The 72089-nt window shown below is 32.6% G+C and overlaps 1 protein-coding gene across 3 annotated transcripts; it reads left to right on the top strand.

The window, feature by feature from the left end:
- Window positions 1-10845: 10845 nt before the first annotated feature.
- On the top strand, window positions 10846-34332 carry LOC145249582 (uncharacterized). 3 transcript variants are annotated; one of them, XM_080111280.1, is made up of 2 exons: window positions 10846-11210; window positions 22164-23912. In XM_080111280.1, the coding sequence occupies exon 2, from the start codon at window positions 22185-22187 to the stop codon at window positions 22851-22853; it is 669 nt and encodes a 222-aa protein (XP_079967406.1). In that variant the 5' UTR covers window positions 10846-11210; window positions 22164-22184; the 3' UTR covers window positions 22854-23912. The 3 variants fall into 3 exon arrangements, with proteins under 3 accessions (XP_079967406.1, XP_079967407.1, XP_079967408.1); XM_080111281.1 differs by lacking the exon at window positions 22164-23912 and adding an exon at window positions 32685-34332 and having other exon boundaries at window positions 11003-11210; XM_080111282.1 differs by lacking the exons at window positions 10846-11210; window positions 22164-23912 and adding exons at window positions 21220-21478; window positions 32685-34332.
- Window positions 34333-72089: the final 37757 nt, after the last annotated feature.

Here is a 72089-nt window from a genome sequence, read left to right on the forward strand (position 1 = left end):
AAAAAAACTGACCGGGTTTTATTATTATCGTCAGTAGTAGTAGTAGTAGTAGTAGCAGTAGTAGCAGTAGTAGTATACTGATTGATCTGTGCTCTCGCAACACCGCATGAGTCTTTGGCAATTTAATCGTTAAGCGATTCCTACGAACGCTAATAACCGAATGGCTACAGTTGCTTACCGTTTTTATTTTACAGTCTCGTTTACATTCGTTCTCTTTCTCACTTTCTAAAGCACATAATTTTTCACAGGAACATGTGAACTCAAAATAGTTTCAAACCAATGAAAATCCTCTCAAGATCCAAAAGATAACACGTCTTTGTGAAAATGGTATTCCGACACGAATTTAGAAACTCCTGTGAAACAAACAAAGACAGGGAGAATTCTCAAGTTGATGCGCCCTGAACAAGACTCCAGAACGTTAGATCAACACTCACTCCGGCCTTTGGTCGGGGGAGGCGGAAAGGATTCAATGACTCACATACAAGCTTTCTCAATCTCATGCGCACATTCTTACACACTAACAATAGTAAGGCGAACAGAAACGAATTGCAACTTACAACAATAACAAGAGCGCACACATATATACAATGCCACGCTGACAAATATTCACATATGTATATCACTTATGCATGCGTATTAACTGACACATTACTAAGCCTTGTGACTAATTCAACTTTCTTCACGTGTTTGTATAAATGTGTAACGTTATAAATGTGTAACGTTATAAATGTGTAACGTTATACACAGGTTTACATGCGGAACCTACACGTTGTATGCAATCTACCTCGCGAAGGAGACCAAGAAAAGAATAACTCTAACTCACGTTTTCGTGTTGTGACAACGATTTTAATTTCCGGATACTTTCCCCGAATAAAACGTGAGCGTGCTCTTTCTCTATGACCTCTGTCCTCTCTAACGGTATCTTGAACGTGCTCTCGAACGTGCTCGTTGATCTGTGCTCACGCTCGTTTTATAGGCGTTTACCTTCGCACATCGTTCGGCATTTTCATACGTAGATCCGCACAAATGAAGATCAACAAAAAGCAACTTTTGTATTTTTATCTTTTATATAAAAGAAGTTTTGTTATAAAGCTTCGTTTTGCTTCGTTTTTCATTTTACAAAACACGGTTTATATTTTAGGTAGCACTTGCTACTTCGTGACTCTTCTAATCCCTTGATGGTCCGGGTTTTTTTTTTCCCCCAGTTTTGTACGCATGTTCCATATATACTTTTCATTTTCTTCCTTCGATAAAACAACGTTTTATACCCAATTTGTATTATTTCTCGATGTGGTTTTTGGCTATACTCAAAGATGCGATCTTCGTTCAAAATTGACACTACCAAAACCACGAACTATGTCACAAGTCATTATCAGTCATCCAGTGATCGCTTACTGGCAACAACAGGTGGTATTCTATGGAATCCGAGAGACAATTCTCCTCAGATTTCCAGTATTTTCTGTTTCTCTTGACAGCCGTTCGTTTTGCAGACAAGTACCGGAAGAAACGGAAAATGTTGTACTTTGTGTTCTTGCAACAGTTGTTTATAGTTGATTTCTCTATTATTACTTATACTAAAAAGGTCATGTTTTCAGTCGAAAATGTTTCTTTCTGTACAGCCTGCCAACTATATCGCTTAACCGATCGACACCAAACTTGGTGAACATATCGGTTATGACATAACAACTTTTATTTAAGGTTATATTGGTCAAGTGTCAAGGTCAGATTAACGAAAAGATGAAAGTTACAATTTATGTAATAACTTCGGTTCTGCTCATCGTAGAGACTCGCATCCTGGCCCATATTGTAGCCGATAAAGTCTTGCATCCTATATGATTTCAACCTTTGACCTTGAAATTGAAACGTTTAGTCACGCAATTTAAATTTCCTGCTTTTTGATGTATAGATCCGATTCTCTTTGATAACAATAAGCACCGTGCAAAGTTTCACTATGGTCAGAAAAACAGTTTTTGAGTTATCAATGTTGACATCATATAATATCAGAAATACTTCATACAGTATAAAGACGTAAGGACAAGATAAGACTTTGACCCGTCCTTACGTTGTCAGGTGGAGGTATACAGCCTCATGTATGTTTTATTATTATTGATCCACTGGGTGTTTTCACATATGTGCATTATCTATGATTGCTCACTAGCAACAACATGATGTGTCCCCCTCTTTGAGGGAAAATGAATTTTTTTTTTTTTTTTAATTTTTAACAAAAAAAACAGAGATTTTATATTACTTTGGGGCGAAAAAGTCTACTATTTTGTACCTTCTAAAGGTATTAATTTTCAAAGAATTTAAAAGAAAGACAAAGAAGTGGATATTTAAAAAAAAAAAAAGACTTAAAAAGCATGTTTTGTATTTTTGCATGTCACTTGCTTTTCCGCATTATAATCAAGGAAGACTATTTTTTTGTTTAAGAAGAAAAGCAGAAATATTTCCAGCCTTTCTTCAAATTGTTGCTATCGTTTCAGGTCAATCTATGGTCCCTCCTCACCAAACTTTCACGAAAAACACTCGTCTAGCCGAAACCACTATCAATAAATTCCCCTACTCTTTATCTGTGCTTACACTTAAATGTAGATTCCATTAACAAAGCTTCTTTGTTAGAACTGCACGCCTGTGGAACTCTCTTCCGATTGCCTGCTTTCCAGCTGACTACAATCTGATTGTCTTCAAGTCCAATGTAAACAAGTTCTTGATGAACCTATCCCCCTAAGTAATCCAATTTACAAAATTTCCACTATTTATGTTTATTATGCTATAATTACATTGACTAATGTATACCCATTATCCCTTATCTTCGAGTGGCCTCCGGGCCTTGATAAGTGGTGATTCCTGTGTAAAAAAAAGGTGATACGTTAACTTATTCACAAGAGTTGATAAAACTTTTTTCGGGGATTGTATCTTAATTAGTGACTACTCTTTTTTATGTATGCTTTATGGTTTTTTTTTTATTATTTTTGTAACTGTTACTATGATTAAGCTTAATCTTTGCTTTAGGAAACAAAAAGAACGGCCTTTTATTCCATTAATAAAAATTGGACTTGATTAATTTGCTTTCCGGTGTGGGCTGATAAAAATTATCCTAAACTCAGTTTTTGTGAAATGCTGACTGAGATAAGTAAAGGGGTTGGGGGTCGTTTCTCGACTTGACTGAACAAGTGGATGCATGTTTCTCTCCTAAGATTGCAGACTTAGAATTGAATTTGTAGATGCGGATGCTTCTAAGGTCGATACTTATTGAGAGAAGATGTAATGAAATCTATGGACAATTAAGCCAATAGTAAGCAAGACAATTCTGTTAGTGCTCTGTAATACATTAACAATTATGTCGGTTAAGGTTTCCACTCCTCAGCCAGTATGTTTGATTGCTGACACCTATACTGGCGAGTTCGAAAATTTAAAAAAAAATTAAGGATAGTTTAAAATTAACTACAGAGGCCTAAATATGACTAAATAAACTATATTTAGCTACGTATATTTAACGTTTGATTTGACGATTAAGTGAAGGGTTTAATTCTTTTTTCTTAAGCGATATATATATATATATATATATATATATATATATATATATATATATTGTGGACATAACCCCCGAAGGTAAGCAACAATGAGACTCGCCAGGACCAGATGGGTGATCATTTTGATAATGCTAGGCATCTCGTATGTGTTGAAAACAACTCCTACATCTAGTATCACGCTTGGTCCACCATAGATGAATCAACAATAAATTGTTGAAAGAAATTATCGTATTTTTAGAAACATGCGCAGTTATTTATCTTTTTTTTTTTCCTTTTTTTGGTATTGATTTTTCAAAGTATTTCCTATTTAATGGTATATTAACAATAGTGGGCTCACAAAAAGAAAATTATTAATTTATTTTCAAATATTTAAAAGTGGTGTTTTTCACAAAAATAATAAAGTCTTATTATTTTTTGCTAATCTGAAAGGTAATAACTATTATTAACATGTTCAACGAATTTATTACTTCAAAACATAAAAGATAAAAATAAAACAAAATTCGGATTTTCAACCTTAAAATCTGATACGTGCACAGCTGTTTTTTTTTTTTTTTTTTTTTTTTTTGTTATCTACAATCCTCACCATCTCCACAATGCAATATATTTTGGTCAGTTTCAGCTAATTACTTTAAGCATATTTGTACCTACAAATAAAGAAGGGGGGATGTGGGCAATATATATATATATATATATATATATATATATATATATATATATATATATATATATAGGGTGTCCACAAAGTTTGGCTACATAATCTACACGGTGCCCACAAAGTCTGACTACATAATCTACAGGGTGTCCACGAAGTCTGGCTACATAATATAGCCAGACTTTGTGGACACCCTGTATATATATATATATATATATATATATATATATATATATATATATATATATATATATATATATATATATATATATATATATATATATATATAAACTTTTTAGCAGAAACACATTTCACTAGAAATACTGCCCACATTTCACAGAAAATGATAAAAAGTTTCAATATATACGTTTTCTCGAAACGAACAAAACAAAGAAAAAACATCTTTTCTTTCACAAAGGGTACAAAAAGAGTGAACATTTTCTTCGTGTATGAAAACACTTAACTTTTATTTGTTTTTCATGCTACCTTTTTCTATTACCAAATCCCTGTCTTATGCACCACGAATGTTTAAACAACGACAACAAAAACATGGGTAAACTCGACTCCATTAACACACGTGGTGTAAATATTCTCTGCTACAAGAAACAACCGTCTCACAAAATTATCTCACAAAAAAAAATTTCTTTTCACCGAAAAGCAACAATTTTTTTCTACAAAACAAAAAAAAATAACTGTTTACTGAACATTCGAGTTCAAGAAAAGCGCTTTACTGGCGACTAGCCATCGAAAACACTTTTCACAGAAGAACACACTCGAAATATTTATTTTTTTTCACAACCTCCACCAAAGTAAACTCGTCAACAAAACAAATCGCCACTGACATTTAGCAACGAGCAACTTAACGACTTCAATTTCCATGGAAATAATTCAAATTTAAAGAAATTATATACAATTCTATGAAACAAATTTGAACACAGTCACAAGCATCAAGCCTCGTGTTGACATAAAAAACGGATTTAACAAGTAATTGTCACAGACGGACACATTACAAAATCCTCACTACTTTGAATTTTTTAAATTACAACTAGCATAATAAAAGAACTTTTCTTTTATTATAATTATCATTTTTAGTTTTTTTCTGAAAACCAATCAAACAATGGGGTATCTGTAGCAGTCAAAACTCGCTACAATTAGAGCCATGAGCTAATCGTTATGGTTTGAGATTTGAAATCCATTTTCTTCTTGGCTTGTCCAATCACGAGCCAGATTTCAGTCACATGACCAAGTGCATAAAAGGCAAAATCACAAACTTCTCTCTCTCTCTCTCTCATTCTCTCTCACTCTCTCTCTCTCTCTCTCTCTCTCTCTCTCTCTCTCTCTCTCTCTCTCTCTCTCTCTTTCTCACTAACTCCAGCTGGAAGTAGACTTTGCCTGGGGCTTTGATGTGGTGAAGTAGAAAAAAAAAAGAAATTAAAAAAATATATATAAGACACAGCTGTTCCTTCCAACAGGTTGAGCTCTTCAACGTCCAAAAATAATTCACCGTCACAAAAAGAATTCGCCGTCACTTCTTCCAACCGTCGTTTCACTCTTTGCGCTCTTCACCTGCTTTAAAAAAGTACCGTTTATATGCTGCCCATTTCTCCACTTATGCAAATTAACTATCAACCAGAGCCATCTAGTTTTCCATTTCTCCAAACAGCCAATTTGCAAAGGGGGACAACTCAAACCACACGCCCCCTTGATCTACACGATCATCACATGTCAACCCATCACGTAGTCGCTCAACCAACATGGTGGCCGTCTCTCTCGCTGCGATCTCCGCGGAGCCTCTTCGTGAACGTTGCTACTTGGCTCGACGTCGCTATCTTCCTCTGATGACACCACTACCGGCCACACATTTAGGATGTGTCGAGGGATGCCGTCGATAGATACATTGTTCGGGGACTGGACACTTGTCACAATGCCCCTCCCCCAGCATGTAGTACAGCGAGCATCAGGCGGTTTGATCCACACTTCCTCTCCCACTCGCAGTCGCTCGCTTCTCGCCTTCCTCCGTGGGTACCAGTGCAGTTCGGGGATGCCGCCACTCGTACTTGAAGACTGCCCTCTGTGGCACTGACTCCACATTTTGCCCTGACTTTGGAGCCATATTATACCAGAAGACAGCTTCTGGCGGCGAAATCTGGCCTCTTTCAGCTATAGCCTTAATGGTCCTGTGATGCCGCTCCACAATTCCGTTTCCGCCTGGCCTATATGCAGCCCTGAAATAGCGCCGCACTCCCCACTTATCCAACACATTCTCCATGGCAGCTGAGCGAAAGGCAGTTCCATTGTCCATTAGCACTTCTGTCACTGGACCCCTCTCCAAAAACACCTCTTCCAAGACCTTTGCAATTTCACCTGCATTTTCCACCTTGAATTCCCTCCAAATGGCTACTCTTCCTGGTCCACAGTCGACCATTGACAGATACGGCCTCTGTCGATAGTGCGTTACGTCTATCGCCAACCTGCTCCAGTTCTCTGCCACCTGAACCTCACCAGCTTCGTGTCTACTTGGCGCAGGGTCGATTGATTGACACCGGCTGCATCTCTCAACCACTGTCCTAACGGCCTCCTTTGTGATTCTGGGGTCCACCTTCCTGGCCAAGAACAAGGTTCTATCCACTCCAAAATGGTGCATGTCATGCAAATCCTTCAAAGTGTCTTCATTCAAACAACATATTGCAACAGCCGCCTCATTCGGCGCCTTTAGCCAGGTCTTCCGCACCCTCGTCATCACATCTGCTCTGTTCTTCACTGAAGGAACAATAGTGACCCTAAGTTGAAGATCAAATTCCCTAATCAGCTCCCTTAACATCATCAATTGACGCTTTACTAGCATCTCGGCAGCGCCTTTCGTCTTCACCCTCCTTTCTCCTGTAGCTTCGGACTGGATCCAAGAGAACACAGTGGCTGAGTCGGTCCTAACCTCAACATTCTGTAGCCCCCATTTCAAGGCTAAGTTGATGCCCTTCATAACCGCATCCAGTTCCGCCACATTTATGTGAGCCACGTCGTCCTTCTTCCACAACCAAGCAGCATCTTCTGCAGTAACACCACCTATCTCCAAGGTGACCCCCACTGCTATACAGCTTGCATCACACCAGACAACACCTTCTGTACTGTTGGGTATATGCCAAACACCTCTCACTGGATCCTCCCTCTTCACCTCTTCAATAATCTTTCTCATAATGTCCACAGTCTCTTTATCAACTCCATCCTCCCACTTCGCTCCACTAGCTCGCCTTTTGATATAGCTACATGCAGTCCGTAGCCATCCTGCAATAGTCTTCCACATATTGAGAAGAGTTCTCGCCTGCTCAATTTTTCCGACACCTCCGGGATCTCATTTCCCTTCCGGAACACTAACCGTCCTATCCGGTCCTTTCTTTGTTGGAGCCCTAACACAGCTCCTCCCTCCAACGATTCCGGGCGTTTTGCAATTAGCCCAGAGCTGTTGAGGTGTTTTACTACGTCCTCCGCAGTTGTTACCGTCTCATCCACCAAAATATCATCAATGTAGGAACTGGTGGCTCTTCTGACTGCGTCCTCCTTGCTTAGCACCGTTTTGAGGATCGCTGTCATGATTTTTGATGCAGAATTCAGGCCAAAATCCAACCTAGTCAGGCAGTACGTTCGGCCCTTGTATCTGACCAGCTGGTATTTCCAGAATTCCTGTGAAATGTGGATCTGTAGGTATGCAGATTTTAAATCCACAATCGTCGCAGCCTTCTGAATCTGCCTCCACTCTCGCATGGTCTCCCCGCACACGTCCATCACATCGCCTCCCGTGTGACACGCAACGTGTACGTGTAGCTCCCTGAAGTCCAATACTGGCCGAACTTTTTGTTTTGTGGGCTGAACAACCGCCATTTACGGCAGCACACCTTCCACCTTCTCCGTCCATGGTCTTAAAATCCCCTCTGAGATCCATCGGTCGACCTCCTTCTCAAATTCAACTCTTGTGCCTCCTCGCAACGTATGCTCGTAGCATTCCACTCTGTTGTTCAGTATGGGAGGTTCTCCCTTCCATGCTCACTTGACTGTCCATTTCTCACCATCAAAGTGTGCAGAGAAATCTTGGTCCTCTATCGTGCAACTTTTGTCTAACCCAGCCGTTTCTGTGACACTTTTTTCGAATTGCACACCTGCAGCCCCTTGATGTCCTCCAAATCTCATGGAGTTCCTATATACCATAACGCCCCCTAGCACCACATCGACACCCGTGACAATTTTGTTAATAAAAATCGCCTGGATTGTTAGTGACATCCCACGTACCATCAACCGAACGATACTTGTGCCATTGCACTTCACCTCTTTGCCGTCAACTGCCGTAATGCTGCTGGTTCCATTGTATGTGTCAACCATGTCTTTGGTGACAATTGTTGACGTACAGCCCGTGTCGACAAGGGCTGTTGCACTTCGTCCATTTAGGGTCACCTCTACTTGTGGTGACATACCCTGAAGCGCCTTCATCGAATAAGTGGGGTAGCCACCGGCGCAGTGGCTTCCCCCTGTTCGTTTCCCTGGGGGGCAGAATCTGCTGATGTGGCCGACTTCCCCACAGTGGTAATACGTGGCTTCTGGCTTTGGCTCCCTGCACTCCCTCGCCATATGGGGGCCTTGGCATCGGTAGCATCTGCCAGAGAACCTGGGTCTCTGCCACAGTCCTCTCTGCTTTTTGTCCTTCACAATTTCCTGCTGCAGTTTGCTTTGTAAAGCGACAGTTACGATTCCCTGCTCACTCTCTTTTTTCCTGGCCAGCACCCTAGCCTGTGTAATCAACTCCACCACCTCCATAGTATTTACACCGGGCAGTTGCTGCAGAGCTATATAAATATGGTCCGGGAAGCCATTGATAAAGGTCATCTTAACCATCTGTCGACGGCCTCCTCCATTGAGTCCTGCTAGTCCCGTCAACCTCCTGATATTGTTGGCGTAAACATCGACAGGCTCTCCGGTCCACACCATACGGATTAGTTTTCCATATGCCACAAACAGTCCTTCGGTAAATGCTTCCTTCAACTTTTCCTCAATGGCGTCAACAGACAGTCGATCCTCCTCCCGCATCTTCAGATATAGGGACAGAGCATCACCATCAAGATACAGCGGTATCAAGCTGGCTACATCCGCGATGTCCCACAACTTAGCGACAAGTTTAACCTTGGTCAGCCAGGTTATAACATCTCCCTCTCCAGAGAACGTCTTAAGCATTTCACTGCTGATCCTCTTTGCTTCCATAGTTCCCACCGAAATAGCTTGTGGTAAAGTAGAAAAAAAAAGAAATTAAAAAAAAATATATAAGACACAGCTGTTCCTTCCAACAGGTCGAGCTCTTCAACGTCCAAAAATAATTCACCATCACTTATTCCAACCATCGTTTCACTCTCTGTGCTCTTGACCCCTGCTTAAAAAAAAGTACCGTTTATATGCTGCCCATTTCTCCACTTATGCAAATTGACTATCAACCAGAGCCATCTAGTTTTCCATTTCTCCAAACAGCCAATTTGCAAAGGGGGACAACTCAAACCACATTTGGATCAGGCCGAACTTGAATACAAGCTACCATGGTGACCTAACTCCCATTTGTTTCCACGTGCGGTACCCAAACGAACGTTGTTTATCATGCTACCGAACTGCTGTCGTTCATACACACACACACACACACACACACACACACACACACACACACACATGCGACCACACATAAATACACTGAAGACTTTTCCCTTTCTTTTTCCTTTAACTAGCCTCCTTCGTCCCTACGACTACTAGCTATAAACATGTGTAAACGGAACTGAGCTGTTCTCTCCTCAACAAGTCGGCAATATATTAAATCTATCTTTACACAAGAACACTTCCACTTACTACACGCTACTAACGAGGATGACAAATAAAGTTGTTTATTAAATGTTAAAATGAGACTTTCATTCTCTTGTCTTAATTATTAACTAAAGTTCCCTGTCTGCCTTATAGCTTCTTACATTGCGCCTATTCATGTTATGTGACGCGGTAGGGTGCTAGCAGTGCCTCGGTAAGCATTTAATTTGTAATCCGTTGGTTGACGACGTACATGCCTAATACCGAGTCTGGGCGTGATAATAAAGTACGTTGCAGACGGAAGCCTCTGCGGGATGCGGGCGTCGTTGGTTTCTTTTGGAGCTTGTCCAGCAACTCGCCAGAGTGGACGCTTCATCCGTCATCATCTAGGTGTTAACTGACTCACGAGTTGAGGTCGTGAAATAACGGTCATTCGCAATCCTTTATACCGACCCCATCTGGCAGCATTCAGTCCATTCTCGAGTCGGAATCAAATTTTCGACATTTTCTTTTAAAAAAGAAATGTTTTATCGAAACAAACAAAATTTTCACATGCATAAATGATTGTTCAAAACTATTTATAAATTTTAAAAGTCATACACGTTGACAACTTTCATTCAGTTAAGAATTTTTTGTAAAAATAAAACTTTAAAGAGTGTTCTATTTTGTGTTATTAGAATTTTCTTAATTTTATTTTGATTCGATAAATGTTCAGATAATTAATGTTTTATTTTGTGTTATTGCATTGTTGTCGACATCTGTTAACATTTTCGATTTTCCCGATTTTAGAATTGCATTGACTGCCCGTGTTGTGCTCTTCAAAAAAAAAAAAAAAGAAAGAAAAAAAGTTCCGTGTCAATCCAGCTCCCTAAAATTGGATTGGGACAAAAATTAAAATTATTTCAGTCTATAAAAATTTCACTTTACCAACGAAAGACAGAAAGGATAACGTACAGTATCAGAACAGATGCTGCTGCACTGCCGTCTATTTTCGGCCATTTATGTACCCAACCAGATCAGGATTTCCACACTTTTCGGGTTTGTGATTGTGGGTTGGCGTAATTACGAGGAAACCCGTCGTCAACAAATAGAATTTAAACGGATGATCTTTAATGAAGGAACATTTCTCAAAATTACACCGGTTTTTAATACCGGCAACTAAGTTGGCCGACAAGTCACCTGCCGCGTTATTTATAGTTTATGTAAGTATAAACCAAATGACGTAATTCCTTTGTTTATTCAACTGCATTTTGCCTCACGTTCTCCTTTCAGTACATATTTTTTAATCTCGATCTGCGCATCTTTCTTTCGATTAGATGACGTTTAATCGTTTTCCAAAAATCATTGTTTTGTGTATACCTGTAACAACATTGAAATGAATCCATCCTGATTTAGGGTTAGTGGTGAATCAAAAAGTTGGTTAACTGCCCTAAAAGATGGAAAGGACCAGAAATTTTATATTAAATTTATTTATGAAACTGATCCCTACTCTAGATTATTCTATAATTGTTTGTTTGTTTTTTGTTTTGTGCCAAGTTTTTTAGAGTGTTCACCCGTAATCACCAAAAAAAAAAAAATAGAATTTCATTGGGGAGGGTAAATAGGATTCAGTGGAGAGTATCAATTTATAAATTTACACATTTAAAAAATTTATTTACTAATAATTGAATATTTGGTAAATGGTACTTGTAATGGCTAAACATCCAGAGAATTACAATACTTATGTAGTCAGTTCTGATTATTGACTAAAAAACCCAAATCAGTTTCGGAAATGGATGAACCAGTTTACAATTTGAAAGCTACAAAAATCTATAAAATTAAAGATGGCACGAAGCCTACAAAGGATTAAGTTATGGTTGGGGGGGGGGGGCATTTAGAAAAATTTACCCCCCCCCTCCAAAAAAAAAAAAAAAGAAAACGTGACTCAATAAGTATTAAAACCCTCTGGATATCCCTTTTTTATAAGTATCAAATATTGGATTTTGGGGATGAAATGGTTTCAAGCACCTCAGAAAATAACCAAAATGAGAGATTTACACTGGTTGATTTTTAAAGCATTTAGCATCTGTATATAAACAGAAAAAAAAACTCGACTTGTTTGTTAAGGTCAATTTTTAATACAAGGAAAAATTTATTTTTTCTATGGTCCTTGAAACTAGTATATTGGGGTGTGAGTTGGTGTTCACCAATTCGTAATCGGAATCCGTCATTTTCAGAGATCAAATGCAAGGATATCTATAAGTCGAATGTGATAGAGTATCACTGGGACCATTAAAGATAAATTTAACCAGATCTCCGATTTACAGAAGGGTTCTACCGAGTCACATCTACATAAATTAAAAAGGTGTGAATAACTTCAGAAAAATAACAACATTCGTTAAAGAACTCGAGATTTCTGTACTGGGATGAAATAATAACATTTATTAACATGTTTAAGAAACAATAATTCAAATCATTCCAACATTAAGGGATTTTGCAACAAATGTTCATTCTTTGCTAATAAGTTTCCTCTAGAAAAGGCAAAAAGCTTATGGTTACAGATTTTCATAAACAAAGGGACACACATGGTTATTTTCTGGAGGGAAAAGAAAATCATTAATTGCTTAAGTGACTTCTTTTTTTTTATCTTAATTTTCTTCCTTTGAAGATTGTAATGCTGGGTATGTGGCAGTCAAACCAGCTGCCAACATTGCCCTGCTTTTTATTGAAACCAGCCAACATTGCCCTGCTTTTTATTGAAACCAGCCAACATTGTCCTGCTTTTTATTGAAACCAGCCAACATTGCCCTGCTTTTTATTGAAACCAGCCAACATTGTCCTGCTTTTTATTGAAACCAGCCAACATTGTCCTGCTTTTTATTGAAACCAGCCAACATTGCCCTGCTTTTTATTGAAACCAGCCAACATTGTCCTGCTTTTTATTGAAACCAGCCAACATTGCCCTGCTTTTTATTGAAAACAGCCAACATTGCCCTGCTTTTTATTGAAACCAGCCAACATTGTCCTGCTTTTTATTGAAACCAGCCAACATTGCCCTGCTTTTTATTGAAACCAGCCAACATTGCCCTGCTTTTTATTGAAACCAGCCAACATTGCCCTGCTTTTTATTGAAACCAGCCAACATTGCCCTGCTTTTTATTGAAACCAGCCAACATTGCCCTGCTTTTTATTGAAACCAGCCAACATTGTCCTGCTTTTTATTGAAACCAGCCAACATTGCACTGCTTTTTATTGAAACCAGCCAACATTGCCCTGCTTTTTATTGAAACCAGCCAACATTGTCCTGCTTTTTATTGAAACCAGCCAACATTGCCCTGTTTTTTATTGAAACCAGCCAACATTGCCCTGTTTTTTATTGAAACCAGCCAACATTGCCCTGCTTTTTATTGAAACCAGCCAACATTGCCCTGCTTTTTATTGAAACCAGCCAACATTGCCCTGCTTTTTATTGAAACCAGCCAACATTGTCCTGCTTTTTATTGAAACCAGCCAACATTGTCCTGCTTTTTATTGAAACCAGCCAACATTGCACTGCTTTTTATTGAAACCAGCCAACGTTGCCCTGCTTTTTATTGAAACCAGCCAACGTTGCCCTGCTTTTTATTGAAACCAGCCAACGTTGCCCTGCTTTTTATTGAAACCAGCCAACATTGCCCTGCTTTTTATTGAAACCAGCCAACATTGTCCTGCTTTTTATTGAAACCAGCCAACATTGTCCTGCTTTTTATTGAAACCAGCCAACATTGTCCTGCTTTTTATTGAAACCAGCCAACATTGCCCTGCTTTTTATTGAAACCAGCCAACATTGCCCTGCTTTTTATTGAAACCAGCCAACATTGTCCTGCTTTTTATTGAAACCAGCCAACATTGCACTGCTTTTTATTGAAACCAGCCAACATTGCCCTGCTTTTTATTGAAACCAGCCAACATTGTCCTGCTTTTTATTGAAACCAGCCAACATTGCCCTGCTTTTTATTGAAACCAGCCAACATTGTCCTGCTTTTTATTGAAACCAGCCAACATTGCCCTGCTTTTTATTGAAACCAGCCAACATTGCCCTGCTTTTTATTGAAACCAGCCAACATTGTCCTGCTTTTTATTGAAACCAGCCAACATTGTCCTGCTTTTTATTGAAACCAGCCAACATTGCCCTGCTTTTTATTGAAACCAGCCAACTGACGTGAGTGTGTGTCTGTTCATTACATATGAAAACGGCAGTTCGAAATAACTTATGGAAAAGAGTTAATTCTCGTTCGATAATGGTAACTTTCCATGCTAAGAATTCAGATGTATGGTGCGTGCAAAGTCATGTTGGTGGTTTAACATCCCGCAAGACGGAATCGGGCAGCGATGATGTTTACTCGTAGAACTGCATTCTTGACTGATTTGATTTACGCGTGCAAAAGCTTATACACCTGTGTTCTAGAACATTCCAAACTATTTGTTGTATAACTGCACATGAAATGTAACATAGTTCCTTTATCGCATGTGTGCAGATGGGCAAATTACAACGTTGTGTCTTTAAGCATACTTCATACCCGTATATGTTGAAGACGGTGATTGCTATAAAATCTTTCTGTTAAATAGTTGTTCCGGTCATATATAGCAGTCGCTACTAAACCTAACTGATCCAGTTTTTTTTTTATTTTTTTTATTTTGACAATGTTTATCGAATATTGATTGAAATAAACAATGCAATAATGAAACGATATTTTAAAAATACTGCAAACTTGAGCTTTAAGTGTTTTGTAAAGTATAAACTGACATTTAATGGTTCTGTTGCACTCAAGTTGTGCACACATTTTTCTGTGGTTTTTCTTTTGTATATTGCCACCCTGACTGAGGGTTAGTGTTACAGATAACAAAGGGTTTGTGTTTTTATGACTTATAAGCTAAGCTTAAATTATATTCTTTTTTAGATTTCAAATCAGATTTTTGTCTACCATGACTGAAAAGTCCTAAAATAAACACTTACACATTCTTAACCTTTGTAGAAATGTTTTTCTTTTTAATTTTCTTGTGCCATTGTTGCAACTACAAAAAGAAAAAAAATATCCAAATCGTCACAACAATGATCATCACTACCAACTGTGCCAACTACTTAGAAGTTTTAATGAGACAAACAGCTGTGTCTGTCAACAAGAATATTACTGTGGTTGCTAGAAATGTTACACTTGTCTATAATTGATATTGATCGGTTTAGTTGTTTTTATGGCACACCAACCCTTCTATGTTATTTAATGTCATGTTCAGTCATTTTAATAAAAGTTTTTTATACTTCAAATATTTATTCATAGTGTTTGGTTTGGCTCTTTTGTTGTGGAATTTAATTAGATTTGTCTTTTATACAATCAACAACGAGCTCAAACATAGAATTTTCTCTCTTAGGACAATCACTCCGGACTTGACATCACCAACAAAATCAGGGGAAAAAATTATTATTCAGTTTTCTAAAGTTTTCAAATTTTTATATATATTATATATTATATAAATTACCTTATGTTATTTATATATTTATATAATTACTTTTTTATTTATATAATTACTTTGTTATTTATATATTTATATAATTATTTTATGTTGTTTATATATTTATATAATTACCTTATGTTATTTATATATTTATATAATTACTTTGTTATTTATATAATTACTTTATGTTATCTATATATTTATATAATTACTTTGTTATTTATTTAATTGTTATTTATATATTTATATAATTACGATATGTTATTTATATATTTATATAATTATCATATGTTATTTATATATTTATATAATTACTTTATGTTATATATATATATATATATATATATATATATATATATATAATTACTTTGTTATTTATATATTTATGTAATTACTTTGTTATCATGCTATGCTTAATTTCTTAAAACTTTATAAAATTTCATATAAAACATCGATTTAAAAAATTGTTTAGACTTAAGATTCAAACTAATGTGTGCTTTGCTTATTCCTTTTTTAACCAATCACATTCGCATACAAACAGGTAAACTCCAAAGAATGCTGTAACTTTTTAATGCTGTATAGATGTATTTGACTATTAATCTCATCTTGGTTTTCATTTTTCACAACATTTCGGATGATGTAACCACCAATCTTTTCAGGTGCATCTTTATAGACTTTGGAATCTGGTACTTTTAATGAACAGGCACCCAGAGAGTTTCAATACTAACTTAGTCCGTTCCAGGTATTGACAGAGAATACCAAGTTAGCCTCTGAAATGGCTGTTTACAATGTGAAAGCCATTAAAAAAACATTTAAAAGTATTGACAGCTTTAAGTATGCTATTTTCTCAGAAAAAGAAAATAAGGTGACTTTCAAAGTATAAACTGTTTCGGCTATTTCCGAAACGAATTTTGGATTCTCCGTTAATGTGCAAGACTAAGTAGAAACTGAAATTCTCTCTAGGTGTTTATTCATCATAATTATCGGCAATCTTTATGTCAAACTTGAAAACCTATACCAGATTTCAATCTGAGTTCTTCATGTGATCCACAGGAAAAGATTGTCCTCGTTCTGTCAGCCATGACAGAGTAGAAGTGTTAATTATTATGCTGTTATTGCATATAGTAAGGATTGAACCTCTAGAAGACCATCACTTAGAGCTGATTGATTTGTAATAAACTTGTTTAACCGTCTACGTACCATGAACAAGAACAATCTACCTCGGTGGATTCAATAAAGGGTACTGCTAGAGTATGTGATTCATACCAAAACTGGATTTTTATTGGCATTTTCTAACAGTTTCAACTGGAAAAGCTGATGCGTTTAGTCAATCAGATTGCAGCAGATGATAATTTGCAACTGCGAATTGAATAAATTGTCAAATTTATTAAGACAATTGTTTAATGAATTTCAGTGGTTTAGAACAGACAATTCAGCTTGACAAAGGATTAAAAAAAATTTTTAACTTTTTTTCACCCTAACCCCAATTCTTAATATAATGTAAAAAAAAAAAAAAAAAGAAAAAAAAAAAAAAAAAACCCTGTTTTTCTTTTACACCCAGGGTCCGCACAAACTTGAAAAGTCTTTGAATTTTGACTTTTGCCTTGAAAAGGCCTTATTTCTATTATTTTCTTGAAAAATTCTTGTATGTGGAAAAATTCCGTGAAACAGTCTTGAAAATCATATTTATGTTCAGTAAAAATTTCTGTTGCAATACTAAAAATAAAATCGAAATAAATTCTATTAATTTTTTTTTTAAGTATTAATAAAAATACCATTAAAATATTTATTAAATATTGAAAATAACATTGAAATAAATTCTTCTGAAATTGCTTCATATCATTGTGGAGCTACATCACTTTATCACAAAACTTGCTTTTACTTTAAAATTTTTAATTTCTTGTATTGTAGATACAAGAGTTATGTCCCTTTATCAAAAAACTACTTGATCGGTATTGGCGTATCCCGATTCTTTCTGTTATCTGCCTGCTCATGAAAGTTTGGATTTATCGTGGTAACAAAACTGCATAAGTACCATGAGTTTTCCGGATGTCAATTAAGATTTTTGGTTTATTATATTGTTGTTCATACATCAAATTTTGTTTGAAAACTTTAAGATCAATGTTCCCTGTTACGCCAACTTAAGACGCCTCAACATTTTCTTTAAAAATTACGACTTTTGAAGAAAACAATTATCGCAGGAAAAATTAGTTCAGGAAAATAGTTTTTGAGATATAAGTCCCTGTATTTTATTACGTAATTTCTAGTAGTTTTATTTGGCCACCATCTTTGTTGTTTCAATGAAATAGTATATTGAGCATACGCACGCACGCACGCTGCAGTGAGCAGACGATCTGTGTAGTTAACTCAACGCAATTCCGAAAGCCATTCTTAACATGGGAAGGTGAGGGGGTTTATTCCGAAAGCCGTTCTTAACATGGGAAGGGGGGTGTTTATTCCAAAAGAAATGACACTGAACAAACATTTGCATCTCGTAGACTTAACTACACACATCGTCTGCGCATGCTTACTGAACCATTTCATTGAAACAACAAAGATGGCAGCCAAAACAAACTACTAGAAATTATGATGCATAATGCAGGTATTTATGTCTCGAAAACTATTTGTCTGCACTAATTTTCCCTGTGATATTCATGTTCAGCGTAGCCGAAAACCTTTAAAAGTTGTTAATTTATCAAAAATGTTGAGGCGTCTTCAGTTAGCATAATGGTGAACATTGACTAACTTTAATTTTGTCTGGAGGAAAAACCTTGAAAACTCTTTGAAAAGGGGCATTGAAAATCTGTGTGAACCCTGACACTGTAACCCTAAAAAATGTTGAACATTTTTGTTTCACCACAGCTCTAAACTTACCCTAACAACACAGTAGATCTGGTTCAAAAACTGTATCAGTATAAAAAAGAACAAACAAATTATTAAAACAAAAAATATAATAATTCAACAATTCTTGACTTTCTTAAAAAAAAAAAAAAAGACTTTTAGACATTTTGTAGTTTAAACAACAAAAAGAAAAAGTGGTAAAAAAAATATAAATATCCGACAAAGAAATGTCAAGGTTACCTTTATTAAGTGGGTTTCTACTAGTAGTTGTTTAATTTTCGATTTTTGTGCGATTATAGAGATTTCCCAAATGACCATCTCATGTCGGCTGTCTTTTTTTTTTCGTTCTAACTTAAGACTTGGCTCTAATTGTGCTTCAAACCAAATAAACGCTTTGAAATAAGTTAAAACACAAAAAAATTATCTACGTAAGTAAAAGAGTAATTTATCTTACTTTTGGTAATATTATTTGTTATATATATATATTACCACTTTTCGTTTTATTATATATACTGCAAAATAACCAAACTTGTCAATTTGGAATCTTAAATTATTATTCTAAGGGAGGTAAATTTACTTTACAAAAAATTGGGGGGAAAAAAATCGACTACTTTATTTTATATACCAAAGTTTTATAACATTAATAATAAAAAACAATTGTTAAATGCGATGATATTGTAATTTTTCTCAAACAAGACATTCGAATAATTGGTAGAAAAATTGAGTTTTCAACTTCCTTAGTAAAATAGTTACCTCCCTTAGAACAATAATTTAAGATTGCGAACTGTCCCAAACAAGCAGTTGTTTCTTAGATTTTCTTTGTTAAAAAATACATATTTTTTCATAAAATTTTACATACACTGGCATTTTTTTTCTGCTTTATGCTTGATAATTTTTACCCTGTTTGATAACATAGTCTCGTTCTGATTTTGAGGACAGGAAATTTTCATTCAGCATCTTCCAGATGTTTATATAAACGGCCAGAAAATGCAGACGAAAAATCAGTTACAGCATGTGTCACAAACTGTACCAGTATCAATAAAAGGTTCAGGTTGAAATTTTATATAGATGCCCGAGTTGAACATAAATTTCCTCACTTCAGAAAAAAAGGCAGACGCTTACATTGGCCATCTGTTCTTCAGATGCTGCACTTCCATTTCTTGTTCTCTTTCGGTGGAGGATCAATCCTTCACGACTGAGACAATTTTTTATTTTTGTACCTTTTCTCCACGTTAAAAAACGACTCTGGTGTCTAACTCTGTCCCGTGGGGAGGCATAGTAAATAGGTACATAATACAAACATTACAAATTATCAATTCTTATCTTTAAAAAAATTTGACATACAAAAGTTAAACAGACTGGCTAAGATTTAAAAATTATTTCAAGTTGTTCTGTAATCTTAAGGACAATTGTAGAAAACTTTATTCGTGCAAGGGAGATAATACCATGTTTCGTCTATTGATAATTACCTCCCCTTTATTAGTAATAGACATACGCATATAGCAGATAAAATTTATTGTTATTTCGTTTTTAAGTTTGGCAAATTTATTTGTTATTTAGTTTTTTACTAGCCTGGGTGCCCGGCGTAGCCTGGGTGTTCGGCGGTGTGTTGTGTGGTAGTAGGCAGGCAGGCTCGAACCTGTGCGGCAAAGCAGGAAAAGCACGTGAAAAAAAAATGTGACATCTAGGGAAGGCACCTCCAAAAGTCACCACAGAATTACCCCCCCCCTATATGAAAACGATGTAACTTTATTATAAATTAATATTATCAATATAACTTTTGTACTATTTAAAAGAAGGGCAAAATAAACTATTTTTAATTTTTTTTCATCGTACGAAAATAATGAAATTGAGAGACGAAAATCGTGTTGACATAATTGGCGCTTTAAAATAACGTTCCCATTTTGAACGTGAAAACATACCCATGTTTAATAAATCTAGCAAAAATCAACTAATGGTCAAATTTTCGTGAAATTTTCGATACTTATCCATTTTAGAATGAAATTACATATAAAATGCAGTTTCCTAAAAATATACGAGGGAAAATATTTTTTTAGTACGTGTCCCCACCCCCCGCCCTTATTTATTTTTTCGAAATTTGAACAAAATCTATTTACATCTATCGAAATTTCTATTTATTATGAAACATAAGAGTTCAAATAATTAACACATTTTTTTTTTTGTTTTTTTTTTATTTAAATACACGTATTGGACAAAAATTTACCTTGAAGTTGCAATTAAAAAAATGATATAAATTTAATATTATTGTTTTTTTTTTAAATAACGTTTTTTCGAATTAATATATACTATAATCAGTTGAATTGCCAAGAAAAAGAAACTTTGTAAACATTAATTAAATTTTAAAAGATTAAAACGATTAAAATTCCATTATTTCAAAATGTTCCGTTATAACATAGATTTTTAATTAATCGTGTTTAAGTTTTTTTTAAATATTAAGTTTTAATATAAACATGGTTCTTGTCAGCTATTTTATCTCCAGATTAAAACCGATTTGAAAATATTATTGCACAAATATCAGCATTTTGTAGGCCCCCCCCCTCATATTTTGTTTGTCTCTTTTTACCGAACAAAATACGGAAGCCATAGTTAACCAAATGAACATTCAGTAAAACCGTATTTCATATTTAATATACAAATGTTTATAATATTATTAATCATTAAACTGTGTAAATCTTAAAACCTAACAAAATTATAACAAAGATTAATTACTAATTGCAGTTTGAAGAAGATAAGCAAAGGTTTTAAAAAATCATTAAGTCACTTCTGCTTTTCCATAGTTCATATAGGTAACACAAGTCTGACGTCACGGAACCATGCTTTCTTTTTTTCACATTGTTTTGAAGTTACCTAGTAACGTCTTTGCTGTTGCATCTGTCACCAAACCGGAAGTAGCAAAGGTTTTAATTAAGGCTAGTCAATTGAAAAGAGTCAATGACTTTCGAAAATATCGGTGAAAAAAGCGACCCTCCTTGTAGAAAAGTGCCCAGTTGAGGGTGAAGAAATTAATGTTTGTAGTCCATTTTTCGATATTTTTCGTCTGAAGAGTCTAGCTTCAAAACGATACTGATCCCGTGAAAATCCATCGCCTCTGTTGAAAGTTTCATACATACATACATACATACATTTAAACAGACAGGTGAGATTTAGCCATGAGCTTGCCACTATCCCCAGTACTGGCTTTATGTTGTTAAGCAAAAATAATTTGCTTTGAACTAATGTTGAATAACTTCCTTCTAACTTTTTGCATCTTAGCAAAAAGGGGTTGTTTAGTTTTAAAAAAAATATATATTTATATACATTTTTTTTACCCTGTGCTATCTTACTTTCTTTAAATTTATATCAGAGATTCGAACTCGAGTATTAGCATTATAAAAACTTCTGCCTTAATGTGTACTCAACCTATTTATTTTTTTTCTCAACCAATCAAATGTTTCTATTTGTGCACGAACAAACTCAATAAACACCATAACTTTTGAATAACATATAGCTTAGTATATTAAGTCTTTTCTTTTTTTTTTTTTTTTTTTTTCTCTTTCCTTTTGCATATTAGCAAAAAAGGGTTGTTTGGTTTTGAAAAAAATAGACATTTATATACATTTTTTTTTATCTCATGCTATCTTCTTTTCTTTAAATTTAAAACCACACAAAATTCAAATTCGGGTATTGACGTCATAAAAACTACTGCTCTAATAATGTGTACTCTACCTATTCCTCTTTTGTCAATCAATCTATTTATGCATCAACAAACTAAAAAACACCATAATGTTTTCATAGTATATAACTTAGTTTATTAAGCCCTTCTTTTTTTTTTGTATCAACAGGTAAATAACAGTTAACGAAAAATGGCCAAAGTATCCACTGAAAATATTGCTCTCATCCTTATTGATCTGCAAAAAGCGTTTGTGTCTGGTCAGTGGAAACACTTCTTTGGCAGCTCTGAGGTTGCCCCTATCAAAATGGCTTTTGACAATTGTATGACGCTCCTAAAACACCTGCCGGTCAATATTCCTGTTCTGTTCACTCAAGTTCCTTTCCCCAGGCCATCTGACTTTGTCCTATACGATGGATTAGAATCTATCCGCCAAGAAAGGCGGTATCCCACATTAATAAAACCTAGCACGAACATAATGAAAGCTTCAGGCATTGATCAATGGTTGGAGATGATTCATCACAAACAAATATCGACTGTGGTTATTGGTGGCTGTGTGACCACCAGCTGCATAAGAGTTTCCTCTGTTCAGTTGACCAAGCATTGCAAGAGAATGCCGTGGTCACCTCAGTTTGTTGTAGATTTATATCTTTGTGCTGCAAGGGCCCATAACTATATTCCCCGCTGTCCATCTTGTATGGTCAAGTACTTGAATTCTCCTTATTATGTAACTTCATTGTGTGGTCAGTGCACATTATCAAAATCACGTCTGGAGTCACCAGTTAGCAAGGCAGTGTCTGATATGGTTAAAAACGGAGTCAGTGTAGTCAAACAGTTTAACTGGAGCCGAGTTTACGAATAATAAACGTTTAGTATTGTAGAATCAATGTAAAACTAAGTCACATAAGAACTGCGGTCCCATCTTTTTTCTTTTTACGGAAATCGATCTAACTACTTGATATAAAGAACTAAAAAAAAGAAAATTTTTAAGACTACTACATAGTTAAAAAGTTATCAACAATAAGTGTGAGATTCTGACTCAGAAAACAGCAATTTTCCCCCCTTTGTCAGAAACATAGCTCATGGAATGTAAGGAGAAGAGGAGGAAATAAAGGAATCAGGAGTTACGAGGCTGCCGAAAGTAAACCCAAGGTGCACTTTCTACTATCCTTTAATAAACTAAGTTGATAGAAGAACTATTGCTAAGGTAATTTCATGTTTGTATGTATGTTATCACCATCCACTTTTTTTTTTTTTTTTTTTTTTTTTTGAGATAAGATCACCAATTGCCAACAATGCAATACAACACAAGTCATTTTGAATTTTTATCTAGCGTGAAACTCGAGCGAAAATGCACTTTCTTGGCCTACAGGATAGGATCAATGTGTAGTGTCTGCTCTGTTCAAAGTTGGTACACTGATATGGTGGGGTCTGAATGTGTGCTGGATATTCATAAAAAGGAAATCTGTCACAAGCTTCTACAAGAGTTTTGATGATAACTCTCGAAAATCAGACATATTCTGAAGCTACATTTCAGAAGGATATGACTGTAGAATTTCCACAGGTCCTGCAAGTATTATATAACAGGGTATCTACTCAACAACTAACAACCAATCAGAACTCAGTGAATGAACTTACTCATCTAAGTGTAATGGAGTATCCCAGCTTGTTTATATACAAACTCCCTGACTTTTGATGTCAATCTATTTTAGTTCAAGCTCATTTGATTAAACAGGTGAGCAATGATTACTAAATTCAATAATTATTAGTTGGAATGCTGATTGATATAGTGTGTGTGTGCATGTTTTCTTATCAAAAACAATGACTGTTATATAATTGATATGTAATTGTTTAATACTGACTTCCCACTGAAAGACTTATCCAGACTTGATATTATGGAAATAAACTGATATCTTTTTTTATTGCATTCTGTCTTGATTGATGTCCGATTTGGCTTGTGGTCAAAGAGAAAAGAAACCAATTCTAATTTTGCCACATTTTTTTTTTTTTTTTCACACCATGTGCATGTCTTTTGACCTTTTGACCTTTTGTCATTTAACCTTTAAAACTGTTTGTTATTTTACTTGTGTTGCTTTATGTGCCTGGAGTTTACTCATGATTGTATGTTGTTTTGTAACAGCACCGGAAGTCACTCAATGTTATATCCTGGATGCATTCCAAAGCTTCTACAACTGTATATGCTCCAACAGGTTGCTCTGTCAATTGTTGTATGCCCACAGTGTGTTTGAAGATACGCAGAACTTTAGGTGTTGACATAATTTAATCAAAGACTTAGTTCAGCAACTTCTTCTATGTTTTTTTTTTTTTTTTCGATCAAAGTGTTATTTTGGTCTGCAGTAAATGTTTACATGTAAAAATGGAGGATCTTTTTATTTTTAAAAAGTACTTTCTTTAATGAAAATTACTCTAGACAAGGCGTGAAGCCCCTTGAAGCTAACAAAAGATAATTATCACAAAGACAGGAGATGACTCTTGAAAAAAGTCTTGTAAAAAAAATTCTATGCGGTGGTTTGAAAAAGCTGGATAAACTCTCTGACATCATGAAATCACTGAAATATTAACACTATAATTTCACACTCTCCCAATACAGCATTGAAGCGGTTGTTAACAGCCAAATTTATTCATGAAGTTATATTGTTCAATTCAAAATGGTCGTATTTAAAATCAGATTATAATTTCCAATACATAAATAAGCAGATTAAAAGTGGATTGATATTTGTTCAAAAGACGGTTAGGGAAAACGGAAACTTTTTTGACGCTTTTGTATTTGTTCAGGTTATACTGTAACACGTTGGAATATTTATGTTCAAGTTTGGTGGTCTCATAGTTAATATTTTGGAGTTTATGCTTTCTTAATTCACTGTAGTTGTAGTTTTTCTTTTATTTCTATTATTGTAGATAGTTGTAAGTAGGAAGAAACATTCAGGAGAAAGAGAGTTCTACAAGCTTGCAGTTCTTGGGAAGAAGCTACTGGATTAGAAAGCTGTATTACAATGCTGTATCAAAATACAGTATAACTCCTATAATTTGAACATCCGCTTCATTCAGATTAGAGGATGTTGTTCAAGTTTTGTGATAAAAAAATGTGCTGCAGTTAACTTTAATTTTCTAAGAATTAAGAAATAGTAAATTAAATTCATTGCTATATGTTACTTCAAGTATATATTAAGTTAAGTTTAGGATATATTGCAAGTAAGAATTGTTAAATATTATTACCAGGAACAAAAACATTGAAAATAAATCAAATCTACTCTTACTTGTTAGGTATTTATTACCTAAGTTATCATCTACAGAAATCATACATTTACGTAAAATACAGTTTTTTTATTTATTCATTGAATGAGTCTCATTGCATTTTCTATTTTCATCGATTGAGCTCCCGGGCACTGCCATTGTATTCTAAGCGATCACGAAAATCTACAATTTCTTGGTTTTGTAGCTTCTTTATGAGTATATCTCTTCGAAGTGACATTGCTTGCAAAACATAGTTGTCACTAAAGTAAGGACTTTTTTCTAGAAATTTTATAACCGTCTCCATAGACTTTTCTGCATCATCACATGATATTGCTTCATCAGAGTGTTCTTGGTAATTTACATTAGGTTCAAGAGAATGGGAGCTGTCGCTATTTTCATCACCATTACTGTCTTCAGGATATTGATCAGTAGTTTTCTCATCTTGTTGCACCCACATTTCAACATCATTTGCGTTAAGTGATTTAAGAACAGCGTGGTTGGTCGGTAACCGTTTGGTTTCAAGAATTTTTTCTCAACCAGATGTATTCGTTGATTTTAGAGTTGCAAGCCATGTGATGGGTTGTTTTACACTATTTTAAATATAGCAATCTGAAAAAAATTACAGTTAGTGTAAATTAATTATCAATAGCTAAGCTACATTAATTACATAGTACCAATATTAACATTTCTGCACAATATCTGACTAAACCATGTAAAAAGTTTTACTGCAACTCCGCATCAAATATGCTAATACAATTTCAATGACGAGACAGTTCAAGTTTAGAGAAAGTTCAGGTTTAGAAGTTCAAATAAGAGGAAGTCCAACTTTAGAGAAAGTTCAAATTAAAGGAGTTTTACTGTAGTTAATTGGTGGAGACCGCTAAACCAACGGGTCAAACAAGATAAAATGAAGAAAGTGGGGAATAGATTAGGCAAATCTGAAGAATACACGCTATAATAAAATTCCCAAAAAAGACTGTGACTAGCACATCACAACTGTGAGAGAGGAGTTGCAGAGAAGAAGGGTGGGACTAATCAAATTACAGATACGTTTCTGCACCTTAATTAATTCTTAGCAAGAATCCTCAAATGGAACAGAGATTCACCAGCCAAAATACAATAACAGTACTTCATACATGGTAGATCTGGTAAGATAAAGAATAACGTCAGGTGTGAAAAAGTGTTTTAGAGCCAAAGAGAGCACTGATTTTATGAGAATCAGAAAGAACAATGGACCTAATATATGAATTCCAAGAAAGGTTTAATGAGAAAGAAAAACCAATATATTTTTTTACAACTTAAAAAACATGATTGATAAATTTTGTTTTGCTTGAAAAGTCTAAGAGGATGAAAAGATCTAGAAGTTAGTGCGTCCCATTTTTTATGTAACAAGTAACCACTTATCAAGGCCCAATGGCCACTCAAGGACCAGGTTTAATGATTTTGTCAGGTAGAGACAGAATTTTATTATTTAAGGGAATACCACCACCATAGCCTTGAGCCACTAAGGGGCATAGACCATCTACAACTTTGTAGATGCTTTTGTAGCAACTGAGTTCTTTTTATGGGGTAAGGGTGCTGGCCCCACGCCCAACCTTCCCAGAAGGAATACAGCGCCTAGCCTTTCCAAATGGTCACCCATCTGGTACTGGCCAGGCTCAACATTACTTAACTTCGATGATCTGGTGAGAACCAGTGTGTCAACGTAATTGTGCTGTACCTTTTAAGGGAATAGCTCAGCAAGAATTTCTTTCATTGAACTTGAAAATACTTATATTGTAATCAGCTGGGAAGCAGCTCTATAGTATTGGGTTCCGCAGACAGGAAGGCCTAGGAAATGTTTCCTCTGTGGATTAAATAAAGGACTCTGAACTGCAGAGGTTAAATCAACGCAAATTGGCATCGTCAATTTTGGAGACAAAATGTCAGAACGAAGAAGCCGGCACATCCAACAACTAAAAATAGCCCGTGTGATTTAGTTAAATATTTGAGTACAAGTTGGTTAGATAAATCCAATCTTATGATCATAACATATTGCATTTGGGTCAATAAATGATAGAGGAGAGCAGTAGTTCGAATAATACAAATTATTAATCTTCATCTACAAAATTTCCAAAACACAGTATGAAGGGAGCATAGAATTTATACATTTATGGCTTGTCATCTTTGTGAGTGGATTTTATATGTACCTAGCGGATGTGCTCGGCGTTGTCTGGGTGATTGGAGGTGTGTGTTGAGAAAAAAAAAAGTTGTAGAAGGCAGGTAGGCTCGAAACCAAAGCCTTGACACGAAGGCAGAAAGGAAAGTGAAAGAAAATGTGACATTTTACCGCGACGCCACAACGGGACAGGAAGTGACAAAGCATTCTAATTTAGCGATCAAAAAATTGACATGCAGAAAGTGTAAGTTAAGTGAATGAGTTCACGCAGGCGAAGAAATAAAATCCCACACTTAAGTTTGCTTAAGCTTTCAGCTTTCCACCATATTCCGCCATGATGGTGGGGGAAACAAACTCTTCCCATCCAAGAGGGGGAGCTCTGGTAGTGTTTTAATAAATAGCAATTGTCTGATATGAAGGGCATTCTCACAGTGATCAAAGCTAATTGCTTCCAAGACGTGCTGGCCACGAAGGCCAGCGAGTTGCTTTTATTTCAATTCAGAAAAACAAACATTGGAAATCAGGTTTTTTTTAAAAAACTCGTTCAAAATAAATGTAGATACGACATCCCTTTGCAAATCATAGATATTATAATCTAGGGAGTATATAAAAATTCCTAAAGAATAGTAACCCCCCCACCCCACCTTGAAAAGCCCTGCGAAAAAAGCCTTTCCTGGACATGCAAAAATGCGCGTGGCTGTTTTGTCTTTTATATGTATAGACTACAAGGGACATAATTATGTGGGCTTTTTTTATTAACATTTCATCTGTCTATCGGCAACTTGTTTTAACTATTGACTATGAGAAATGTTTTGTAATATATTATAGAAGAGGTCAATCAAAATAAAGAAAAATGGGAACTTAGCACATTTGCAAATCTTTACTATATAGTAAAGAAGACTAGCGAGGGTACCCGACGTTGCCCGGATATGGTGAGGTGGGGGTGGGGGTATATTAAAACAATAATAAAAGGGAAAATAAAGAGTAAGCGAACAAAAAGAATGGCATGAATAACCCCATTTGAATGTTAAAACTTCTTAAAATAATCGGGGGGAGGGGGGGAAACAGTGAACGTGATTGAAAAAAAGGGAAATTAAATAATAATCGAACGAAAAAGATGTCAAAAATAACCCTGTTTAAATATTGAAACTTTAAAAATCGAAAACAAAAATCCGATATGTCGGCGCGAACATGCAACCTTAAGATAACGACATTGTCACTATAACCACTGCTCTACGATCGCATCAGCAAAGTAACGTTTTTTTTATACTTAAACTAATTAAAGAAAGAACGTTTTCCATGCATGTGTGTTTTGGCTAAATTGTCATGAAGGAACGATTTTTTGCTACCCCCCCCTCTCATTGCAAACATCTATTTGTATGGGAAATAATTGACCGTTCTTTTCTAATTTTCACATATTATTCGACCGAGACATCGTCCTTTTATTATAATTTCAACCCAGTCCGATGCCACCGAGAAAAGTTTTAGGCAGGCATACAAACATCCATGCATACATACATAAATACATTTAAACAGACAGGTGAGATCTTTATAATAGATGAAACACAAGACAACATAATTACATAGATTATAAACTGATACATCAGGTTCCGAAATTGATTGAGAAAATAATTGAGCAGCAAATAAGAAGTTGGATAAGCATAGATTTTTTTTTTCACAAAAGTCGCCACTTATCAAGGCCCATTGGCTACTCGAGCATAAGGATTAACGAATGTAAGGTGGTAGTAGTCGGTAATGGTATAGATTGGGAAGAATTTTGATTATTTAAGAGGACGGCTCAACAAGAACTTATTTATATTGGACTTGAAGGCTATCATATTGTAGTCGGCCAGGAAGCAGGCCAGTAGAACAGTGTTCCATAGTTGGGCAGTTTTAGGAAAGCAGCTTGTTCATGGTATCTGCATTTAGATTAAAGCACTGATAGAGAGTAAGGGGAATTGTTAATAGTGGTTGTAGCTAGTTAAGTGATGTTTATGAATGTTTGGCAAGGATGGAGCTCAGACAAACACTAAAGAGTGTGGTGATCCCCTGGTGCAATCAAGTGGCTGCTGCCAAACCCTGGGTGTGGCAGCAGGACTTGGCGCCAGTCCACAAGTCCAAAGAGACTCATGCTTGGCTTCAGAAAGAGTGAGTGGTCTGACTTTGTACTCTTCTCTTACTGACCGTCCTCCTCTCCCAACCTGAACTTGCTGGATTACTTTGTTTGGGCATACATTGAGTACATCACTAACATGACCTCTCACAACATCGAAGATAGCCTGATCACTACCGTCCGCCGAGTATTCGCCGAGCTCTCACCAGCGCTTGTGGAAAATGTATGCTCCCAGTTCCGGCCTGTACAAGGCAATAATTGAATAGATGTCAGCTCTACTACATAATCAAGTTACTCGTACCTGAATTGATTTTTTTTCAATAAAATTTTTAAAATAAAGCTGTAGTGTTGTTTTCTTTAGGGCGACAAATTTATTGTTCCTGTGTAAAATGATTAACATTTCTACCTCGTCCTTGTTGATGGAACAAGAACAATCTACCTCATGGATTAAATAGAGCGTTCAGTTTAAAATTTTGTATAGGTTTACAGAGATTTGCATAAAGATTCCAAAGTTTGTAAAGATGAACTGGGAAAAGGTCAGATATTATATTGGCTGAAATGTTATGAAAATAACAACCAAGATGAGAACAGTTGTCTGAATAATCTAAATAATGCAATGCCTCATCGTTCATCATCATCATCATCATCCTCATTGTCGTCGTCATCATCATCATCATCATCATCGTATTTGGTTTAATATCTGTTTATACGCTGGCATACATTGGACGGATTTTAGAAATTAACTTCCAAACTCCCCCATCTCTGGCCAGGTATTTATTCATCCCTTTTTTTTTTTTTTCTTTTTTTTTTTTTTTTTTTACACAGTGGTCACGACTTATCAAGGCCCGGAAGCCACTCAGGGATAAGGGTTAAAAAAAAACATGTTTGTATTTTAAAGGGAAGTAACTTTAATAGTTTGAGAAGAGTTACGTCTCTTACATTCAATTTTCATGATCAGAGCAGATATGAACGTGTGTTGTTGCACAGCGGAGGAGCGCTTCTCACTTAATGTCCTCATTGTAAAAATAATTTAACTTTTCTTTTGTACATATATTGAATATTATTGTTGATCTTCTACACCTAAGAATTTTTATCCAAATACATTTTCATATATCCGTTTTATGTCTAACGTCACTTCAATAGCTGGCACGGTCACATCAACTTGCGACAGAGAATTAGATATTGTTATTTTTAACGGGAAGTAACTCGTGCTCTTTTCGAGGTTATTTCTAAGATATGTTAATTCATCTCATTATATATATATATATATAATATATATATATATATAATAAACTTTATCAATAGTAATAACATCTTGAAATGTTTGTAAAGTTATTTATTTTAATAATTTAAGGATGTCATTAATGAAAAAAAAGATAAATAAAATAAAAGAAAAGAATTAATCAATGGAAAAAATAAATAAAATATAATAATTAATCAATGAGGGAAGGAAAAAGAAAAAATATTATAAATTGTTTAAATCTAGTTAGATTAATTTATCCCTGACAATGAATCCTGATGGACTGGAAAGTACTCGGACTTTTGATAAATATGGTGATTACATCAGCCAGTTCCTTCCAGAAGTGAAGACTGCTGTTCAGAAGTTGGAAAGGATCGAAAATATAATTAAAAGACAAAAAAAAAAAAAGTCTATTTTATTGAATGAAATATGCCTAAGAGAAAAAATGCAGCCTATATATATATATATATATATATATATATATATATATATATATATATATATATATATATATATATAAACGAGGTCTTTCTTAATTTGAAATTGTTTCATTGTTCGATCCATTATTTTATCATCTCAAATTATCTCTTGCAAAAATGCTTATTTATTGCTTAGTTGATGCTAGTTATCTCCCTTGTATAATCGTCTCGAACTCCGTAAGCGCCGCTCAACTCATATGTTGTATATAATTCCTAATCTATCTCTGTATTCTCTAACGTTTTGTTAATATTGTGCTTTCTTAGAATTTAATTTCACAACAGATAAATCATTTAAATGTTGTTAATACAGCAATATTACTTGGGATTTCTGTTAGGTGGGTATACTCAGAGTTTAATAATATTGGATATCATTAAATACTGCACATTTTATTTTTTTATTTATTTATTTTTTTTTTTTTTTGTTAACTGAAAATAAGATAAAAATAAATTCTTCTTTCAGTTGTAAATAAATGATAAACTGTTGATCTCTACCCAAGATTTTGCATTCAAATTCATTTTCATATAATGTTTCTATGTCTTAAAATATCAATTCAATAATTGCGATTGTCACATTAAGGTGTATTTTGCCAAATTCGTGAATCTTTATGTCGAACTTTTTTTATATATACAGAAATTTGAACTGCATGCTTTATTATACTTCATAGGAATATATTTTGTATAAATTTCTGAGTATGCAAATGTACACCTGAAGAAGGTTGGAGTTTACTGTTACTAGTCATGTAACCTGCCAGAATCGAAGGAACGCTTCATGGTGAATGAAAGGTGAACCAGCTGGCTCTACTTTGTGCAGTTGTGGGCGAAGCTTTTCTCTGTCCAATCAAGGATGTTGTTGAACCACTTCCTCTGTCTGCCTTGTCTTCTTTTTCCTTCTGTTCGTTTCAACATGATCTTTGCAAGATCATGTTAAGTGTCCATACCATCTGAGTTTGTTCTTTTTCACCATGGTCAGTAGTTCTCCATAGTGACACACTTGTTGAGTGATCTTTCTGCAGACGTCATTGTCGGTGATATGGTCCTTGTAGAAGATGCTTCTGAGGCACCTCATTTTTACTGATTGGATCCTCTTTTGTACATCTGCATTCAGTGTCCATGCTTTGCATATGTAAAGAATGATTGAAATAAAATGTAAAGAATGATTGAGATAACTAGCACGTTTGGTAGCTTCACCTTGGTTCCAAGAAGGATTATATTGGCCAAATTAAAAATAGTAATTCAACTAATCTAAATAATGCAATGCCTGTTGTAAACGATTCATCAAACACAAGCTGTTATTTTATTGTTTATTTATCTCTCTAGCACTGAGATTCATACTTCTCTTAATATTTCAACTTGGATGATTTGATAGTTTGTGACAGTATCTATTAGACCTATATAAAAACGCAAACAAAACACACGTATCTAATATTTCCCATGTTTTATTTTCACAGGTAATGACCAGCTAACGTGTCCGGCAAAAACAATGGACAATGTGGCCCTTATCCTGATTGACATTCAAAAATCCTTTGTCTACGGCCAATGGAAAAAATACTTTGGGGACAGCGATGTGGTCAAAATAAAATCTACTTTTGATAGGTGTGCATCTCTTCTGCAGGACTTGTCGCCCCAGATACCAGTTCTTCTGACCAGAGTTCCATTTTACAACCCAGACGATTTTGACTTTTATGGGACTATAGGGGAATTTGCCAGTGAGCGCCATTACACATCAATCATCAAACCTTGCAATGATATCATGGATGCGGAAGGAATCCATGAATGGATTCAGGATGTCGTCCTCAAGAAAAAGATCTCGACCATCATAATTGGGGGCTGCGTCACCACCAGCTGCATCCGGGTATCCTCTATTAGTCTTGTGAAACACTATAACAATATCCCCAACCGACCTACATTTGTCGTCGACTTGAGCCTGTGTGCGGCCCGTGTCCAAAACTATGTCCTCAGATGTCCAATGTGCATGGACATGTATTTACAGGATGGCTGCAATTATTTATGTGGTCACTGTGAGAGTTCTGGTTTACCCCTTGAATCTCCGGTTGACCGAGCCGTGTCTGACATGAAAAAGAGTGGTGTTATGGTGGTCGATAGTCACAATTGGCAATCAGTTCAGAAAAACGTTACAGAATGAATCATTTTCAGCCCATAAAAATAATATCATTTTTTCTAATACTTTATTACATAATATTCACGTTATTATATATTGCAGGTGATGGTGGCTAAGTGGTTAACGACACAGACTAAAAACCTGGGTGTGAACATTTTCATTAAAATTTCTGATATACGTCATATCCAATAGATTAATAAATAAGCAAAAAAAAATGTGTTTTTCAGTTGAGTAACCGTCTTGTTCATCAGATTTAACCCCATCCCTCATTTTTCTGTGCGGCATTCCGAGAGACAAATTTTACGCAGCAAAGCATCAAACTTGAGAAACAAATGCAAGCTGCTATTTCTCAAGTGCCATTGGAACTGTGCACCGCAGTATTCTTTTCAGTATCTGAAAGACTAGCCAAGTTTATTGAGCTCCGTAGAGAGCACACAGCGCTTTAATAAACATTGTTTTATGTTGCAAAAAATATAAGTGTACAAGTTTTATCAGTTTCTATACTGCAGCTACATTATTAATTTGTTGAAATAAAATTATATAGTTAAAAAAAAATTATATAGTTACTTATGATGAACATTGTATCACAAACAATTAGTTTTTGTGTTTTTCATTTTATGCATTCCCTCATAATATTACTAGCCTGGGTCCTAGACTGAAAACCTGGGTGTGCCAAGTTGAAATGCAGTTCGTTCTGCAAGAACATTTTCATTAAAAACCCACACCTCATGTTGCGTTTAACCTCTTTTGGAAAAAAGATAAATATATTTGCACTATGGATTTTACCATATTGCCTACCTAAGTTTAATGCTACAGCAGCACAACATTTTCACAATTCTATCTTTTGTGTTCCTCCTTATGTCTTAAATAGGCCATATTTTTGGATGGATACCCCGACAGCAATAAACTCAGCACATTCATGCATGGTCTGCCATAAGTAACTATATATTTTCTTTTAGTTTCTAACTTTGTTAACACTTAAGCGTTTCTTCCATTTCATGAGTCATTCAAAAGCAGAAATTGTATTTTTTTGTTTGACAAAAAATTTTATAACTTGGAAAATTTGAATTTACTTTTTAAGAAATCTGACTGACCTAAATTTATTTTCTGAAACTATTGTATATTGTATATGGTATGTTTCTATGAAAGAAGGGATGAGAGTTCTAGAGTTAGTTGATGTAGAACAGTTGAGGGAGCAGGTTCAGTTCATGGGGGAAGGCCAAGAGAAACATAAGAATAAGTGATAAGAATGTTCAAGAGAAAGAGGGATGAATAAATACCTGGCCAGAAATAGACAAGTTTTGAAGTCAATTTCTAAAAGCCGTCCAACACATGCCAGCATGTAAACAGATGTTAAACCGAATATGATGATGATGATGATGATTATGATGAAGATAAATAATTTACAATAGGCATTATGACTTAAATCTATTATCTTAAACTATTGTATATTAAGACATATACTAGTAAAAAGACATATGGTAATAAAAAAATATATACGTATGAGAAATAAGCTATCCATAATTATTAATGTTATTTATTGCAGACTATTATCCTCATCTTTCTTAGTTGTTGTTACATGACGTTTCGACCAACTATTCCTCTGACCTTTGTCAGGTAGAAGCCGCAATGAGATAGGAACACCGAATCTCCTAACTGCATCCTTAACAATTACTGCCTTCCATAGTTATTGTTGTCTCACCACATTTTGGTTGGCTTTCGTGAGACAACAGCAACTATGGAAGGCAGTAATTGCTAAGGATGCAGTTAGGAGATTCGGTGTTCCTATCCCATCACGGTTACCACCTGACAAAGGCCAGAGGAATAGTTGGCCGAAACGTTGTGAAACAACAACTAAGAAAGATGAGGATAATAGTCCGCAATAAATAAATTGATAAATAATACTCATCTCATTAATGAATTCCCATTACATGATATATATTTAAAATGACTATTTGTCTTTTATTCCAGATAAAAATTATCAAGCTAAATGCATGAATTTACAGTCTATTTTCATTTTTATACTTAAGCATTGCATACTCTTTCAGTCAATCAGATTGTACACGTGTATTTGTAAATTTTAATTTTATTTATGTTTTTATTTCAGATATATCTTATGTCCAATAGATTAATAAATAAGCAAAAAAAAAATGTGGTTTTCAGTTGAGTAACCATCTCAATCGTCATATTTGACCCCATCCGAACATTTTCCTGTGGGGCATTCTGAGAAACAAATTTTACACAGCAAAGCATCAAACTTAAGAAACAAATTCGAGCTGCTCAAGTGCCATTGGAGCTGTGCAACACAGTATACTTTTCAGTATCTGAAAGACTAGCAAAGTTTATTGAGCTTTGTAAAGAGCACACAGCACTTTAACAAACATTATGTTTTATGTTGCAAAAAAATATAAGTGTACAAGTTTTATCAGTTTCTATACTGCAGTTGCATATTTAATTTGTTGAAATAAAATTATATAGTTACTTATGGTGAACGCTGTATAACAAACAAGTAATTACTTACTGTTAGGACAATCAACCAATCAGAAGCCTCCAACTTTATTTTAAAAATATTGAATTTTGAATTCAATTCAGTTTGCTGTCAACCTCCATCTTGAAACGACTGAATCGTGATTGCATTGATTCTTTGCTGCCATCTTTGTTATTAAGAATTACTCAATACTCAAAATCCTGACTGTAGTGATTCTTTACCAATTTGATTTACTACCACCATCTTTGTTCAACATAATGCCTCAACATGTAACAGGTTATGGGCCTAGAATTTTATGCCAAGTTTCCCAGTCGTGACCGGCAGTTTTTGAGGGATTCATACTTTTTAAATAATATAGTCAGCTATTTTCTTTAATGTCAAATACAGTTCCATTTGGGTATATCAATTTTGACTTGTTATGGCCAAACTTTATATTCGTGACTTGTTTAATGGCGGTCTGTACAGAAAATACGTTTTGCTTAAATGTAGGTTTGAAAAGAGCATTTTTAAGAATATAGTTACAAATGTCGCCTTTATTATTTTTAGTGATATTTTACTCTCTATTTATTTTTATTTATTTCTATTTTTTTTTATTTACTTTCTAGAAGAGTGTAACTCACAACTGAAGTTTACCAAGTACTTTGTCCACTATGGATCTTTACGAACTAGAGGGTGAAGGTTCAATCTTTAGTGTGGGCGATACTCAAAATACAATTGCTAATTACTTACAACTTCTGTGCAGTAATATCTGATGAAATCAAAGTGTAATTAAATAAAGGTTCTGTTTAAAAATGTGTACAGATTCTTGAGTTCAACAGAAAAATTTTCAATTTCAACAGAAAGATTCCTGGGTTTGATAAGATGCACCTGAAGAAGGTCAGAGGTTACATCGACTGAAACGTTGTGAAAATAACACTCAATGGGAGAACAGTGGTCCGAAGAATTCAAATACTACGAGAGGGACACTTGTAAAGATCATCATTTTGTAGACGGATAACTGCATGTGTATTCATCTTAACTGGTCTTGTCTGAAATGAAGAAAAAGCGCCACCAAGTCTTGTCTTGAATAAACACCTTCTCTTCATATGTTATTTGGATCGTTTGAACTACTGTTTTCATCGTGGTTGTTATTCTCACAACGATTTGACTGACATAATATCCGACTTTCTTCACATGTATCTAACAATGGCTTTTGATTGGTGGAAAGAATGTTTTTATCTTCCCCCCCCCACCACCACCACCACCATTCACCAATCAAAAGCCAGTGTTAAGATATACATGAAGAAAGTTCAATGTTATGTCAGTCGAAACGTTGTGAGAATAACAACTAAGATGAGAACAGTAGTTCGAATGATCATAATAATCGATATTATCAATCCACATCTAAAAAAAAAAAAAAAACTTTAGAAATATCTTCTCTAGAATTTAAATCAACTTTATTCCATAGTTTCGTCAACACAGAACATGGTCGTTAAAGAGTTAGGAACATAAAAATATAAGACAGGTTGGTTTAGCCAGCATGTATTTGCTATAGAAATGGAATTGAATCCGAAAGTTTTATCTCATCTTGCCATGCCATTGTGAAAGACAAAAAGAGAGGTATTTGACATCTCCAAAGGATGCTATGACGAACTACAAACACTTGTACCCCCTTGACATAAATACCCCCAACAAACCTGAGTAGCAGCAAAATCCCGCCCCTACACAGTAGAGATCCCTAAATGTAAGAAAGCAGTCTACTCTAATAGTTTCTTCACCAGAACTGTTAGATTCTGGAACTCCCTTCCAGTATTTTGCTTTCTTAACTGTACTGACATGCAGAAGTTCAAGTGTAATGTGAACAGACATCTGGCTGCTCATCTACCTACATAGTATCCCTGCAAATCATGTCCCCGATAGTGGCACTCTGCCCCGTTTGGGGTGAAAATAGAATAAAAATTTTTAAAAAAAACTTCACCTCCTGCCCAACATGGCAAGAGATATGCAAAATAATATGTCTTGTGAACGTGCCACTCAAAGTCTGACTTTAAAAGGCACAAAATGGCTTGGAACAGAAATAGAAATAGCAGCATGTGTACAGAGTTTCTAATCACCTGAGTAAGAGTATGCTAGTGCGTTCTTCTCAAATCGTGTATGAATCGCTCACTGACTTACAATTGCAAACGAATATAACTTTTAACTGCTTGTATGAGTTTGTTATTCAATTCTTTAGTATGCGCTCTCTGTATGGTGATCTTTTGTAAACATCTTCTTTTTTATCCAAGTTTTCCCTTCTCTCTCTAAAGGCTTACTCCATTTCTAATTGCCTAATTGCAAATGCCGATGAAACATGCCCAGGCATCCAGGCACGTTTTGCAGGCCAACGTGTTCTTTCCTATAGAGTGCTGGCTGTTGTAATCACACTTTCTGACATTCGTATCACATCATCCCTTCATGGAACGGAGATAAGCACTTCATCTTTTCTCTCCAGATTTGCAGTGAGTCCACAATTCATACAGAAACAAGAAAATTACCAGGTAACGTAATAGTTTTTGCATTGACTGTGATGTTTCTGTCATTTCATATGGTACTTAGTTTGGCAAAATTTAGAAAAGATTCTTTTACACAGCGTGTATATTGGTTTTTGAACTATTCTATATGACAGAAAATATTCCAGATGAAATTCATATTATTTTCATTCACTTGTTCATAGTGTCCAGAGCTCTACATTGCGAGTGAAACAGTTGCATTTGTGTGTGATTTTTCAAAGTGACGACGAGAAATAATGAAACGCTTATCTTTTGGCAATTGTGTTTCTTTCATTGACAATCTTCCAAAGCTCATTATTGAATGAAAAATATCTTTTCAACTTTTTTTCTTAATAAAACGAACAAAGTTAAATTATTTAAACAATAAAAGTTTAATAGAATAATATACTTTTTTCTTAACGAAGGCTGTTTAAAAAATATCTGAAGAAATTAGACTGTTTAAACCTTCAAGTATCAACATAAAATTTGTTGTATATTTAGAATTACACTTGTTAAAAATAAACACAGGAATTTCGAGTCTGTAGACTTAAACTTGACAGAATTATTGCGTAGGGAAATGTACACACACACACACACTCACACAGACACACACACACACACACACACACATACATTCACTTTTATAGATTTAAAGATTTTTAAAAAATGTATTTAATTAAAAGTAGTGTCATACTTAGATAAAGTAAATTATTTTTTAAAAATGTATTTAATTAATAATATCCTTATGTTTAAGAAAATATCTGCACATTTAACCTGTGTTTTTATGGCAATCATGAAAAATAACAACTTTATAGTTAAATATGTAGAGATTAAAAAGTATTGGAATCGGTTATTGTATCGGAATCGGGAATTTAATACAGAATCGGTAAAAATACTGGAATCGTACCATCCCTTATATGTACATATATATATATATACATATATATATATATATATATATATATATATATCAGTTGAATTAAAAGTCGCTCAATTTAGCTCTTACGCACAGATCGTCATTATGACTAAATCACTCTGACTGACGTTAAAAATATTTAATGAAATAAATGTTTAAAATTCAATAACATCTCTCATGGTTAATGGTAGCCAAATAGATATGGCCTTGCTAATGGAGCCAGAGATGGCTTCTGTCACCGGGTTCAAATCTCTGGACTGGTGTTAATTGTGACATCCTGCACTGAAGATTCCCAAAAGGATGAAACACTAGGGTCTGTAGGTATTAATAATTATTATAGTAAATAATTATACATATATATACGAAACTGATTCCCCCACCACTAAACTTTAAAATAATTATTTCTTTTTCTTTTTTCTTTCTGCAGAGTTTTTTCACACAAGAACAAAGTCTTTTAACTTCCTCATCAACTCTTAGCCGTTTCCCGTTTTCCTTCTAGAAATTAATAAACAATCGTGCTGCACACTTAACGTATGATAAAACTGTAGCATGTATCATTATTCATCAGACTACCGTTCCCATCTCGAGTGTGATTTTCACAACGTTTCGGTCGATATAACCTCTGACCTTCAGGTGTATCTTGTCAGACTCTGGAATGTTTCTGTCGAACTCGCAAATTTGGACGGAATTTTGAGCGGAACCCTTTATTTACTTCAAAGGGGTAGCATACTCTTGTTCTGTAATAGTAATTCTTCTAATGCACTCACCTCCAAAAGGCAGAAAGTCTGTTCTGTTTGCTGTCAACACACAGGGGCTAGGAGAGGAAGAAGAAGAAGAGGTAGACATATTTGGTTTTATGGGTAAGAGGGCGAGAATTCCCGAGATTTGAGAGGAATAAAAGACCAAACTCGGACGGTTAGGCAACTGCGCTTTTGCTCAAGCAGAGAAAACGGTGAAAGGAGAGAAAAGTCCCTCCCTAAAGAAAGTTCCGGCTCAAGGTGAGAAAGAAAGTGAGGCTGAAGGACCCAGCAGTTTTTAAAAATGGACGTCATTTTGTAGTTTGCAAACCTTGAATGCATATTATTATGCATAATGATGTGTAAAATATTATGCAATAAATAATAAAGGGATGTAACTTCATACTAAATACACCATTTTGTTAACAGCCACTACAAAAAAAAAATGCATTTAAAAAAATATACTTAAAAGAGACAATTAATTAAGGGGCAATAACTCTGTAATAATTTCTCTAGGATTATTTCCCTATAAGCTTAAGTGCTTTTAAAGTAATTGATTTTTCTTTTCTGTTTGCGATTAAGATCGTGTCTACCGAGAAAAGAAAGCCAATGAACAGAAGAATCACGTGACGCATGACATAGCGGGCACTTTGATCTTGAGCATTGAGTATGATATTTTTTAGTCATTTTTGTTTTTCGATAAAGAGTGGTAAAGTATAGGTATGACCATATTAAAGGCGGAATTTTCGACCCTCATAATAAATAATAACAGTAAAACTTGTAAAATATTTACATCTTAGTTTGTTTGTTTTTTTACATATAAAAATATACTGAAATGATGAGATGAAATTTATTTAATTTTGGGTCACAAACGTTGCCGATTTATCGACTTTTATCAATGTTTCGGGGTGGGGGAAGAAATTTGAAAATATATTAAAATTATTTAAGTTTTATGAAATTAAAAAAAAATGTATTATTTACACTTCATAGATTTTACCTGTGTAATTTCAAACGATTTCCGAAATTCTTTCTTTTTTGTTTTTTAATGATTGAATTTTTCAAGGTTCATAAAAAATGTGGAAAATTGCCTCTTTAAACTTATGAATAAACAGACAATCTTATTGTTAATAATTTAAACAAAAAATTAATCGATGCAGTTTTTTAATAATGAATAATTAAAAAATATATTTAGAAATCGAAGTGAATAATTTTTTTTTTTTTACAGAAAGCCAATGATGCAGGCATCTTTTCGCAAAGCGTGGATAAAAATCGTAGCATTACTCGTTTCTTTTGTCACAACCAAAAATATAATTTCTAACCAACTAACTGAAACCATTATGATTTAAGAGTTAATTAAATTTCTTTGTGCACGGCATGTTTTAAAATCTGTTAATATTACATAAAAATGTGACTTTTAGTCCATACAAAAATTTCGTACAGAAAATAAGCTTCCAATAAAGTTAAAATTTATATTTCCTAGAAAAAAGGGGAATTTGATAATTATAATTTAAAAATTACTTTTTTAAGACTACGAGTTACAGTATTGAAAATTAATCTTAAATGAGATTCTGTCAGTTAACGGGTTCAACACCAAACTAGAAGTTAAGTGTTTTAGTTGCTGTCTGCTAAAATATGATTTTTTTTTTATATCTTATCTATGTATGTTTTTTTTATAATATTTCAAACCAAAAGTAAAACTTTTACTATCATATTTCACTTGAATAATGATTGAACAAAACTGTAAAAAGATATTATGTATATTTGTACTATTTTTCCCCCTTATATTTTTAATGTTTTATATTACCTGTTTTCCATATACATGCGACGCCATGTTAATTTCTATTTTTTTTATGTTTTGGTTATTTATGGACGTTCAAATAAAATTTCGTCCGTTTTATTTAATGTAAAAAAATTAATGTTTATATGTGATTTAAATCTTGGTCCTTCACTTCAATATAGAGTAAAAATTACGATGAATTAATTTCATTTTACTAATGTTTACTTGTACTTTTTGTTATGAGGTTTAGAAAGTAGTGTCATACCTAGTAAAGTAAATTATTTTTAAAAAATATATTTAATAAAAGGTAGTGTCATACCTAGGTAAAGTAAATTATTTTTATAAAATATATTAAATTAAAAGTAGTGTCATACTTAGGTAAAGTAAATTATATTTAAAAATGTATTTAATTAAAAGTAGTGTCATACTTAGGTAAAGTAAATTATTTTTTTAAAATATATTAAATTAAAAGTAGTGTCATACCTAGGTAAAGTAAATTATATTTAAAAATGTATTTAATTAAAAGTAGTGTCATACGTAGGTAAAGTAAATTATTTTTATAAAATATATTTAATTAAAAGTAGTGTCATACCTAGGTAAAGTAAATTATTTTTTAAAAATATATTTAATTAAAAGTAGTGTCATACGTAGATAAAGTAAATTATTTTTATAAAATATATTTAATAAAAGGAAGTGTCATACCTAGGTAAAGTAAATTATTTTTATAAAATATATTTAATTAAAAGTAGTGTCATACTTAGGTAAAGTAAATTATTTTTAAAACATGTATTTAATTAAAAGTAGTGTCATACGTAGGTAAAGTAAATTATTTTTATAAAATATATTTAATTAAAAGTAGTGTCATACCTAGGTAAAGTAAATTATTTTTATAAAATATATTTAATTAAAAGTAGTGTCATACCTAGGTAAAGTAAATTATTTTTAAAAAATATATTTAATTAAAAGTAGTGTCATTCCTTGGTAAAGTAAATTATTTTTAAAAAATATATTTAATTAAAAGTAGTGTCATACCTAGGTAAAGTAAATTATTTTAAAAAAATATATTTAATAAAAGGTAGTGTCATACCTAGGTAAAGTAAATTATTTTTATAAAATATATTTAATTAAAAGTAGTGTCATACCTATGTAAAGTAAATTATTTTTAAAAAATATATTTAATTAAAAGTAGTGTCATACCTAGGTAAAGTAAATTATTTTAAAAAAATATATTTAATAAAAGGTAGTGTCATACCTAGGTAAAGTAAATTATTTTTATAAAATATATTTAATTAAAAGTAGTGTCATACTTAGGTAAAGTAAATTATTTTTAAAACATGTATTTAATTAAAAGTAGTGTCATACTTAGGTAAAGTAAATTATTTTTTTAAAATATATTTAATTAAAAGTAGTGTCATACGTAGGTAAAGTAAATTATTTTTATAAAATATATTTAATTAAAAGTAGTGTCATACCTAGGTAAAGTAAATTATTTTTTAAAAATATATTTAATTAAAAGTAGTGTCATACGTAGATAAAGTAAATTATTTTTATAAAATATATTTAATAAAAGGAAGTGTCATACCTAGGTGAAGTAAATTATTTTTATAAAATATATTTAATTAAAAGTAGTGTCATACTTAGGTAAAGTAAATTATTTTTAAAACATGTATTTAATTAAAAGTAGTGTCATACGTAGGTAAAGTAAATTATTTTTATAAAATATATTTAATTAAAAGTAGTGTCATACGTAGGTAAAGTAAATTATTTTTATAAAATATATTTAATTAAAAGTAGTGTCATACCTAGGTAAAGTAAATTATTTTTAAAAAATATATTTAATTAAAAGTAGTGTCATACCTAGGAAAAGTAAATTATTTTTATAAAATATATTTAATTAAAAGTAGTGTCATACCTAGGTAAAGTAAATTATTTTTAAAAAATGTATTTAATCAAAAGTAGTGTCATACCTAGGTAAAGTAAATTATTTTTATAAAATATATTTAATTAAAAGTAGTGTCATACTTAGGTAAAGTAAATTATTTTTAAAACATGTATTTAATTAAAAGTAGTGTCATTCCTAGGTAAAGTAAATTATTTTTATAAAATATATTTAATTAAAAGTAGTGTCATACGTAGGTAAAGTAAATTATTTTTATAAAATATATTTAATTAAAAGTAGTGTCATACCTAGGAAAAGTAAATTATTTTAATAAAATATATTTAATTAAAAGTAGTGTCATTCCTAGGTAAAGTAAATTATTTTTATAAAATATATGTAATTAAAAGTAGTGTCATACCTAGGTAAAGTAAATTATTTAAAAAAATATATTTAATTGAAAGTAGTGTCATACCTAGGTAAAGTAAATTATTTTTAAAAAATGTATTTAATTAAAAGTAGTGTCATACATAGGTAAAGTAAATTATTTTTATAAAAATATTTAATTAAAAGTAGTGTCATACCTAGGTAAAGTAAATTATTTTTATAAAAAATATTTAATTAAAAGTAGTGTCATACGTAGGTAAAGTAAATTATTTTTAAAAAATGTATTTAATTAAAAGTAGTGTCATACCTAGGTAAAGTAAATTATTTTTATAAAATATATTTAATAAAAAGTAGTGTAATACCTAGGTAAAGTAAATTCTTTTTAAAACATGTATTTAATTAAAAGTAGTGTCATACCTAGGTAAAGTAAATTATTTTAAAAAAATGTATTTAATTAAAAGTAGTGTCATACGTAGGTAAAGTAAATTATATTTAAAAAATATATTTAATTAAAAGTAGTGTCATACTTAGGTAAAGTAAATTATTTTTATAAAACATATTTAATTAAAAGTAGTGTCATACCTAGGTAAAGTAAATTATATTTAAAAATGTATTTAATTAAAAGCAGTCTCATACTTAGGTAAAGTAAATTATTTTTATAAAATATATTTAATTAAAAGTAGTGTCATACGTAGATAAAGTAAATTATTTTTATAAAATATATTTAATCAAAAGTAGTGTCATAAGTAGGTAAAGTAAATTATTTTTAAAAAATATATGTAATTAAAAGTAGTGTCATACCAAGGTAAAGTAAATTATTTTTAAAAAATATATTTAATTAAAAGTAGTGTCATACCTAGGTAAAGTAAATTATTTTTAAAAAATGTATTTAATTAAAAGTAGTGTCATTCCTAGGAAAAGTAAATTATTTTAATAAAATATATTTAATTAAAAGTAGTGTCATTCCTAGGTAAAGTAAATTATTTTTATAAAATATATTTAATTAAAAGTAGTGTCATACCTAGGAAAAGTAAATTATTTTTATAAAATATATTTAATTAAAAGTAGTGTCATTCCTAGGTAAAGTAAATTATTTTTATAAAATATATTTAATTAAAAGTAGTGTCATACTTAGGTAAAGTAAATTATTTTTATAAAACATATTTAATTAAAAGTAGTGTCATACTTAGGTAAAGTAAATTGTATTTAAAAATGTATTTAATTAAAAGTAGTGTCATACTTAGGTAAAGTAAATTATTTTATAAAATATATTTAATTAAAAGTAGTGTCATACCTAGGTAAAGTAAATTATTTTTATAAAAATATTTAATTAAAAGTAGTGTCATACCTAGGTAAAGTAAATTATTTTTAAAAAATGTATTTAATTAAAAGTAGTGTCATACCTAGGTAAAGTAAATTATTTTTATAAAATATATTTAATAAAAAGTAGTGTAATACCTAGGTAAAGTAAATTCTTTTTAAAACATGTATTTAATTAAAAGTAGTGTCATACGTAGGTAAAGTAAATTATTTTTAAAAAATATATTTAATTAAAAGTAGTGTCATACATAGATAAAGTAAATTATTTTTAAAAAATATATTTAATTAAAAGTAGTGTCATACGTAGATAAAGTAAATTATTTTTATAAAATATATTTAATTAAAAGTAGTGTCATACGTAGGTAAAGTAAATTATTTTTATAAAATATATTTAATTAAAAGTAGTCTCATTCCTAGGTAAAGAAAATTATTTATTCGATGGATTTCTTTTAGAATTTTTTTTTTTTTAGAATGTTTTTTTTTTTAAGTTTTAAACTACTTCTCGGGACTCAAAAAGCAAGAGAATCATGGCGCCATGTTTGTTTTCCTTTTAACTTTAGCACTTGCAGATATACAGACCAGTCCACAGATATAACAATAATACTTGAGTGAACTGGGTGACAGACCATTCTCATAAAATTGTTGGTTTTGCCAAACCTTGTGCGACTTCCCATAGTTCACCAAGCCAGCAGAAGAAATCTGCTACAGAATGTACATTTCAGATCTTCTTGAAAGGCGCCAAATTCATCCTGCTTTCTATTTATATATATATATATATATATATATATATATATATATATATATATATATATATATATATACTAGCAAAAGTACCCGTCGTTGAATGGGTTCAAAAGCAGTCTACAGAAAATGGACTCTGATTTATGAAAGGATGATAGGTTATGAAAAGGAAGAGTTGTAAAGAGATAGCTTCGAATTTGGGGGTATCAAAACCAAAGCAAAATATGATGAAAGTAAAAATAAAATAGATAAATCCCATGATTTATTGTACCATACCTGATCACACTAAAACACTTATCACAATATTCTATGCATCTATATTAAAAATACCTTCTTGAACTTTGTGACATATTTCCATTATATGGAGGTCAGGTGCGAACGAACACCCATTAATTTTATTATACCATATTCTTCTGCGCGTATGCAAACACCACCATTTCAATGAATCATCATTATGCCAGATCAAATATACGCATTCCTGAGTCTCGATACATCTATCATTATATGTAATCAGTTTTCTATAATAGTCAATCATATGGGAAAAAATATCACTAAAATAATCAACCAATGAAAAAATAAATAACTAAAATAATCAACCAATGAAAAAAATAAATAAATAAAAAAATCAACCAATGAAAAAAAAATAAATAAAATAATCAACCAATGAAAAAAATAAATAAATAAAATAATCATCCAATGATAAAAAATAAATAAATAAAATAATCAACCAATGAAAAAAAATAAATAAATAAAATAATCAACCAATGAAAAAAAATAAATAAATAAAATAATAAACCAATGAAAAAAAATAAATAACTAAAATAATCAACCAATGAAAAAATAAATAAATAAAATAATCAACCAATGAAAAAAATAAATAAAATAATCAACCAATGAAAAAAATAAATAAATATAATAAGTAACCAATGAAAAAATAAAAAATAAAATAATCAACCAATGAAAAAATAAATAACTAAAATAATCAACCAATGAAAAAATAAATAAATAAAATAATCAACCAATGAAAAAAAAATAAATAAATAAAATAATCAACCAATGAAAAAAAAAAATAATAATCGGCCAATGAAAAAATAAATAAATAAAATAATCAACCAATGAAAAAATAAATAAATAAAATGATCAACCAATGAAAAAAAAATAACTAAAATAATCAACCAATGAAAAAAAAATAACTAAAATAATCAACCAATGAAAAAAAAATAAATAAAATAATCAACCAATGAAAAAAATAAATAAATAAAATAATCAATCAATGAAAAAAATAAATAAATAAAATAATCAACCAATGAAAAAAATAAATAAATAAAATAATCAACCAATGAAAAAAAAATAACTAAAATAATCAACCAATGAAAAAAATAAATAACTAAAATAATCAACCAATGAAAAAATAAATAAATAAAATAATCAACCAATGAAAAAATAAATAACTAAAATAATCAACCAATGAAAAAATAAATAACTAAAATAATCAACCAATGAAAAAATAAATAACTAAAATAATCAACCAATGAAAAAAAAAAAAAATAAAATAATCGGCCAATGAAAAAAAAAATAAATAAAATAATCAACCAATGAAAAAAATAAATAATTTAAATAATCAACCAATGAAAAAAAAGTAAATAAAATAATCGGCCAATGAAAAAATAAATAAATTAAATAATCAGCCAATGAAAAAATAAATAAATAAAATAATCAGCCAATGAAAAAATAAATAAATAAAATAATCAGCCAATGAAAAAATAAATAAATAAAATAATAAGCCAATGAAAAAATAAATAAATAAAATAATCAGCCAATGAAAAAAATAAAAATTAAATAATCAAACAATGAAAATAAATAAATAAATAAAAAAATCAAACAATGAAAAAAAATAAATAAATAAAATAATCATCCAATGAAAAAAAAATAATCAGAAAATGAAAACAAATAAATAAAAACATCGACCAATGAAAAAATAGATAAAATAATCAACGAATGAAAAAAAAAATAATAATCAACCAATGAAAAAATAAATAAATAAAATAAGCAACCAATGAAAAAATAAATAAATAAAATAATCAACCAATGAAAAAATAAATATATAAAATTATCAACCAATGAAAAAATAAATAAATAAAATAATCAACCAATGAAAAAATAAATAAATAAAATAAGCAACGAATGAAAAATTAAGTAAATAAAATAATCAACGAATGAAAAAATAAATAACTAAAATACTTGACCAATGAAAAAATAAATAAATAAAATAATCAACCAATGAAAACATAAATGACTAAAATCATCGGCGAATGAAAAAATAAATAAATAAAATAATCAACCAATTAAAACGATAAAAATAAAATAATCAACCAATGAAAAAAAATCAATAAAATAATCAACAAATGAAAAAAATAAATAAATAAATCAAATAATCAACCAATGAAAAAAAAAAAAATTAAATAATCAACGAATGTAAACATAAATAAATAATCAACAAATGAAAATAAAATAAATTAAAACATCAACCAATGAAAAAATAAACAACTAAAATAATCAACCAATCAAAACAATAAATATATAAAATAATCAGCCAATGAAAAAAATAAATAAAATAATCAACCAATGCAAAAATACATAAAATAATCAACGAATAAAAAAATAAAATAATCAACGAATGAAAAAAATAAATAAATAAAATAATCAACCAATGGAAAAAATGTATATATAAAATAGTCAACCAATGAAAAAAAAAGTAAAATAATTAACCAATGAAAAAATACATAAATAAAATAAACAACAAATGAAAAATAAATAAATTTAATAATCAACCAATGAAAATAAAATCAATAAAAAAATCAACCAATGAAAAAAATAAATTAATAAAATAACATAACAAGTAAAATAAATTAATAAAATAATAACAAGTAAAAATATAAATAAATAATCAACAAATGGAATATATAAATAAATAAAATTATCAAGCAATGAAATAAATAAATAAATAAAAGTATCAACAAATTAAAAAATAAGTAAATAAATAAAATAATCAATCAATGAAAATTAAAAAAATAAAATAATCAACCAATGAAAAAATTAAATAAATAAAATAATCAGTCAATGCAAACATAAAAAAATTTAAAAAATCAACCAATGAAATATATAAATAAACGAAATAATCAACCAATGAAATAAATAAATAATATAAACAACCAATGAAAAAATAAATAAATAAAATAATCAACCAATAAAAAAATAAATAAATAAAACAAACAACCAATGAAAAAATAAATAAATAAAATAATCAACCAATAAAAAAATAAATAAATAAAACAAACAACCAATGAAAAAATAAATATATAAAACAATCAACTAATGAAATAAATAAATAACTAAAATAATCAACCAATGAAATAAATAAATATATAAAATAATCAACCAAGGAAATAAATAAAATAATAAACCAACGAAAAAATAAATAAATAAAATAATCAACCAATGAAAAAATAAATAAATTAAATAAACAACCAATGAAAAAAATAAATAAATAAAATATTTAACCAATGAAAAAAATAAATAACTAAAATAATCAACCAATGAAAAAAAAAAATAATCAACCAATGGAAAAAATTAATATATAAAATAATCAACCAATGCAAACATAAATAAATAAAATAATCAACCAATGAAAAAATAAATAAATAAAATGATTAAACAATGAAAAAAAAATAAAAAAATAAATAAATAGAATAATCAACCAATGAAAATTAAATAAATAAGATAATCAGCAAATGAAAAAAAATTAATAAAATAATCAACAAATAAAAAAATAAGTAAATAAATAAAATAATCAGTCAATGCAAACATAAAAAAATTAAAAAAAATCAACCAATGAAAAATATTAATAATTAATCAATCAATGAAATATATAAATAAATGAAATAATCAACCAATGAAATAAATAAATAAATAAATAATATAACCAACCAATGAAAAAATAAATTGTAAAATAATCAACCAATGAAAAAAAAAATAAATAAAACAAACAACCAATGAAAAAATAAATATATAAAATAATCAACTTATGAAATAAATAATAACCAAAATAATCAACCAATGAAAAAAATAAATACATAAAATAATCAACCAAGGAAATAAATAAAATAATCAACCAATGAAAAAATTAATAAATAAAATAACCAACCAATGAAAAAATAAATAAATAAAATGAACAACCAATTAAAAAAAGTAAATAGATAAAATAATCAACCAATAAATAAATAAATAAATAAATGAATAAAATACTCAGCCATAAAAAATAAATAAATATAATAATCAACCAATGAAAATTAAATAAATAAAATAATCAGCCAATGAAAAATAAATAAATAAAATAATCATCCAATGATAAAAAATAATCAATCGACGAAAAAGATAAATAAATAAAATAATCAACCAATGACAAAACAAATAAATAAATTAATTAATCAACCAATGAAAATTAAATAAATAAAATAATCAACGAATGAAAAAAAATAAAATAATCAGCCAATGAAAAAATAAATAAATTAAATAATAAACCAATGAAAATAATAAATGAATAAATAAAATAATTAACCAATGAAAAAATAAATAAATAAAATAATCAACCGATGAAAAAATAAATAAATAAAATAATAAACCAATGAAAAATACATAAATTAAATAATCAACCAATGAAAAAATAAATATAATAATCAACCAATGAAAAATAAAAAAAAAATAATAAACGAATGAAAATAAAATAAATAAACTAATCAACCAATTAAAATAAAATAAATAAACTAATCAACCAATGAAAAAAATAAATAACTAGAATAATCAACCAATAAAAAAAATAACATGAAATAATCGACCAATGGAAAATTAAAGTTTGTGCCTATTTCGATTCTATGGAGACCAGGCGCGAAAGCAGACCCTCACAATTTTATTTATTTATGAAAAAATAAATAAATAAAATAATCAACCAATTAAAAAATAAATATAAAAATAATAAACCCAAGGAAAAAATAAATATATAAAATAATCAACCCATGGAAAAGATAAATATATAAAATAATCAATCAATGAAAATAAATAAATAAATAAAATAAGCAATCAATGAAAAAATAAGTTTAAAAAATAATCAACCAATGGAAAAAATAAATAAGTGAAATAATCAACCAATGAAAAAAATAAATAAATAGAATAAACAACCAATGAAAAAAATTTTTTGTAATCAACCAATGGAAAAAATAAATATATAAAATAATCAACCAATGAAAAAAATAAATAAATAAAATAATCAACCAATGAAAAAAAATAAAATAAAATAAAATAATGACGGGAGAAAAAGTATGAAAAAATAAAAATAAAATCATTATAAGTTGTTCAAAAACAGTTAGCTTAATATATCCCTGATGATGAATCCTGAAGGATTGGAAAGTCCTCGGACGTATGATAAATATGGTGATTATATCAGCCAGTTCCTGCCAGAGGTGAAGACTATTATTCGGAAGTTGGAAAGGATCGAAAATAGAATTAATAGACAAAAAACGTCTATTTTATTTAATAAATATGCATAAGAGAAAAAAATGGTGTGTGTGTGTGTGTGTGTGTGTGTGTGTGTGTGTGTGTGTGTGTGTGTGTGTGTGTGTGTGTGTGTGTAAATGAGGTCTTTCTTTACTTGAAATTGTTTCATTGTTTGATCGATTATTTTATCACCATAAAATATCTCTTGCAAAAATGTTTTTTCTTTTTTTTTTGCTTAGTTATCTCCCTTGTGTAATCATCTTGAACTCCGTGCGTGCCACTGTCGCTCAACGCGTATATAATTCCTAATCTCTGTATTCCATAACGTTTGTTAATATTGTGCTTTCTTAGAATTTAATTTCACAACAAGTAAATCATTTAAATGTTGTTAATACAGCAATATTACTTGGGATTTCTGTGAGGTAGGTATACTCAGAGTGTAATAATATTGGATATCATAAAATACTGCGATTTTTTTAAACTGAAAATATGATATTATGCACTTACAAAGGGAGATAACCTGTATTGTTGTTCTATGGATTAACTCCCATTGTTTGTAATTGCATGTACGTAAAAAAAAAAAACTTGGTAATTCCTATGGCAGTACAATTATATTTTAATTTTGGCTTTCGGGATAAGATCAAAGGGTAGTATCTGTTCCTCAGATGCTGCACTTCTATTTCTTGTTCTCTTTCGGTGGAGGAGAAATCCTTCACGACTGAGACAATTTTTATTTTTGTACCTTTTCTCCACGTTAAAAAAACGACCCTGGTGTCTAACTCTGTCCCGTGGGGAGGCATAGTAAATAAGTACAATTACATTTTAGTCTATTGACTAGGAACAGTGTGTAGTATCTGTTATGATGCTACACTTTATCCTTTCTGTACTCGGTCAGTGAAGAAGAAATCTTTCTAGACTGAAGCAATGTTAATTTTTGTGTCATTCCAGAGTGTCCAATTTTGGTTAACAGTATTTTTCTTGCATTAAAAAAAAACAAATTTGTGTCAAACTCTGCCCTCGTGGGAAGAAGTAAATTGGTACTAGAAATACCTGTGTGGGCATCCATTGAGTTCGGGTTGGATTGTTTGAATCTGTAAGAATTTAGTTTACAAAACCAATGACGTAATTTTAAAGTCGTTACCAAAAGTTGTCTTTGAGTAACATGAAAAGAAAAATCTAGTTGGAAACAAAAAAGACACAAAACAAAGAGTAAATAATGAACGTAACTCGGGAAAGCTTTTTACTTTTTTTATTATTAATATTTAAAGGATTCTGGACTGCTTTTCTTCCCAAATGCATGGTTAACAACCAAGATATAGAAGACATTGCCAAAGCTGACCCAAAGAAATTGGGCTCTCTCTACCATGATAGAAAATTATTCAAACCTGAGAGTATCCTGTATATCTACAAGGCCACCATATGCCCATGCAAGGGATATTGTTACCATATCTGGGTTGGTACATCAACCACTAGTCTCTCACTCTTAGACAGGGTCACAAAGAGTGTCTCTAATTTAATAGGTCTTGAACTGTTTACAAAGCTCCAACCCCTCATGAACACAATGTTGCATCCCTGTGTCTGTTTTACATGTATTTTAATAAAATTTGCTCTGACAAATGAACAGCGCTCGTGCCCCCTCGATGTGAATACCTCCAACTAACCAGACAAATAGCACCATCCTACCCCTTTACTCTTTAGGTTACTTGATGACAGAAAGGTTTCTACTCTAATAGTTTCTTCTCTTGAACTGCTAGACTCTGGAATTCTCTCCTGGCCTCTTGCTTCCCTGACATGCAGAAATTTAAATGTAATGTAAACAGACATCTTACTGCTCAGCTGGCTACATAGTGTCTTTGTAGATATGATCCAAAATGCTTTGTTTGAGGTGAATAAGAGTTTTAAAGAAAAATATAACAATAAAAAATATAACAATAAAAAATATAATAATAAAAAATATATAAAAAGCTCAATGAAATGAGTAAGTCAGTTAGAGCACTAAAAATATTACAAATAAATCCCTACAATTCTTTCAAAACGTTTATAGTTTCAAGTGATATAAAAGGTTATATAAACTAATTATTCCAATAAATATTATTGCAGTAAACAATAAAAAAAAAAAATTAGAGAGTAAAAACGGAAACTTATTTTCGTTTTTCCACCAAAATATGGAAAACCAGTCTTACGATTCTGAATTTTAGAGATGAGGATTGATTATTCATATTATTTGGATTTTTCGGACTACTGTTCTCATCTTGAGTGTTATTTTTACAACGTTTTGGGCGATGTAACCTCTAATCTTCTTCAGGTGTATCTTGTTGAACTCGGGAATCTGCACAGAATTTTGAATAGAACCCTTTATTTAATCCACGAAGGTTGCAGGCTTTCATTTCATCAGCCATGATTGGATAGAAGTTTGTAATTTGAGTGCCACCCAGCACTGAGGATCGAACCTTTAACTTCCAGAATAATATAATTTTACAACTGAATTTTATCAAGTACTTTATCCACTACGGTCCTGGTCCTTGCATTATGAAAATGACATGTAAGATGAGAATAGAACTCCGAAAAATCTAGATAATAAAAAAGAAAGTCCTAGTTGAAAGAAAGAGGCTGAAAAAAGAAACATACAAAGAAACTTCAATACAAAATGTCTTGCATATAGCTAATTCTTCAAAAGGTCATTTATTTTCAGCTTTTCTTTTCTTTCAATGTTTGTTTCTTTTAAATATGGACTCGTATTTTTTTTTTAAACAAAGCTTTCTCAAGGTCAATAGTTCATGTGTTTTTCTTTTTAATAATTTTTTTTTTCAACTATCCTTTGTTTTATTCAAAAGGGGATTCTTTTAGAAAATGTCTCTGAAACTGTTTTCTTTTTTTTTAACTAAGAGCCGCCAACCGACTAGCAAGCTAGGTAACTAGCTTCTTAACTAATCACTAACCCGTAGTGAGGCAACTCCTTTTATACATCCTAACTCTCAGTGGCGAGAATTCCAACGTGATTTCCAACGAGATTGGAATGTCCATTTAACTTAGTAGAGAATAGATACCCAGTTTCTCCGTAATGGCAAAACAGCAGTTCAGTGTCTTTTCTTCCCTCCAACCCACCCCCGGTAAGTCAAATCAATTTCAAGCCAGATATAGTAATATGGAACCAGCCCAAAATAACTGCACTCATTATCGATGTCACAGTCCCAAATGATTTGGGCCTTAATAGAGCTGAACGGGAAAAGATAACAAAATATCAGGACCTAAAAATGATCTAAAAACGACATGGTCTCTGAAAGAAATAAACATTATACCGGTTGTGATGGGAGCAACTGGCCTAATAAAAAAGAACCTTCAGAAATACTTGGAAGCAATCCCTGGAAGACCAAGCTGTAAGGAAATACAGATAGCAGCCATAAAGGGAACAGTGTCTATTCTTAAAAGAGCCCTCGGATATAAATTGAAATTTTAAAAGAATAAACTGTTAGCTCCAGGAGGGAGCCCCTTGATCTCTTCAAACTAACGAAAGTAAATTAAAAAATAAAAAAAGATATGCACACATCATGATATGAACAACAAACGCAAAATTGTTCTCTAAATTAACCAGGGTTTCATATAACATTATGTGAATGTATTATTAAATCATTTCTCTCCGATAGGCTCATAAGAGTAGTGGTAGATGGACAAAAATCGGAGGCCTGCAATATAAATGCTGGAGTCCCTCAGGGGTCAATCCTGGGCCCAACTCTCTTCCTGATCTACATCAATGACCTCCCTAAACACATACTTAAATCATTCGTTGACATCTATGCTGATGACACGACCATCTACGGCAACACACCAAAGGCTGTAAATGACAAAGTTCTCTCTGATTCTCTCTCTTCTGATCTCGAGCACGTGGTTCAGTGGGGGAAGACGTGGCTGGTTACCTTTAATGCATCCAAAACCACATTCTATCCTTACATCATCAACGCTCTGATCCCCATCTGGCATCAATTGTGATGGATGGCTTTCTTCTGGGTGAGGCCCCGTGTTTTGATAAGCTTCTGGGTTTGACCTTTACTCCTGATCTGAAATGGAACATGTACATCAAGTCTGTTGCCAAGGTCGCTGGAAAGATGGTGGGATCCTTCTACCGCTCCAGAAGATATTTCACTACTGATGCAATTCTCTATCTATATAAAAGCCAAGTACGTCCAAGGATGGAATACTGCTGCCATATCTGGACAGGAGCTGCTAAAAACAGCCTATCCTGCCTTGACAGAGTACAAAATAGAATTCGTGACTTAGTGGAGAATGCCCTTTCTCTACCCACAGAAGAGACGTTGCGAGCCTATCCTTGTTTTATCGTTATTTCCATGGCAGGTGCTCGTCTGAACTCCAATCTCTGGTCCCCCCTCGCCAATTCTTTCACGAAAAACACCCGTCTAGCTGAATCCAATGTGAAAAATTTCCCCCACTCTATATCTGTGCCTAAATTAAAACGTGGATTCCATGAACAAAGTTTCTTTCTTAGAACTGCACGCCTGTGGAACTCTGTTCCGTCTGCCTGCTTCCCACCGGACTACAACTTGGATGTCTTCAAGTCCAACAAATTCCTAATGAACCGCTCCCTTATTAAGTAAACACTTCATCAAATCTCCACACTAACGTAATGTACTTGCAATAACCCTTATCCGTGAGTGGCTTCTGGGCCTTGATAAGTGGTGATCACTGTGTAATAAAAAAAAAAAAATTCACACATGAGGTTAATATCTCAACAGTGCTATAATAACAGCACATAACTAGATTTAATTCATGTTAGGGTTTGTGTTCCTTGAATAGAAGCACTGGTTGAGTTTGAATAAAATAAATACGTATTAGATACGTTTGAAGCTAAAACAACGCATTATTACAAAACAAACAGATATTTATTTTGTTTAAAATTTATATTGAAATTTATAAATATATACACTTTATCATCAGTATGTCTTTCTTTCTTTCTTTTTTTTGCCATGTCGTTGGAGCATAGAATCAGTAGAAGTCCGTTTGTTGTTTTTACGATGGTCTTTTCAAATGTCGGAATGGTACATTGGTCACGCGGAATTCACGTTAGGGTTTGTGTTCCTTGATTGATCGCTGATTGAGTTTTCTACTGATTCTATGCTCCAACAACGACATGGCAAAAAAAATAGAAAGAAAGACATACTGATGATGAAGTGTATCTTCGAAATAAATTTATAAATTTCAATATAAATTTCAAACAAAATTAATATCTGTTTATTTTGTAATAATGCATTGTTTTGGCTTCAAACGTATCCAATACGTATTTATTAGATTTAATTAATGTTTATTTTAAAGTTTTTGTAGTCGACTGTAGGAAAAACAAGATTAATATATAACTAAGAAGGTTTGAAACAGAAAGATTGTGGCTTCAGAAAATGATTGAAGCAGAAGAATTAGAACAAGCATCCTACAGAAATCAAACTGAAACAGACTGAAGTTACTGAAGAAAGATTGAAACAGAAAAATTAGAATTGCAGAAAGAACAGCTTGCACAGAATAAAAGATTTGAGCAATTGTTCAACCATATCCCAAAACAATAACAGAAACAAGCCGTGCGTGTGCATGGTCCTCCTCTGGTGCTGCATGTAAGGTGACGCCACAAAAAATAATGAAGAAATGATGAATGTGGAACGTGTGAAGGGCCAACGTTGCCTTCACATTTTTGCCAAGTTTCAGAAAAATCTAATGGATGGGGCAAAAGTTATGGGGTAAAAAGTGTCATTTTTTGCAATTTTGGGGCATTTGTGATCGCTTTTGAGCTTCTGAGAATGCCGAATCCCAGTGAAAATGGACAGACGGTGCAGTTTTATGCCTTAAGACATATTTGAATTCAGCACCATGAAAAACCACTATATTTCTGCTATTACTAATATTACTATATTTCTAAAATTACTATGTTTCTTTCTGGTGGACTTGACAGATATAGACATACATACCAAGTTTTTGAGTAATATGAAGACAAAGCTCCAAAAAGGCATGTTTTTTTAGCCCTAAAAGTTCCAGACAGATGCAAACCAGAATTTTACCAGGGTCGCTCATACTGAATCTATATTAAGAACAATGGCCTCCACAGTTTGACAAAGTTTCAGGAAAATCTAATGGATGGATTAAACGCTATGGGGCAAAAAGTGTCATTTTTGGCCATTTTGGGGCATTTTTTACCTCTTTTGAGCCCCTGGGGACGCTGAATCCCAGTGGAAATGGATAATGGTGCAGTTTCAGGCCTAAACACATGTATATTTGAGTTTACTACCGTGAAAAACCACTATATAATCAGACATATCAAGTTTTTGTTAAGAAATATGTAAAAAAAAAAAAAAACATACAAAAAGGAGCGGTTTTAGCAATAAAAGTCCCTGGGGACGCGAACCAAAATTTTGCCAGGGTAACTCGTACTGGATTTATATTAAGAATAATGGGCTCCACATTTTCGCCAAGTTTCAGAAAAATCTAATCGATGGATCAAAAGTTATGGGGTAAAATGTGTCATTTTTGGCCATTTGGAGGCATTTTTGACCTCTTTTGAGCCCCTGGGGATGCAACAGGAATTTTTGAAAAAAAATCTTTTTTACTGTGCACATCTATTTGTGGCAAAATTTCAGGAAAAACTAATGGACAGTTATCTGACAATCATCCGGAATAACGGATGCACACACAGGCGAATAGACGCCACTGAAAACATAAGTCCCTCTCTGATAAATCGGGGGACCAATTATTCGAATTATCAAGTGTATAACAAGGTAAGTCACAATTTTTGTTTCTTTCTGGTGGTCTTGACAGATGTTTATGACATTGAGCTGAAACCGGGTATACGACCAACTTCCAAAAAGAAGTGAAGTGTTTTCTTCACATCAGAAAAAAAAATTACAGTGCTATTCAAAGTTGAGCATAATGCAATCTGTCATGAATTATGTTTCAGAAAGAGCACAAGTATGCGAAGCTGAAAATGGACAACATTCTGGATATCTTGTGGGTAATTTTTTGCCATTTCACCACATAGATCATATCCCCAATTCTTTTATCCACAATCCAAATTTCACAAAACGACTTTTATTCTTGAATACTCGGGAATAAAATCAAAACTTTTCTCCGATTCGAAAATGTTCCGATTTCTGATGAGTCAGTAACAGTCTATTGAAAATCGCCTTGATATTTTTTTGAGCAGAACCTCCACTGGTGAATGCAAGATGAAATGCTATCATTAGACATCTTTCTAGACATTTGCAGAAAATCCTGCCTGGCTTTCTCCTTGCCTTTAAATGATCTCGTTGTCTTAAGGAGAATTGCTTCCCATTACCGTGGAAAACCTCATCGATATTTAAAAATTCATATGATCAGTAATTTCCCTCTCAATATAGACCAACCAGTCTCCTGTGCATTGTGAGTAAGTTGCTAGAATCTGTATTAAATGGAGAAGTAGTCAACCACCTCAACAAAAATAACCTCCTCAGTGACATGCAATATGGCTTCCGTTCTGCTAGATCTACAGCAGATGTTCTAGCAGTTATATCTCATAGGATTAGTGAATCTCTTGACGGAAGGTTCCTTTCGAGGGCAATTGCTCTTGACATATCAAAGGCCTTTGATAGAGTATGGCATAAAGGTCTACTTCACACAATCTCCAGCTACAGTATAGCTGGAAATGTCTTTTCAATTATTAAATCATTTGTCTTTCATAGGTTCATAAAAGTAGTGGTTGATGGGCAGAAATCAAAAGCTCACAGTATTAATGCTGGAGTCCTTCAAGAGTCCATCTTGGGCCCCACTCTCTTTCTGATCTACATCAATGATCTCCTAAATCACATCCAAAGATCATTTGTAAACATTTATGCTGATGACACTACCATCTATGGCAACACTTCAATGGCTGTAAACGACCAAGTTCTCTCTGATTATCTCTCCTTTGATCTTGAGCATATGGTGCAATGGGGAAAGAAGTGGTTGGTTAAATGTAATGCAGTTAAAACCAAGCTTCTATCTTTACATCATCAACGCTCTAATCTTTGTTTGGCATCAATTGAAATGAATGGCTTTCATCTTGGGGAGGCTTCATGTTTTGACAGCTTCTGGGTCTGAGCTTTACTCCTGATCTGAGATGGAACATATACGTCAAATCTGTTGCCAAGGTCGCTGGGAAAATGGTGGGATCATTCTACCTCCTCAGTAGATATCTTATCAGCTGATGCAATTCTCTAACTGTATAAGAGACAAGTACGTCCAAGGATGGAATACTGCTGCTATATTTGGAACGCAGCTGCTAGAAAGATCTTATTCTGCCTTGACAGAGTTCAAAATAGACTTTGTAGCCTAGTGGGGGATGCTCTTTTCTGTAACCTCTTTCCTACAGAAGAGACTTTGTGAGCCTGTCTCTGCTTTATCGTTATCATAGCAAGTGCTTGTCTGAGCTCGAATCTATGATTCCCTTCTCACCAAACTTTCATGAAAAACAATTGTCTAATTGAAACTAATAATTAATTACTTAATCAATAATTAATAACTAATTAATAATTTCTTTTGCTCTTTATCTGTGCCTAAACCTAAACGTAGATTCCATGAAAAATGCTTCTTTCTTAGAACTGCACACCTGCAAAACTCTCTTCCATTTCCCTGCTTTCTAGCTGACTACAACATGGTCATCTTCAAGTCCAACATAAACAAGTTCTTGATGAACTGTTTCCCTTAAGTAATCCAATTTATCTAATTTCCACTACTAATGAGTACTACGATATTGTTTTATTGGTTACTGTACACTCATTAACTTTTATCCTCGAGTGGCCTCCGGGCTTTGATAAGTGGTGACTGCTTTGTAAAAAAAAGGTGCCAACAAAATGCTCTGCTTGACCGTTGTTTCTTGCACAATATGACGCGATTGTAAAGCATTCCACTAGAAACAACTGACAAAACCGTTTGGATTCACTTGATTTGAACGGCGTGTCATGATCTGATGCCCCACAATCCACGACTCTGAAACGTGTGAACAATTCACAAAGAAACCTAATTGTTGTGATCCATCTTTCACAGCCAGATAATAGAACCCGCCCAATAGTCCAGCAAAGTTAATATGGATTCTTGACGACAGTCAGTCCATTTTAGGCTAACACTCACATTTTACTATATTCACAATATCACAATTGATGTACGTTGGCATAACTTTGTATAAGACTCTTCGCCGTGATATGCATGGATTGTCAACATGAAATTCGCATAGAATACATTTTTCAATTTTGCTAGAATGACCACATGAACAATGTCCATTAATACTATCGAGAATTAAATATGCCCATAGATTTTTTGTTCAGTATCGCATTTTAAATATTTTATAGGGTCATCATTTATTACCTTTGTTTTTATCTCTGTTAATGCCACCGGAAGTTAATTTTGTGGTAGTACAAAACCTGGTTTTCACCTCAATTTCTGTTGGTAGAGAGGCTATTAGTGTTCTGAAGTAGTTCCACAGATTTCGGTATCAATCAGTACAGTCCATCCACATAACCAATCTTTCAAGGTTTAGGAAAATGATTCTACATCTTCACAATCTGTAAGCTGTATGTGCAGGAAAACCTTTCCTTGAACCATTAATTGCTAATCAAGGTTTATGGATCCTAGACAAAATGGTGACATTTTAGTTACCACAAAAAATATGTCGAGCACCTCTTTTTCTATTTTCTTTATATTTTCTGGTGCTGGCATATTTTTATCATGCCTGCCCCCCCCTCTCTCTCTCTCTCTCTCTCTGTCTGGGTCGGCCCTTCCTTGTATTCTAGGCTACTATTTGTCCCAGATATGTAATTTGTTGCATAAAACCTCACATTTCTCTTTTAGTTTGAAACTCTGTTCCGTCTGCCTGCTTCCCTCCGGACTACAACTTGGATGTCTTCAAGTCCAATGTTAACAAATTCCTAATGAACCGCCCCCTTAATTAAACACTTCATCAAATCTCCACACTAACGTAATGTACTTGCAATAACCCTTATCCCTGAGTGGCTTCCGGGCCTTGATAAGTGGTGATCACTGTGTAAAAAAAAAACAAAAAAACTGTAATCCTAAATTCTTTGGTTAACTTTATGTATGCACTCTTTCTGTTGCTCTGAAGTTTTACTAATTAATAAGATATCATCCTGATAAACCATGCAAACTATCTACCGTTCAGCATCCATTACTTGCTGAAATATAACCTGTCCCACTTTTACTTCAAACGGTGGTCTCTCAAATTTGTATAAATCCTTGTGCATTTATGTTCAATAATTCGAACATTCTTCATCTACCAGAATCTGCAAATATACATCAATATATAAAGTCTATTTTCGAGAGAAAAATAATTTTCCTCCATTAAACTTCACATTTTTTTTTTTTTTAGGTTAGGTAACGGATAATTCTGACGTCTAATATTGTTAGAATTTAAAAAAATAAACAGAGGTATAAATTTTCACAATGGGCTTTCCTCAGATACTGTTACAGCCTTGCAGGTGGATAACAGCAAAGGCAAAAAGTTGAATAATTAACAAGTGTATTAGTAAACGTGTGTGTCATAGAAGTACACGTCATGATTCTGGGGCTGTCGATGCTGGTGATCTGGTGTTTGATTGCTCATTGAGTAAAGTAGAACAGACATCATGCTGTTGTTAAATAGGTTCCGCATGATTCTGAGCCTCAAATTGATGACTGAGGGTGAGTCACCGAATAAGTGATCTTCATGAACAAAGATTCGAGGTTCCAGGATATTGGACGAGTAATGCAATTTGCAAATATACGATTGCATTAAACACCTAGTTCTTCATCTTTGGATAATCGCATAAACTAGTTGAATTGTGTGACTGACATAAAGAAAAAAGCAACTTTATGAAAGGAATTCATTCAAGATGAACAGAATAGAACGGCAATGTGGAGAATAATGAATATTTGAAAGAATATTTGCAGAATCTCTGGATTGCGATTTAAGTCCCTTATTTCGTTCTGCGAGCTGGCAGATCTCAAAACGTCAAACCCCAAACCCTGCAAGAATTGAAGGAAAACATCAGGAACAAAATAAGGGAGGTAAGTCGCAATGCAGAGATTATGCAATCTGTCATGAATAATGTTTCAGAAAGAGTACAAATATGTAAAGCAAGATTTAAAAGACATTATTTTTCATGAATAAAGATTGTTCAAATTTTAAATTTATGTTTTAAAAAAATTTCCAATGTCTTAATCAGATTGTGTTAAAATTACAGAATGATATCATCAAAAATAAAGAATCTATTTAAGTTCAAAAGCCTTCAGGGACTTTTTGGACCGTTTGTATTTAAACCAAATCAGGAAAAAATATTTTGATATTGTAGTCAGCACTACAGAAGAATTAACTGATTGAGACGTTCGACTTACCAGCACCACAATTAGTTTCTCAAAGGTGAACGACGAAAAAAAAAACACACTTCGTAGACGTCTATCCCAAGAGAAAAAGATATTAATTCTTTACGGAGTATAGGCTCAAAAAGGAAGGCGTTAGGGGTAAGCTGATTTGGTCATTTTAGTTATAATAGAATCACTCAGATATACATATAGAGTTGCATCTAAACACCATGGTAGTTACGGCCCCAGAATCATGACGTGTACTTCTATAACACACACGTTTACTAATACACTTGTTAATTATTCAACTGTGTTTGCCTTTGCTGTTATCCACCTGCAAGGCTACAACAGTATCTGAGGAAAGCCCATTCTGAAAATTTATACCTCTGTTTATTTTTTTTAATTTTAACAATATTAGACGTCAGTTTAGAAATATACACTAAATTCCAGGTACTTTGAAGTATTTTAAAACTATGTAATGAGGCATAATATGGGCACAAAAATTCATACGGAAATTCGCATATTTTAGTTGTGTAAAACTGTTCTGTTCAGGGAGTTATTGTTACGGATATTCTATGTTTTTTATGCATGTTACCAGCCGATTTCTTTATCAGTGTCATAAAAAGCGTAATTGAAAAGGTGTAACAAATCATTAATCCAATCTATACAAATTCATGAATAGTTTTTAGATAGAAAAGATACAAAAAAAAATAATAAATAAATGCTTTTTATCGACTGTGATCAAATGCAAGAGTATAAAACTGCAGACGGCGTTTCCGGTCTCTATTCGTTTTGAAAGTCAAAGGATAAAACAATTAACGACTCCAAAATATCGATTGGCTGACGTGCGAGGTTGAATGTCATTTATACCGAGAATTAAAGAAGGGAATAAATGTTTAGGAGCAAGTTGCATTTAAAGCAAATAGGCAGAAAATAAAGAAGTTAAAAATAATATATGAAATGTGTGAATGAGAGTAAGCGAGAGGGGGAAAATGTGACAAAGAATAAAATAGAAAGAAAGGAAATAGGCTTTATACACACACACACACACACACACACACACACACATATATATATATATATATATATATATATATATATATATATATATATATATGTATTATTACATTTTCACCCCAAACAGGGGACATTGCCACTTTGATGTAGGAAGCTATTATCAATGATATAATCTACAGGGATACTATGTGGGGAGTTGGGCAGCAAGATATCGGTTCACGTTACACTTGAACTTCTGCATGTCAGTACAGTTGAGGAAGCAGGAACCCGGAAGCGAATTACAAAGTCTAGCGGTTCTGGGGAAGAAACTACTGGAGTAGAAGGTCTCTTATATCTAGGGATCTCTACTGTGAAGGGGTGGGATTTAGCTGCTTGTCAGGTTTGTCGAGGGTATTTACGTCGAAGGGGTACGAGTGCTTGCAGTTCGTCAGAGCATTCACCGTTAAAGTACTTGTAGAACATGCTACATTTCATCAATGAGACAGAGGCTGGAGCTTAGATGATAGTTCAGGACCTATCAGGTTGGCGACTCCCCTTTTGAACCTTGTCTGGGAGCGAGAGACTAGTAGCAGATGCACCAGCCCAAATATGACAACAACACTCCATACATGGCCGAATGATGGCCTTATAGAAGTACAGGATACTTCCGGACGTTAGTAGCTTTCTAGCACGGTAGAGAAAACCTACCTTCTTCGCAGCAGTCCTGGCAATGCTCTTAATGTAATTGTTCCAACTCATGTTTCCTGTGAACGTAAGGCCGAGCAGTTTAAAATATGTACTTTCTGATAAAGAGTCATTGGCCATTGCTATTGGTGGTAGAGAAGGTTTCTTGTAATTATTGAAGGAAACAAGTTTAGTCTTGGCAGCATTGAATGTGACCATCCATTTTTGTCCCCATTCCACTACAGATTGGAGGTCATTCTCTAGTGTTTCTGCCATTTCTTTAGATATGTGTTCATTTGTTTTCCTGTCGTGTCTGTTATAGAGCATGGTGTCATCAGCATATATACCCATCTAACAGACAATTTTATCAGGGAGGTCATTTATGAATATTAAGAATAATAGAGGTTCAAGGATAGACCCTTGAGGCACCCCCGCATTTATATCATATATATATATATATATATTTTTGTTTGCAAAGAGATCTCAAAGTCTTAATATATATAGTTTCTAGAATTTTGAGATAGTAAAGAGAATGCGGGTTCCTAAGGATGGAAAAAAACTCGGCACTAAAATTCGAAGCACAAATATGATTATTTATAATATATATAATAGTAATAACATATATATATATATATATATATATATATATATATATATATATATATGTATATATACAGGGTGAGCCCCCCACCCCAAAAAAAACAAAAGCTAAATGGAGGCCGTCTAGAACATATGCTGTAGAACGGAGAAAAAAAAACCAACGACCCTAGTGTTTTGATGTGATGTAATAAACTAGTTATGACCAAAGTTTCATTTCATTCGGACAACATACTAAGAAGCGGAGCCTAATTAGAGTTGGGGCCCGTTTTTTTTGGGGGGGGGTCACCCTGTATATATATATATATATATATATATATATATATATATATATATATATAGACTCATACATATGCAGTACATGATAATGATTATGATGATGTTGACAAATTCACACATAATTTTCCAAATAACTCAACGCACGAATCGACGAAAAATAACAGTCCAATTGATATGAAATTACAGACGCTTGGATTTTTGTTTTGTTTTTTTTTAAATAAAAACTTTGTTTTAGGCTCACACATATGCAGTACATGATGATGATGATGATAATGATGATGATGATGTGTGAGTCTAAAACAAACATTTTATTTTAAAAAAAAAATCCAAGCGTCTGTAATTCATATCAATTGGACTGTTGTTTTTCGTCGATTCGTACGTTGAGTTATTTGGAAAATTATGTGTGAATTTGTCATCATCATCATCATCATCATCATCATCATCATCATCATCATCATCAACATCATCATGTACTGCATATGTATGAGTCTAAAACAAACTTTTTAATTATAAAAAATGGGAAGGGACGGAGGAAAAAAGATCAGGAAGGAAAAGGGACAAAGACGGTCCAGCCGCTGATCACTTACTATGTATGACTTTTGGAATGTTCCTTCATGTGTATTTTACATGTATATGTGTGTGTACGTGTGTATAGGCATATGTATGTATGTGCGTATTTGTGTGCCTCTACATGATTATGGTTGCATGTGTGTGCACATGCATGCGTATGTTGGCGTACATCTGTATGTACGCATGTCTTTATTGTCTGTGTATGTGGGGCGGAAAGGGCTCCCTTAAGCCGTGGTGAAGGCAACTCCTCCAGGAGAAGCAAATCTTAACATAAAGCGGGAGACCATTAAGTTGGTCTGCAGTTTGACTTGTTGCTGGCTATCTTGCTCTTGCTTGTTGCTGGATGACAACATTTTGAACCGAGAGAGAGATTTAGCTGTCGTACAAAGCTAAAACTCTGTAACATCATCTGTGTATAGATACTCCCTCAGCCATGGAAAAGTTGTGACACGTGTAGGCCTGAAATGCTGGAAACATGTAATAATTGATCTGCCATCATTATATGTATGTATGTATGTATGTATGTATGTATGTATAGGTGTATGAATATTCATGTACAGGTGTATGTATATGTGATTGTGCGTATATCTATGTGTATATGTATGTATGTGTGTATATGTATGTATATATGTATGTGTGTGTATGTATATATGTATATATATTGTTTGTATGTATGTGTATATATGCATGTGTGTTTATGTGCATATATGCATGTGTGTATATGTATGTATATGTAGGTAAGTGTATGTATATATATATGTGCATATGTGTATATGTGTGTGTATTTATATGTATGTACATGTGTATGTATGCGTGTGTGTATGTATGTGTATTATGCATTGTGTATGTATATATGTGTGTATGTTTACAGTTATGTTTTTTTTTTACACAGTGATCACCACTTATCAAGGCCCGGAAGCCACTCAGGGATAAGGGTTATTGCAAGTACATTACGTTAGTGTGGAGATTTGATGAAGTGTTTACTTTAGGGGGCGGTTCATTAGGAATTTGTTAACGTTGGACTTGAAGACATCGAAGTTGTAGTCTGGTGGGAAGCAGGCAGACGGAACAGAGTTCCACAGGTGTGCAGTTCTAAGAAAGAAGCTTTGTTAATGGAATCCGCGTTTTGATTTAGGCACAGATATAGAGTGGGGGAAATTTGTCACAGTGGATTCAGCTAGACGGGTGTTTTTCGTGAAAGATTGGCGAGGGGGGACCAGAGATTGGAGTTCAGACGAGCACCTGCCATGAAAATAACAATAAAACAAGGATAGGCTCGCAACGTCTCTTCTGTGGAAGAGAGGTTGCAGGGTAGAGAAAAGGGTATCCTCCACTAAGCCACAAAGTCTATTTTGTACTCTGTCAAGCCAGGAAAGGCTGTTTTTAGCAGCTCCTGCCCAGATATGGCAGCAGTATTCCATCCTTGGACATACTTGGCTTTTATATAGATAGAGAATTGCATCAGTAGTGAGATATTTTCTGAAGTGGTAGAAGGATCCCACCATCTTTCCAGCGACCTTGGCAACAGACTTGATGTACATGTTCCATTTCAGATCAGGAGTAAAAGTCAAACCCAGAAGCTTGTCAAAACATGGGGCCTCACCCAGATGAGAGCCATCCATCACAATTGATGCCAGATAGGGATCAGAGCGTTGATGATGTAAGGATAGGAGTTTGGTTTTGGATGTATTAAAGGTAACCAGCCACATCTTCCCCCACTGAACCATGCGCTCGAGATCAAAGGAGAGAGAATCAGAGAGAACTTTGTCATTTACAGCCTTTGATGTGTTGCCGTAGATGGTCGTGTCATCAGCATAGATGTCAACGAATGATTTAAGTATGTGTTTAGGGAGGTCATTGATGTAGATCAGGAAGAGAGTTGGGCCCAGGATTGACCCCTGAGGGACCCCAGCATTTATATTGCAGGCCTCCGTTTTTTTTCCATCTACCACTACTCTTATGAACCTATCGGAGAGAAATGATTTAATGATTGAGAAAACATTTCCAGTTATACCGTAGCTGGAAATCTTGTGAAGTAGACCCTTATGCCATACCTTATCGAAGGCTTTTGATATGTCAAGAGCAATTGCCCTAGAAAGGAAGCCTTTGTCAAGAGATTCACTAATCCTGTGGGATATAACCGTCAGCAAATCTGCGGTAGATCTTGCAGAGCGGAAACCATATTGTGTGTCACTAAGAAGGTCATTCCTGCAGAGGTGGTTGACTATTTCTCTATTTAATATTGATTCCAGCAACTTACTCATAACACACAGGAGACTTATTGGTCTGTACTGAGAGGGAGATGACTTATCACCTGAATTCTTAAATACAGGGCAAACTGATGAGGTCTTCCAGGGAGTCGGAAAGCACTTCTCCTTAAGGCAGCACTTAAATAGTTTCGTAAGTATGGGAGCAAGTTCTGGTTGAAGTTTTTTTAACACTATAATTGGGATGCCATCAGGGCCAGTTGCTTTACTGGAATCTAGGTTGTTGATTAGCTTGGCGACCTCATGCACGGATATTTGTATGTTACCTAGCTTGTTCTGTGTTATAGGAGGAAATATGGAGAGTTGATGGCCTTCGTCGCATAGGGTAGAATTAGCTGCAAAGTTCTTTGCAAATAGTTTGGCCTTGTCTGACGCTGACGAGATGACCTCTGGTCCATTGATAATGGTTGGGATAGAACGCACACTTTTGTTCAGGATCCTATTTGTTATTTGCCAAAACTTGTGGGAACCAAGCCGCTGATCAGCTACCTTGGATTTAACAGACTGGGCATATAGCTCTCTGGCATTTTTTTATTACTCTTTTACAGTGGTTGCTGGCAGTCCTGAAAGTAGCTTTAGTCTCAGTGCATCTATTACGTTGGTAGCTATGGAAAAAGTGATTTCTGTGCACGATAGCAGCAGCACATTCTGGGGAGAACCATGGCTGGCTGTTAGGTTTTTGTTGAAATTTTTTTAGATGGTATGAATTGGTCTATGCCTACAATTAACCATTCGGTCAGATCTGATACTATAGAGGACACTTCCTTTTTAAACATGGAGTGCAGAGGTAAATCAGATATGAATGTACGGAAGCTATTCCAGTCAGCCATAGAGTATCGGTATACAGTACGGTGGAGGGGTACGTTTGGGGGCTTCTTACATTTCGTTGTATGTGTGTATGTATGTATGTGTATATATGTATATTTGCATTTATATATATATATATATATATATATGTATGCCATTGACTTGTCTTGTGTATGTTTATGTATGTATATGTATGTGTATTATGTATTGTGTATGTTTGTATGCATAAATGTGTGTTATATGTATGCGTGTAGGTGTATGTACGTGTATATATGTATGTATGTATGTATGCGTGCATATATATATATATGTATGTATACTAGCGACCGTCTTCAGTGTCATGTCTGTTTGAGCGTGTGAATTTTGCCGGCAGGACTAAAGTCATTTTCGGCTCATGGGCTTTTAGTGCCTAAAGGAGTGCCGCTCGTCTGACAAGACGTTGTAATTATCATCGTCATCATTATCATATATATATATATATATATATATATATATATATATATATATATAATGTTTAGAAAATATGAGTGAAAATAATGTGTGGAAATTATATATATATATATATATATATATATATATAATTTTAAGGGGATTAGAACAGTAGCCTAATGAGCAGAGTGTCATGTGATAGTAAAATTACTAATTTAATTAAGATACAAGAAAAGAACAGTGCTCGTTGTAATCCAGATATATAATAAGCAAATATCCTAGAGCTACTTTAATATTTAGCAATGTGATTGACAATTTAAAATTCAAATTAGAATTAAAAATTAAAAATCTGTTTCATAAGAAGGAACAACAACAAAGGCAATAATTTGTACGATCGTTTCGGAAAACAATGTTTTTATTGTGTATTGTGATAGACATTAAGCCACGGACAATAATTTTGACATATAGTATTTTTTAAAAAGTAAATATATATATATATATATATATATATATATATATATATATATGCATATGTATATATATAATTCTTAACTTTTATTAAAAATATATTATTATAACCTTATATTTAAACCAAATTCAGATTTATAATTTTATTCTATTTTTATTTTTTATCCTCAACCCATATTAATTTGCTTTTCAAGTAAATATTTTCCTTTTTATTTTAATTTTTTCCGGATACATCTGCCTTACTTAAAAATGCTAGGTTTATTTATGGTCTCTTTTACATATTTTAAAAACTCCACCCAATAGTTTTGCTGATGAGGCGACGTTGTTTTAAAAAATACTATATGTCAAAATTATTGTCCGTGGCTTAATGTCTATCACAATAAAAACATCGTTTCCGAAACGATCGTACAAATTATAGCCTTTGTTGTTGTTCCTTCTTATGAAACAGATTTTTAATTTTTAATTCTAATTTGAATTTTAAATTGTCAATCACATTACAATATATATATATATATATATATATATATATATATATATATATATATATATATATATATATATATACAGGGTGCGGCATAAATAACGCCCTTTTATATCTTATTATATTTATGTATATTTTCTTTAACTAATTCTTAAACATTTATTTTTTTCAGGTATTTTTTAAACCATGAGATTAACAATTGAACAGAGAGTAAAAGCAATACAATTGTATTATCAAAATAATAATAATGGTGCTAAAACTGCAAGATTGTTATCAGATGAATATGACATCCCAAGAGTGCAAAGCCGAAATATCAAAAGCTTGATTAAAAAATTTGAATCCACAGGAAGTGTAAGGGATGCTCAAAGATCCGGAAGGCCAGTTGTCGCAACGAGCTTAGAAAAGTCCAATGAACTACAAGAATCGTTGCTGCATACTCCTCAAAAATCCAGTAGACGTCTTTCTACAGAGTTAGCAATCAGTGATAGGAGTGTTCGCAGAATATTGAAGAAGCTAAAGATGAGACCTTACATTCCACGTGTTCTTCAAAGTTTGCATGATGGAGATCAAGATAGACGATTACAATTTTGTGAAATCTTTTTGAATAAAGTTAATGAAGATATAACTTTCCTTGAAAAGATATGGTGGTCAGATGAAGCAACCTTTAAGTTAAATGGGCATATCAATAGCCATAATTGTGTGTATTGGAGTAATGAGAATCCTCATATCATCTTGGAAAAGGATGTTAATTCGCCAGGAGTAACAGTTTGGGCTGCCATTTCTTGTATGGGATTAATAGGGCCAATATTCTTCGAGGGTACTGTGAATCAAAATAATTATTTGCATATGCTTCAAACGGAATTTTGGTCAAGAGTTGAAAATCAGACTGATATTTTTTTTCAACAGGATGGGGCTCCACCACATTATGGGTTAAGAGTTAGGGAATGGTTAAATGAAAATTTTGAAGATAGGTGGATAGGACGAAGGGGACCAATTGAATGGCCATCACGATCTCCAGACTTAACGCCACCAGACTTTTTTTTTGTGGGGTATATTGAAAGATAAAGTTTACAATCTTAAGCCGAAAACAATTCAGGAATTAAAAAATGCAATTTCAGATAAATTTCATGAAATTACCATTGAAGAGTGTAAAAAAGTTTGTAAAAGTGTCGCTGGTAGAGTTCAAAATTGTATGGAACATGGTGGAGAATATTTTGAACATCTGAGTTAAATTTTAAAGTTAATAAAGTTGGTATCCTTTTTTTCATTAAATTTATTTTGATTTTATTTTTATTGACTAATTTTGTTCCCAAAAATCGTTTTTTTAGTTCAGAAGATCATTACTGTAAAGATCACCAATGTGGATATTGAATTAGATATTTAATAAATTTGAGATATACCTTTTACTTTTATTTATCTTTAAATTGCATTCATATTATAAAGAAAAAAAAGGATATTAAGAAAGGGCGTTATTTATGCCGCACCCTGTATATATATAT

Source organism: Euprymna scolopes, chromosome 28 (genome assembly GCF_053919585.1).
Source record: "Euprymna scolopes isolate OS-2025 chromosome 28, ASM5391958v1, whole genome shotgun sequence".
NCBI classification, from domain to species: Eukaryota; Metazoa; Mollusca; class Cephalopoda; order Sepiida; family Sepiolidae; genus Euprymna; species Euprymna scolopes.

Bases quoted from the DNA above. Each gene is read 5' to 3' on its own strand.
- LOC145249582 (XM_080111280.1), top strand. From the start codon at position 22,185: ATGGCCAAAGTATCCACTGAAAATATTGCTCTCATCCTTATTGATCTG.